The 72,089-nt window shown below is 34.6% G+C and overlaps 3 protein-coding genes and 1 non-coding gene across 19 annotated transcripts; 3 read left to right on the top strand and 1 right to left on the bottom strand.

The window, feature by feature from the left end:
• The first annotated feature begins 28,586 nt into the window (after positions 1-28,586).
• LOC107626717 (common plant regulatory factor 1) lies at positions 28,587-34,327 on the top strand. 8 transcript variants are annotated; one of them, XM_088501194.1, is made up of 13 exons: positions 28,587-28,820; positions 30,401-30,530; positions 30,627-30,671; positions 30,849-30,944; positions 31,050-31,118; positions 31,462-31,503; positions 31,594-31,751; positions 31,964-32,012; positions 32,147-32,195; positions 32,593-32,831; positions 33,005-33,082; positions 33,276-33,401; positions 33,744-34,327. In XM_088501194.1, the coding sequence occupies exons 2-13, from the start codon at positions 30,477-30,479 to the stop codon at positions 33,984-33,986; spliced, it is 1,248 nt and encodes a 415-aa protein (XP_088357320.1). In that variant the 5' UTR covers positions 28,587-28,820; positions 30,401-30,476; the 3' UTR covers positions 33,987-34,327. The 8 variants fall into 8 exon arrangements, with proteins under 8 accessions (XP_088357320.1, XP_088357323.1, XP_016185106.1 ...); XM_088501197.1 differs by having other exon boundaries at positions 28,613-28,820; positions 30,627-30,667; XM_016329620.3 differs by lacking the exon at positions 28,587-28,820 and adding an exon at positions 29,460-29,600.
• Positions 34,328-40,977: 6,650 nt separating this feature from the next.
• LOC110270031 (C2 domain-containing protein At1g53590-like) lies at positions 40,978-41,472 on the top strand. Its single transcript, XM_021118444.2, has 2 exons — positions 40,978-41,049; positions 41,257-41,472. Exons 1-2 carry the CDS (start codon positions 40,978-40,980, stop codon positions 41,470-41,472), a joined length of 288 nt encoding a protein of 95 aa, XP_020974103.1.
• Positions 41,473-55,387: 13,915 nt separating this feature from the next.
• Positions 55,388-59,418, top strand: LOC107626694 (putative glucose-6-phosphate 1-epimerase). Of its 9 annotated transcripts, none has more exons than XM_016329595.3 (11): positions 55,388-55,684; positions 55,844-55,996; positions 56,490-56,533; positions 56,605-56,839; positions 56,989-57,063; positions 57,250-57,306; positions 57,395-57,558; positions 57,682-57,816; positions 58,343-58,445; positions 58,670-58,769; positions 59,101-59,418. In XM_016329595.3, exons 4-11 carry the CDS (start codon positions 56,729-56,731, stop codon positions 59,307-59,309), a joined length of 954 nt encoding a protein of 317 aa, XP_016185081.1. In that variant the 5' UTR covers positions 55,388-55,684; positions 55,844-55,996; positions 56,490-56,533; positions 56,605-56,728; the 3' UTR covers positions 59,310-59,418. The 9 variants fall into 9 exon arrangements, with proteins under 9 accessions (XP_016185081.1, XP_088357313.1, XP_088357315.1 ...); XM_088501187.1 differs by having other exon boundaries at positions 55,435-55,684; positions 56,490-56,528; XM_088501189.1 differs by having other exon boundaries at positions 55,435-55,684; positions 56,490-56,528; positions 56,600-56,839.
• A 353-nt stretch (positions 59,419-59,771) lies between these two features.
• TRNAM-CAU (transfer RNA methionine (anticodon CAU)) lies at positions 59,772-59,843 on the bottom strand. The gene has a single exon. It is a non-coding gene; the product is annotated as a tRNA-Met (tRNA).
• Positions 59,844-72,089: the final 12,246 nt, after the last annotated feature.

Here is a 72,089-nt window from a genome sequence, read left to right as displayed (position 1 = left end):
AGTTAACATTTGAGGATCAGGATTCTGTATCTTCACAAGGTAGTGACATCAGGCAAACTAAGCATGGCTTGCCGTTCACATATCATACACACCCTGCCTTCCATGTTGCATCTGAGATGCCGCAGGTAATGACTTTACTATTTGGATGTGACAATATTTCTTTCCTTTGTGAAGTCCACTTATGTTAGCCTTGATGGGTGTAATTTACTTGGACTTTTTGTTGCTTTGCTTGTGCAGTGTCTCGACTTGGCTTTTTGACCATCAAAGGTAATGAATTTTCAGGGATTGGAGTTTGTTGTGGCCACTTATATTTTCTCAAAGAATCTTGATGAAAGGTACGTATTCGGCTTGGTCCCGTCAACGTGAGTTGTCCAAACTAAGCTGTCTTCATATCTTTGAGTGTGACCATGCTTATTTACCCTTTCTTTTTCTAGGGAGATTCTAGTTGCCGATGAGAATGCACAGGGTGATCGGCGTGCATTGTAGAGCCTGCAACTGGGATAGCAAATTGTTGATGACGTAAGCTATGGTTTACATATGTTTGGTTATATGTTGGTGTCTAGGAAGTTTTTCTATCACTATTGCGTAACCCTCTTTCCTTCAACAGGTTATCAACATGGTGGCCTCCATGCTCAGCTTCGACAACATGTCTCCTAATTGGTTCTTGCCAACCACCTTTGCCGTAAGCTAGCACAAGCTCACTTTTCTGAATACTTGAAGCAGTTGATTGGTATTTGAATCTCATGACAATCTATGTTTCCATGTCCAGCAAACTGTTGTTAGTACTGTTAACCATAGCATTGACACTTTTGAATTCATTCACACTAATTTCATGGGGGTATGCAGATAACTTGCATCGGGTAATAATTTTGTTTCTGAATTTTAATTTCCAAGTGTTCCTCCGTCTTTGGTATCTAGTTTTGTTAGACAAGTGGATACACTCAAGTTTTTATGTACTTTAAACAATGATCGTATATGCTAACTTCTTTCCTTGATTTATACAGATATATGTTCCGATGTACAGGGAGCAACACTGATACCTGATGATTGTGGATCTGGTATTCCATAGGCTCATTTACCTGGATTCTGCAAAGAATTTACCGGAACATGATGCCAGGATTGCTCAGATGAAATATGTGGTTAGTACACACCGCATGACGCTTACCAACTCCTCATGCATATCATGCATTAATACACTATACCACTTGAACAACTATGAGTGCAACTAACTTCATGAAGCCTTTGCAGGCTATCTTCATAGAAAACATGTTGCAAGATACCAGGTTTTTGAGTGACAAGGGACATTATAAACCATATCTATCTACCTTCGACATCGAGGCACCTGAAGTCAGGCAGCAAATTGAGTACTCGTAAGCCGCATCCTAATTCATGTTGTCATTATTATACCGTCAAATAATTATGGAGTAATGATATCGTAACTATAATCTCTCGTGTAGAAACGACTGCGGAGTGTGGGTTGTTTAGTGGATGATGCTATCTTGGCTCTTCAGAGATTTCATGCTAGAGGTAACTTACACTGCCTGTTCCAACTCCCACTTAAAGTTTAATTGTCATTCTTTTAAATCCTTGGTGCATCTAATTCTATTATGGTTGTTCTAAGATGTCACCAACTAGACTAGGATGAGGCTTGCTCTTGATTTAGTCATGGGTAGACATAACTCCATTGCTTGCGAGGTGGCTTACAAGGCCATGACTAATTGGGACCGAAACATGTCCCTTTCCAAGCGTTGTTGCAACAGCAACAATGCACCGGCTCCATCAAGTCCATCTCCAAGTTGCAGCTTGACCTTTTAGGTCCTGTAGTTGATATTTTGTTATCATGCATTCTGTAGCAAATTGCACGAACTTGATGGGTCTCATTTGTTGAAAAATCGGGTCTCACTTTTGTTAATATGAGGCCGTGGCCACTGGATCATGGTCACCTACGTATCTTTTGTATGCTAAGTATTTCTCTTTACACTAGGAGTTGATGTATTACACTGACTAAGACTTCCTTTTGTGTGCATGAAATTGGTAAAACTTGCAACTATTTTCCTTTTGTTTCTTACTTTGTAAGTGTAAGTATTGAGAAGTGACAATAAGGCCCACATTGTAGGAGACATGAATTATCCAAAGCCCAATAACTAACTCTTTAGGCCCAGGTATTGTTATTAATTTTGGCATTTGGTTAATCACCTAAACCCAATCACTTACTCTTCAGGCCCAAGTGTTGTCATTAATTTTGGCATTTGTTAAATTTTCAAAAACCCAATCAGTTACTCTTCAAACACAAAAGAAACAAATTTCATATCATGATACGGTCGAAAATTGTGTAGGGTAAGCAATTATCACCATTCTATATTATACCTTAAATTTCAAATACCAGTCGATGCACCTGTTCAGTTGCAAAACAAATTGGGTTAACAGAAATAACTATCCTCAACTTTTGGTGTTGAGATTGGATGTCGAGGAGAAAAATTGGATTCCTAATAATTTATCCTTGTCCTAATTTTTTAAGTGCAAATATAATTTAGAATGTGGGGCGATGTAATTTAACACCATGATGGTTGAACTTCGTCATGATCACCAAGAAGGGTAAAAAAATTGTCCAATGGTCCAAACCTAGTTCACAAAGATATAGAAATCAAAGTCTAAACATGCGTAGCATAATAAACAAAGCACAATAGAATAATGTTATCCCTTTATCAATCTTCAATGTTAAACATTCACTCAATTTCGATTGTGAGTCCTTCCTCCTCCTTTGAATTTTCTTTCTATCTTAGGCAAAGTAACACAACGATTCATATTTTGTCCACATCCTATTAGTCAGTAAATAGCACTGCTTTTCTGATAAAAAGAAATTAAATTAAGACAACCAAGTCTTCACATACATTATCCCTAAATAAATTCTGTGTCTCAAATAACAAACATACATTAACCATACCGTTCGTATAAGCAAATATCTCAACTTCGGAAAGAACAATTAAGTGAAATATTATGCTAATATTTTAAGAATGTTATAAATACGAGAAAAAGTACGCGTAACAACCACAACTACAGCATGTAGAAAACCATACATAGTAAAACAATGACTAGGTTTCTCTAATAATGTTCAACCAAAAAGGATATACATGCTGCCTAACACCAAAGAAACACCAACAACTAAGCATACTCAATTAATTCATGATAACTCATCGTTGCTATGATAGTGAGAATGGAACCATACACTGTTACATGGGGGAGCATCTGCGAATCAGCGGTATCTCGTCGAGCTTTCTGTGATCCTTTGTGTAATCTTCTGAGGAAGATCCTAACCTGCATCATTACGTAAGCAACGTATCATACAAGAATTTTTAACAGTCAGAATAATTATACGCATGCAACATGACACTGAATACTTGTATCATACAAGCAGGCATCGAGAATACATAAATACATTCACATTTGCTAACCTCATTTGCCCACTCCTCATTGATTGTGCAACCTACCTTTGCATCGTTTCCTACGTGCTTGCCGTTGATCGATTTGGCTAACTTCCAGGTGAAAATTTCATGCTTCCCTCCGTGATTTTCAGTGCCTGAATGCCCAGCTCCCTCCTAGAACACAGAAGTTAATTGAATAACATTAATGACTCATAATTAATATGCAACAGGAACCCTCTGAACTAAAAAAGTCGAAACTCATCAGTGTCATCCTGCATGAGTGATCATGGCATTCTGCTCGGGCCACGCCGTGAAGGTCCTCATCCTCAGCTATTAAAGACTTTTCCTGTCTTGGAGACATTTTCTCTTTGTATGCCCGACACGCTTGCAGTTTACACATCGCCTTCTCTTGCCTAAGAGCCTTTGTTTGGCAAGCCGCAGGACGCCCTTGGGTTTCGCCACCTTAGGATCCCTCATCACCCCTTTCCTCCCCTTTGTGTCCGCTTCTTTTGCTAACCCCTGACATTCAACTTCCAAATTATTGCACAAGTTAACTATGTCATCCATTGCTTTCCGAAACAACTTTCCCTCTTGTGAAGCTAGGTAAAAAAGCCACTGAGACTCTGTGTGGAGTGCCCCATGTCAAACCAAAAAGCCTCTTTGGGTTGAATCATTCCACTTCTCGACAAATTGGTCAACATATTTGGCATCCTTTCTCCATCGTCGAAGGACCAATCTTTCAGGTATTTTCTCGCAAATATTCTGAATCATTACAAAGAACATATGTATGCACGAGTACCCGTTCTTTTCCCAAAAAAAGCATTGGCAATCGAATTTTTTTGTACTTCTGCCGAAGGTTGCCATTACCTAAACATTTGGTTTCTCATATTCCTCTAGATAATAAACGGTTGTGTTCAAGCACCGTTTCTTCGTAACTAGATTAATTGCTCCAGCTCCTTTAATCTCTTTCCTAACATCTGAGAACAACTTTTGTGTATAAAACCTACCAGCAGCTGTCTCTATTGACCTTAAACATATCGTCATAACTAGATTCGTGTAAATGGAGTTAAACTACAGCAACATCTCCTTGTTCTGATATTCACGAATGACTAGCTCCAAATTTTGTACTAACTCAAGGATGGTATGGCTTGACTTAGAAAACTTGTTAACCACAACATTTATTCCCTCACATCGCGATGTGGTTCAGAATAATGCACAAAACTTTTCACACAAGTACGTGTTTTTCCATAGCTTTTGCTTTTTATGCATATGCCTTCCCCAATTACTTTCATGCAGCCTGTACTCCTCAATCACTTGAGCCCAATCATCTTCGAATTCATGAACCTCCATGTCCATGTATAACCAACACTTGAACAAACTGCGGAGGCGTTTGTCTTTCACATTTGACGTCATGTTCTTTTCCGCATACCGCACACAAACGATGTATTGCCTTCGGTAAAATCGACTTCACAACTTTTATCATTGCTTTGTCTCCATCGATAACAACTACACAAGGCTTCTTCTAGCATATAACCGCTAACAAATTTGGTAACATCCACCTATACGACAAGTTAGTTTCATCTATCAATAATCCAAAACTGAAAACGGTAGTTTGCTTATGATTGTTTGAACAAAAAAAAATTACTGCTAAACGTTTGTATCTATTTTCCTGTAAGTGGAGTTAAACACTAAAACATCTCCAAAACACTGAAAATCATACCTGCTATGCCCATTAGCCCAAATCATGTTACCAAGCCTTTCATCTTTTGTGAGGTTGTAGCGTACAACATACATAGGGTCAGCTGCAGCCTTTCCCTCAAGGTAAACCAACGTTGCATTTGTATCACCGTTAGCTATTCTTGACTGTCTCATCTTGCCAGCATAGTTGTACGCATCCTTTTCAAAAATTCATGAAAAGAGTATCCCCTGACATACTAGCCATGTAGCCCAAAAATTTTGATGTTCCAATTCCATACGAATGCATCCCATCGATGTGAGCCTTTGCCACATCCGTCATTTTACGATGATTCGGAATCAGATGAGACATCTCAACACATGTTAGGTCATAGTTGTGCTCCAACACTACCTTATTAACTTTTCACTTCTGCTCACTCTTTTCTAAATATATTGATAGCATTGCTTTGCAACCAGCCTGTGTCTCGGGTTTGTCCCCCTACTTCCTGTCAATCCTATCATAGTGCCTAATGTCCCTCAATCCTTCCTTATTACAAAAAATCGATATCTCATAACATTACCATCGAAGTCTTTACTCGAGTCCCCTTTTCATACCCCAAACCCGTTCACTCTTCCATAGCTTCCGTAAAACTTATATGCATCTTCCACACTTTCCCAAACTTGGTTCAAAATATCATCCGCGCTCAAGTCAAAGTCTTGTCATCCTTCGGGGAATTGTTCCTCCTGAACCTCATCACCACCTGCCTCTGCCCTATTCATCTCCTCGTTCACATCACGTAGACCACCTCCACACTCTCCTATTGCCTCACCTCCATTCACATCCATATGCATGTCCAAACAACACATAAACTGAATACTCATAAATATCTCATTACTCCACAATTTTTTCCATACATGTCCTATCTAAAGTATGCATGCATCATCTAAACTCCAAATGCAAATAAACCAGCACAAACTATGTGTGTATTTTCAATGACGCCTATAAACTCTAAAATCATTCATTTCCCCAAAATGATACCATAAACCAAGTACCCCCTTAATTGTGTGAAAATTAAATACTGATTATCCCAGACGGAAAAAAATTGTAAACATTTTCAGCTATTCTCTCATTACACCAAGGTTGTTAAAAAAACGTGAACAGAAAGTCAAATCAATTTCACATATTAACAATCACAACATCAACAAAGAGCAACCTAGCAACATTAACTAGTCATATGAACACATTAACAACATAAAAACCGTAATATCGGATCCAACTAATTATTCAAGTTAATAACTAGGGAAACAAATAGCAACCTAACAAACACAGGCCACAGAACAACACCTCATAAACAGTTGATTAAATTACCGAATCATCAGGACCAACAAACATGAACTAAGATCAAAATCAATATTTAGATTAAAAATTCGACAAAAATTCAACAACCTAACACTCACACAGTCGAAGAACAGCGCCTCAACAAAAAATCTATTGATTACCAAATTAACAATAAAAATATCATGAACTGCAAACAGCACCCAAAACAACATTTAAAATTGCTGAGTCTAATGAACAACATCAATGAGGACCTGGCAAGAACCTAAATACCTGGAACACTCAACGGAGAGGGAGTTCTTATGACGGTTGAACGGTGAAAGAAGCACGACAATACCTACGCGGATGCTCGGCTAAAATAGAGGGAAACTCCTGGCGAAGCTACGACAATAGCTTCAGTCCTCAAGCTCCACCAAACCACCAAACCATGCGACCAAGAGGGGGAATAGCGCCAGAACCACGCCGAGACAGAGTTGCCACTTTGCTCATAACAGAAGGCAATGTGGCATTTCGACAGAGAGGGTGGCATTTATGCAGACCGCGATGACAGAAGGGCACAAGAAAACCTGCAAACGACGAGACTTGGATCACCGTCGGCGTCATCATATAGGCAATGTAACTTCACGCGGCGTCTATTACGCTCTGGCAGTGGAGGAAGACGGCTTGTTCAACTCCGGTGGCTACAGTGACATGGACATGTTGTCACTGCCTGAGGAAGAACACCTCAATGGAGGCTAGGGTTTTCTTTGTGATGGAGGATATCCCCTTCTTGGCTCCCCTTTTTTCAGATTAGGATTTTTTTTTCTTAGGTTTTTCTTTCCTTTTTTTATTTTTTGTTTTAAAAGAAATTCACTTCCAAAAAATTACAAAAATTGAATTAAAGATTCTAATAACTCACTTTAATTACTGGAATGATTAAGCCACAATTATAAATTTAAACAATAGACAAATGCTGTTTGGGGACCCATAACTTGATAGGCAGCAGAGATTCAGACACTCTATCAATCCCCTTGCTTCCTCACTCCACCACATGTTATTCCTGCCTCAACACCTAAAGAGAGTAGAATGCTTAAGCACAGTAAAATCTCCCTTATTATATTGGTTTATTGTTGGTATTTTGCATGTGAGTGAGACAATGATGAGATAAATGCGTGTATGGTGAGTTGTACTTCTTGCCATCAATACAAAACTAACATTGTAATCGCGTCCACTGCGAGATGCTGTTGAACCGCCACGTATCCGTGATCAAGCACCCGTGCTTTGCGATGCTACTGTATTTCTTCTTGTGGATTGTGAAATGTTAGGGTTAAAATAGTGTAAAAATGCTGCGAGTTGCCTTATTATTTGTCTGCATGTGTATATAAAGACCAGAACTTCATCTTTTAAAAGAAAAGCTTTTGAAAAGAAAAAAAAATCGACTCGTTAATTAAATGAAGCATGCCCTAAGTCAGTTGACTACTAGCTCTAATTCCTTCAATTTTGATTTACATCCAACCAAAATCCACATTGCAAGACTTTTTTACAGACAATATTTAATTATTTTAACACTGATTTGGATTTATTAGCAAACATAAGGCAACTTTGTTGCACACAACTATTTAACCGATATAATTGTCATATACTTAAATATATACATATACATTGGCTTAAAAAATATTACATCCTTATTATGAACTCATCAACAATTTTAGATCCCTGTATGTAGAATTAAATCAGAAATTGAAGTCATAGAATATAACCATCACAATAATGCAAGAAAAAAAATAGCATTCGTAAAGGTCATATTTGCTAAATTTATGATAGTGAAGTTACAGGCAAGAAAGGACTTACACAACTGAAGAAAAAATGAAGAGCTCAGATATGGGATTATCTCATTTACGTATACGCATATACTAAATGGGAGACCCCCTTCCCAACTTCAACAAAAAGGAATATCTACAACATTATGTACATCATAATTGGTTAGAGGTCAATAATAGAATGATTGTAAGTTACAATCGAATATTATGGGAGTTGGTCTTCGTAAAAACTTTAATAAAGTAATTACAAATCTCTGGTATTATACATTGAATCAGAAAAGAGTGCTTGTAAAGTATAATCAATTAAGGAATATGAAAGTATAAGAGGCTCACGAATTAACAAAAATAATGTAATTAAGAAAAAAAAATTCTCGTTCAAGATGAGATAATTTTTAAAATTTTAAAAAATTAAAAGCTTCCTTCTCACTATCAGTGAGATAAAATTTTTAAAAATTTTAAAAAAGGAAAAAAACTTTCTCACTTTAAGCGAGATGCTTTTAAAGTAATTTTTCTACAAAATAAAAATAAAAAATGGTATCTCACACATTATGAAAAGAGTGAGTCCATCACTCTAAAGTTCAATACCACACATCTCCATTGTTACGGACACGAATCTCGACCTCAACGGCCCAACGATGACTCGGCCTTGAAACCTAAATCATCCTTCTCAAGCCCAAAATCTCGGCACCTACTAAATCAACACATGACTAATCGATATTTGAATTTGAATATGAGTAAATCTCCAATCCGGTCTCTTTTCATTCCAAAATAGAACAAGGCGATTCTTGTTGAAATAACAGACCCATCCTAGTCCCTGTCCCTGTTTGCCATGAGTCATGGTGGCCCTTCAGTCATCTTCCCTTACCAAACTTAACAGAAGAGACCTATGTGACACTTAATGTTGTTGATGTGGACGCCGAGTCTTCGTTAAGTGCCGTGCTGGCAAATGAGCAATAGTCAGGGGTCGATTTGTCTTTCTATGAGCAATGGTCAGGAGTCGATTTATCCCCTTATGGGCAATAGTCAGGGGTTAATTTGTCCTCTTTCATCCCCCAAAAATAATATCGTTTCACGTGCTCCACTGAACCAAAATCTATGTTATTTGGGGATGATTCATCTCAGTTGAGACCTCTCACTCCTCTTTCAAATCAAACAGTTTAGACCTCATGACTCACCAAACCCATCGAATGGGCCAACAACTGCTACAAGCCTACAACAAATTCAACGACTAAAGATGGTGTAATATCAGCAGAGATAATGGTTGTTGCAAGCTCAAGGACTGTCATCAAATCTTCTCTAATTTATATCTACTCCAGATTTAAAGTCTCAAAGACTTAGGCCACCTAAGAATAATTGATATTGGATAACTTGGACTTTGCTAGTGTGGATATTAGCTATAGGACTTAAGGACATATATTTTGTTGTTTGGCTATTTATTTTTCTTGTTTAAAACCTCTCAATGATATAGTACTTTTGGTTTAGGGACAAATATTCTCATTCTTTTTTGTCTTAGGATCATGTTGCTGACCATATTCTGCTATCATTAGGTGTTAACTTGTTAAAGATGGATTGCTTATTTATTATTCTTATGAATATAATATATGAACATATATACTTTCTTTAAAGTTGAAAAAATGCATGTTACAGATATATTAATTTGTTACTTTGTTGTTTTGTACAAATGGTTATTTTATTTCATGAAAAAAATTTTAAATATTGATCATAATAATCCATTTTTATTTATCTTCAAAAGTGTTCAAATACTCAATATCATCCCATAACATAAACAACTCCCAAATAGCCCAAATCAGTCATAAGTTTCCTACATAGTTACTGTGAACAAGGTTACAATTACAACCCTACAAAGAAATGCAAAAACACTACATCCAAAACTAATGCATCTACTTTCACTAATTTTGAATTTACACTTCTTCCACTTATTCTCTAATCCAATTAACCTATCCTCTAACTTTTTTACTTTATTATCCACCACAAAACCATGACCTTCAAGATTTACCATTGGTTGAATTTATCAGTATTAATTAATTTAATTATTAATAAATAATATATTACCTTTAGATTTATCAGGGGATAAATCCGACGGTAAAAATGCACAAAAAAATTCATAAGGCCAAAGTTACAATAAAAAAGACGGTAACGACCTCCAGAAATTCACTAATTAGAAGTTTAAATTCGCCGCTAAATCTGCCGATAATTAGCAGTGGACTAAAAAATCCACTGGTGAGGATTTTACCGTTTGAATTTTTCCACCACTAAATCCGACGGTAATAAATTTATTGATGAATTTTTTTGGTAATTTCGCTAGTAAATTTGACGATTTTTGGCCACTTTCTTATAGTGTCATACTGTTCGTATCTGATTTGGAAGAGAAGTGAGAGGTTTCAACTGAGATGGACATTTACCTCAAAATAACATAGGTTTTGGTTCAGTGCAGTACGTAAAACGACGTCATTTTTTGTGGATAAAGAGGGACAATTAACCTTTGACCATTTTTCATTCGGCAACATGTCACTTAATGGTGACTTAGCATCCACATCAGCAATCTTAAGTGCCATGAGGGGTCTTTCGTTAAGTTTGGTGAGGGAAGATGACAGAGAGGCTGCCATGTGTAATGCCCCGTTACCTTAAGTCTTACCTCTAGCCGTAAAGCGAAGGATAACAAAGCATCACGACATTTCTAAAGTTCATACAATAATAATTGTAGAAGGAAATAGTAATACTAGAAGCCCGATGAAGAAATAAAGTTCAAAATCGCATAAAGCGGACTTACAAAGCGTGAAGTGTTTACACACGATAATTAAGAGCGTAAAGGCATAAGATACAACATGAGACTTAATATAATAATAATCAAGATAGATATATATAAGTATGATAAATAAAAGAACTCTAGTCGTAACCCGCGGAGTTTAGGCCGACTAATCACATACAGAAATACAAAATTTTTGAGTTAAAATAGCTTATACAACTTATCTCTCAAAATGAGCCTCTAAGACAACATAGTATAATAACCAAAAGTGAGAGAACTACAACATGTTAACCAAAATATAAAGATAACAAAAGATCCTCCGCTTTGTCACCATCCGCAAACTCACCGAGGTGGGTTGCGACCTGCATCTGAAAAACAACAACATATGGTATGAGAACTGAAGGTTCTCAGAATGGTAACAGTGCCCAATATATAAGATATAAGGTTCTGGTACGCCAGAGGCAATCCTAGAACTTCACATCACAAATATTCAAGCTTAACAAAAATAAATAACTTAAACCAAATACCATAAACAAGGTTATCTAAACTTAGGAAATTTCTAACTAATACTAATCACACCGCTGTATCCCACAGTCTTCGCCAACCTAACCTCCGAGCGATCCCATCACCACCGCCTCCCGATCCTCCTCAGCGCTAGTAAAATACATTTAATGCAAAGAAGTAAAGCACAATTAATATTCATGTATAACAGGTAAATCAATTAGCATATAGACATATTATTCAAATAGGCATAACTCAAGTAATCAAAGCAAACAAACAGATAGAAGATGCATATGATGAATGTATACCCTATTTGGCTCGTGATATCACTTGTCAGTTCAAAATACCAACCCGACACATCCCTGGGATGTCACCTTTCTACTACGACCAGGGATATAGTGCCCTGCTCACTATTTCTAGTGCCCAGCACTTTTTCTTGCGCCCAGTGAATTATAGTGCCCGGCACACTCTTCCGGGTTATATTGCCCGAGTTCACTCTGGCAGCAAAAAGATTATGTGAGCGGGAGACTGTCACAGCCCTCACATCTCAACGTAGACGGGAGACTGCCTCGGCCCCTACGCCGCCACCACTATCTCGACAAGCAGGAGACTGCCACAACCCTTGCCCGAGGCGCATAGCGACTTTCCAATCATAACAATTCGATAAGACAACCTAGCTTATAGTACAATTCTGTTTATACATGTTCCATTCACCATAATCCACCATTTCAAGTTCCAATTTCATCCATCATCAATATCTCGAGTTCATCATCAACCCGACTCCCCATTAATTCACAAGACAAAACCACCTAACTGACATACCAAGCCTAAGTCTCCGTCTTCTAAAACCCGTAAATAAATCCATTAATCTCAAACATAAACCCATCTATACTAGTCTTAGGGCCTAATTACTAACCACAAGTCTTAAAGAGAAGTTAAAGAAGTTTGGAAAGCTAGAGTACCCTTACAAGTGAAGAAAAATACATTTTCAGCAAAACAGGGGTTGTGCGTATGCACACCCCTACCGTGCATATGCACAAGGTTAAAAATGGGTGGTCGCGTACGCGAGTGTCCCAACCCGAATGGGATGCTCGCGAGTCGCGTCGCGTGTTAAAACTCGCGTACGCATGGCCAAAATTCACATGCTCGCGTACACAACACAATGCCCACGTACGCGAGACCCCCAGGCAGTGGAGAATGCCCGCGTCGCGTGCACAGTTTCACGTATACATGCTGCATCAGACTCAAATTTTAATGCTACAGAATTTCAATTTTAAGTACCAAAATTTAAACGCTCATAACTTCCTCTACAAAACTTCATTTTCCTCAAACTTTATATCGTTTTAAAGCTCTTGAAATCATCTTTAACTTAAAACAAAATTCAATCAATTTCGAAAACCAAAGCTCAAGTTATTACCAAAAATAGGTTTTTACCAAGGAGACAATTCCCTAATTTTCCAAAACTTCCAAAAACCAAACCAAACCAAAACCCACCCAGACATTCCATAGTCAACCAATTCAATACCAAAACATACTAAATCTAGACCTAATATCCTTCAATCACTTTCTAATCATTTCACTCAATATTTCTTTTCCACCACTCAATAAATCCATACATTCAATAAATCCCAATTTCAAACATACAACCCAACAATTACCATAATTTCAATCTCTCACATGTATTATTTACCAACACAAATATATATCCTCCTCAATACTCATCAAACTCAATGATCATCAACAATTCTCAATAACATCATTAATCAATATGAATTACCAAAATCATCACAATCATCAAATTCATCATGCATAATCAAATCCATAATCATCAACAACCATTTCAATCCTATCCTAAGGTCCACTAGACTAAGGTTCACGAAATATTATATACTATATAAAGAAAACCGAAACAATACTTTGGCTGATTATCCTCCATGCACAAAACTACTTCAACCTTTCAAGCCTTCACTCAACACCAAACAACATCAAAAACACTCTATATCATAAAAAACAATAAGAATCAAAGCTAGAGTTTATGACATTCAACTAAAAACAAGGGTTTAATGAAATCTTACCTTGTCTAACAAGTTTTGGAGTAAAACTCACTACTCACCCAAGCTAGATTACACCTAAACAACAAGAACACAAAGAAACTTAACAACCCCAAAAGCCATTTTTGAAAATAAAATAGGGAAGAGAAAAGGAGCTTAGAATCAGAATTTCTTACCAACTTTGATGGGTTAGAAAGAAAGAGCTCGGCGAGAGCTTTGAGTGGCCGTAAACCGTTCGTCAATCCGAGCACCGTAGCTCAAGATATGGCCAAAGGAAGGAGATGATTAATAGTGTCAATGGTGACACTCTTTTCTCTCAATCTCACGTCCCTCTCTCTCTCTTTGTGCTGAAAATAAGCTTTCTTGGCTCATTTAAGACTATATGTTGGGCTTGGGTCCAACTTAGGCCCGGTCCAATCGCGTAGCATTTTTGGTTCGTTTAGCCCAACTTTGGGCCAAAACCTTTAGGATAAGTTCCTGGTTTGCTATTTCAGATATTTTTCTAAGATTTTCTACTGTTTTATTCTCTCTCATGCAGAACTGGACAGACTTAAGTCGGTACTACCGGCTAATCTACCAGTACGTGTTTTTACGCAAAAATTTTCAAAAGAAAATATTTTCCCAGTCAGAAAAATCCATTGAATCCGAATCTCACCTTTATATTTAAAAAAATATATTTTTATATTTTCGAACCTATTCCAGGTAATAAAATTATTCTATTCTACTTAAGCAGTTTTTCATAAAAATTTTGGTTCTTACACCATGACTCATCTAAGACACGGACAGGAGCAGGATGAGTTTATTTTTTTGACATGGATCACCTTTCCTATTTTAGAATGGATAGGGACCGAATTAGAGCTCTTCAAATATCAGTCATCTCCTAACCAACTGGAAGATAAGATAAAGGACCAAACCTGTACAAAGGAGAGCCGCAGGCTCTCCCAGGTACGATACACACACTTACTTCCATAAACCCTACCCCTAAGATCTATTCTGACTTGAGCATTGGAGTGTCTTTGTAGGTCACCCCTACTATTCACTCAATTGGACGAAAATCACGAAGATCACCAGCTAGAAGAATAGCGGATTTCACTATTTTAGTTAACTGATGAGCAGATATTTTATACGCTTTTTGGCATCATTTTCATATAGTTTTTAGTATGTTTTGTTTAAGTTTTATTAAGTTTCCATAGGTTTTAGTGTTAAATTCACATTTTTGGATTCTATTATGAGTTTGTGTATTTTTATGTAATTTCAGGTATTTTCTGGCTGAAATTAAGGAGATGGAGCAAAAGTCTGTTTCAGAGGTAGAGAAAGTGCTACAGATGCTGTCTGGATCTGACCTCCTTGTACTCAAAAGAGCTTTTCTGGAGCTACAGAGTTTCAAATGGAGCATTCTCAATGGCTTTGGAAAGATAACATTTAGAGCTTTCCAAAAATATATAATAGTCTATACTTTACTTCGGAATAGAAGGCCCAAAACTGGCGTTCAACGCTAGCCATCTACCTCAGTCCAGGCGTCCAGCGCCCACCAAAAGGAGACCAGCTTCCAAACACCCAAAGAGGTGCCCCTAGCCAGCGTTCAACACCCTAGAGCTCTCCTAGCACGTGGATCTCAATCAAGCTCAGCCAAAACACTCACCAAATGGGCCCAAGAAGTAGATTTTAGCACTAAAAGACTGTTTTACCCTTCTTATGTAATCCTTAGTCATTAGTTTAGTATTTAAGGGATATTTTACATAATTTTTAAGGAATTAACACCATATTTTCGTTTATCATTGTATTCTCTATTGGTATGAGTCTCTAAACCTCCTAGGTTGAGGGGAGGAGCCTTGCTGAGTTTTATGGATTAATAAAGTATTACTGTTTCTTTTCAATTCGTGTTTGATTCTCTATTCTAAGATGTATCTTTGTTCTTCAACTTGATGAATGGGATGACCCATGACAATAATCTTCGTTCTTCATTCTAAGACCACGTGCCTGACAACCACCCGTGCTCTTCTTGGGTTCGTGTGAATACGTAACTGGAAAGCATTGAACCACTAGCTTGATTATACATCTCTTAGACGGCTAATCCACGACTTCGTTGGGGACTTCTCGAGACACCAGTTCAGCTGAGGTATGGGGAGCTTAGGGTTTCTGTGGTAGAGGCTAGAACCCAAAGGCGCAGCATTCTCTGATCCGGAATATCCAACATTGTCTGTGGCGTTTTGAGTAAGATCATTAAGGAGAATGGATCCACACTAACCTTGGGGTTCAGATTTGGAGGAGCAATGGCGACCTCTCAACTGGCAACAATCACATACATCCTGCCATAGAAGAAATCATTCACAATTGAAGAAGGCAGTAAGACTAGAGTTAATCCATAAGGACAAAGCATCTCCAAGTCTTAACCATCTTTTTATCATTGTAAACAGGTTAACCTAGTTCGGATCTCATTATTCCTTTTATGTAATTAAACAACATACCAACATCTTCTACTCACCTGACTAAGATATGCAAGATAACCATAGCTTGCTTCAAACCACAATTCTCGTGGGATCGACCCTAACTCGCTCAGGTATTACTTGGACGACCAGTGTACTTGCTGGTAATAGTGTCAATGGTGACACTCTTTTCTCTCAATCTCACGTCCCTCTCTCCCTCTTTGTGCTGAAAATTAGCTTTCTTGGCTCATTTAAGACTATATATGTTGGGCTTGGGCCCAACTTAGGCCCGGTCTAACCGCATAGCATTTTTGGTTCGTTTAGCCCAACTTTGGGCCAAAACCTTTAGGATAAGTTCTTATTTTGCTATTTCAAATATTTTTCTAATATTTTCTACTGTTTGATTCTCTCTCACGCAGTACCGGACAGAATTAAGTCGGTATTGCCGGCTAATCTACTAGTACGCGTTTTTACGCGAAAATTTTCAAAAGAAAACATTTTCCCACTTAGAAAAATCCACTGAATCCAAATCTCACCTTTATATTTAAAAAAAATATATTTTTATATTTTCAAACCTATTATAGGTAATTAAATAATTCTATTCTCTACTTAAGCGGTTTTTCGTAAAAATTTTGGTTCTTACACCATGACTCATCGAAAACACGGACAGGAGCAGGATGAGTTTATTTTTTCAACATGGATCACCTTTCCTATTTTAGAATGGACATGGACCGAATTAGAACTCTTCAAATATCAGTCATCTCCTAACCAATTGGAAGATAAGATAAAGGACCAAACCTGTACAAAGGGGAGCCACAGGCTCTCCTAGGTACGATACACACACTTACTTCTATAAACCCTACCCCTAAGATATATTCTGACTTGAGCATCAAAGTGTCTTTGCATGTCACCCCTACTATTCACTCAATTGGACGAAAATCACGAAGATTGCCAGCTAGAAGAATAGCGGATCTCACTATTGTAGGTAACTCATGAACATCCATCTTCGAGAATAACACAAAAAGAAAATTCATATCCAAATTTTTTCACCAACTAAGGTACTAATAAGCATGTCAATTTTTCTCGGCGGCGGGTATCCGTAGAGAATTACTCGCCAAGGGACGAATTTGTGGGCCTTTAGCTACTCGTAGGGATAGAGACCCGTATAATAAATGGAGAGGGGGCGAGGATAGAGGTTCCCATCCCATGGAGACTCATAATACCCATATATAGAAAATAACTAAAATACCCTATATATTTATTAGCTTCGATGAAACCCTAAATCCTCAAACTGTTGTCACTCTCACTCACTCCCTCTCATTCAAACCATATCACAATTCAGATTCTCTCCACCTCTTTCTTACTACCGTCCGCCACCCTCCTCTCCCCTTGCCGCCACCCTCCCTCTTCTCACTGCTTCTCCTTTCACTCTGAAGGCGACCGCAGCACCGTTGTTGCACGCTTAAAAAACATGCCTGAGGAGAACATCTTGTTGCGCGCTTGATCCAGTCGAGGAGAACGTTGTCGTCATGTGTTTGACCTAGCCGAGGAAGACATCGTCGTCGCGTGCCTAAGACAACCGAGGAGAATTGTCGCGTCAAAGGCAAAACCGTTGTTGTCTTCGTCGCGTTAAAGGGGAATCATCTTTGTCGTTATCATCAGCCTTTTCACCTCCATTCCTTCCTCTTCGTTTCTCTGCCGGTAGGCAATTCTCCTTTACTACTTCATTTTCATTTTTTTTTTATGAGTAAACTTTATGATTATGCATTTCTAACTTCTGAGGTTTCTCAGTTTTTAGGTAATTTTTTAATAAATTTTTATGATTTAATTTTGTTAATTATTGATTGTACCTTATTAATTTTGTTGATGTAAATGTAATTGTGTGGAATATAAATTCTGAATTTTATTGTTGATTTTTGCTGTAAATGTGATTATGTAGTACCTTGTTAATTTTATTGTTACTTATGTAATTTTATGTTTAATTGTTGCTGATGGGTGATTAAAAATTATTAACTATTGAGGATTATCTTTATTTTTTTTAATTTTTAATTTTTTAATTTTTTTAAAAATCTACAAATACCACAGAGAGGAGACGGTGACAAACTATGGAGGCAGGGGAGGGGGCGCCGTCCTTATGGGACCGTTGCAATCCCTAGGTACTAAAGCAAAAAAATCCAAAATATCAGGCATTTTTTCCCTATAATCTTACCTCGTAAGTAGGGACGGATCCAGAAATGTTACCATGGGGGAGCCAATAATATATATAATGTAAAAAAATATATGCAAATAAATTATAATATAAGATGCATTACAAAATATACCGATAGAGAATATATATTTAAAGTACAAAAAATTGTGTACTTTTTACTAAGAAGTGGTATATGTCGATTCTTCATATCATAAAATTCATCGATAATAGAATCTGTGTCAAATCTTTCAGCAATCTTCTTCTAAATGTAAATCAAAAAACAATTAGCAAGAAATTCATCTTTTATTTTGTTTCTGAGTCTATTCTTCACAATATTTATAGTTGAAAAAGATCTCTCAGTTGTAGCAGTTGAAACAGGGAGAGTTAATACCAAGCGAATCAAACGATCAATCAAAGGATATGTTAAAGACTTTCATGTCTTCGTTAATCCTTGACATAACTCCGAAATTGTGCACAAGTTAGTTAATTCAATATGATTAGGAACATCAAGTTCATAATGTTGAGCTTGCATTCTAATGTGAAATTTCTCTTGGTCACTGAAGTCACCTGGATAAAACCGTTCTACTAATTCACATACTTTGTTGACACTGAAGAACTTATAATTATCTTTGAGATCTATAGTTGAACTTAAAGTAAACAATTCCACCATATTATCATTGAATCTTCCATTAAGCTCTTGCAATTGTGTATCAATTACAGCCAGAAATAAATTAACAGGGTAATGATGCACCATTGAAATTTGATCAACAATTTTGCGAGTTCGGCCTCTTCTAGGAATATGCAATGCATTCATATCAGGAACTTCAACTTCATGTTTCTCATAAAATAATATAACTTCTTTTATAAAAGTCTCTCAACTTGATTCTCTCATTCTTTGGATTAAAGTCTTGGTAGTAGAAACCAGAGTTAAAGTATTCAATATGTCTTGATTTTTTCGTTGCAAAACTTGACAAAGATCATGACTAACTTCCAAAATATTTCTCATCAAATACAAAACAAAGACAAATTTAAAGGATGTGGTAGCATCATAAGCAGCACTAGCATCACCACGAGTGGAGAAATTACCTTCTTCGGTGCTTTTTTCAAGAACTTCACAAGTAGTATCAAACAAGCATAGCAAGCTACGTACAGAATTCAAATGAGACCCCATCTAGTATCTCCAACTCTTTGCAAAGTACCAATTTAATTAAATCTACTACCTGTCACAATTTGATCATTGGCAATTAAGTTTGCAATATTATTTGCTTAAGTAACCCCAATTGATCATGATGTTTAGGAGAAATAGTCACAACATTCCCAATTAGTGTAAGTTTTGAAAAGAATTGACGAACATAACAAACTTCTTTGGCTACAGAAACAAGTGCTAATTGTAATCGATGAGCAAGACAATGAATGTAATAAACAAAAGGGCAATCTTTCAAAAATAGAATTTGCAATCCATTTCATTCACCATGCATATTACTAGCTCCATCGTACCCTTGTCTCCTAAGATTTTGGACATCAAGATTATGATGAGAAAGAACTGATGAAATTTCTATTTTTAATGTCAAAGAACATGTATCAGAAACATGTATAAGATAAAAAAATCTCTCTTGAACACAACCGTGCTTGTCTACAAATCTCAAAACTACAGACATTTATTCTCGGTTTGACTCATCTCTTGCTTCATCAATAATTATACAAAATTTAGAATCACCAATTTCTTCTTGAATTATTGCACGCACTTTTCTAGCAAAGATATGCAATATATCTTTTTGAACACCGGGAGATATATATTGAGCATTTTCAAGAGCATTTTCAAGGACAACATTATTAACATTCTGATTACAGGAAGCTAATAGCTTAATTAACTCAATAAAATTTCTCCTATTTAAAGATCCAAGACTTTCATCGTCGCCTCTAAATGCACATGCTTGAAATGCAAGCCATCGAATAGCATTAATAGATGTGTTCAACCTTAAACAGTTATTTGCAATAGTTTCATCACTATACCTATCAAGAACTTTGTCCATATGCTTAGATTGAGCCATTAATCATCACAAGATTTCACGCATAAATTATGGAGAGAATTAGGAATAGAACCCTCGTGACATACAAATGCACAATGTAACACCCTAACTACCAAAGCTCACGCTTCCGGCTGCGCAACTCTGATAGCTCGGGCATTACGACGACACTTATACTATTTAATACTAAAATATGAGCCTATTTGAAACTTTAAACCGCAATACCGCTCCCAAAAATACTTTCGTTCGATAACGTACATCCATAAATACCATACAACTTACAACAACTCATAAAGAGTACATCCATATATATACATAAATATATATAAATAATATTACAAGCAATAACCAATACAATTCCTATCCCTCTTACATAATATATCAAGATAAAGGCGAGGATTCAATAAACCATAACTAAAACAATACAGAGCATCTCAACAACAACTAAATAAACTCTTCGTGACTTCTGCGCCCATATCCTGAAAGGGGAAAAATGTAGGGGGGTGAGAACATCATCCTCGAAAGGGTTCTCAGTAGAGGGTTTTTGGGAATTACTGTAATATGATACGTGAAGATAAACCGTACTAGTGATTAATAACCCTCTTATGCCTCCTTTCCAAAAACAACGGTTTACAGTAAAAGTAAAGTCTGAAAATCTTTTCTGAAAGAAGAACCGTTCGATTCTCAAAAACTCAAAAGCCTTTCAAAATGGTTTATCTATGCTGAACCAAAATAGCCTTTCATATTTTATTCCAAACCAGAAACAAAAAACCGAAATCAACCATCGGTTTATCTCATTTCAACCACGGCCCTAGGCCCAAACAATCCAACCATCAACCAATCACCACAGTCCAACAGAGTCCCAGTAGCAAACACAAATAGGAAGATGCAAGCACAAACAAACAGTTATTGCAAGTAGAACAATTAGCAATTAATCACATAGGCACACCAAGTATAATATGCACACCCAAACAATGTCACATAGATGCATATGATACATGCATGTCCCTAGTGGCTGATGATATCATCTGTCGGTTATAGAGCCAACCCGACAAGTCCTGGTAGCTAACCATTGGACTGTCCCTCTGTCGCGCATCCCCAACTCGAGTTATACTCATCATAAACTTGATCATAATCATGATCCATATCCATCACCTTCACTGGTGAATATTTACGGGGGCGAGCTCATCCGGGACTTTCACAGTGCCCGGCCACACTTACGACATAGGGTCAAAAGAGCTTCGAGTCTCAACCTGGAGCACGTGGTGGCTAGCCACTGCTTTCTCCCAGGAAAACTCTTATCTCCGATAGTGGAAGTGCAACATTCACATTTATCAATGATTCAGCATAAACATGCATTCAATCTCATCCATGGATCAACATCCATCTCAGCCACCCGGCTCACGGTTCATTCCAGAACCAGCCAATATTCATATCATACACAGCCATTCCAGCTCACGGTTCAATCCAGAACCAACCAATATGTATAATCATACATAGCCATTCCGGCTCACAACAAAACAACACTTCCACATTCAACATCATCAATTCATAAAACCGGCATTTAAGCCATAAATCACTTTTTCCCAAATCATTCCACTTTGAAATCAAGTTTCAACTCTTTTCAGCCTTGGCTTTAGAAATCTCGTTTCTCAAATCATCTCAGGCTCATAAGCCAAATTTACTCAAAGTGAGTTCCCTTTTTAAAACAAAGCCACTCTCGGCATTCTCTTTCCAAAACTTCCAAAACCATGGCAAGTTAAGGATTTATTTCAAAGTATTCAAAATCACCCATACAACAATGGGATTTTATAACAAAAGTTTCTCGGCAGAGTCCCAAGTCTTTAGGGAAGGTCAACCTATATCAATTCCTCAAAATTCGTTGAAACTCTTAAAATCATGGATTCTCGGTTCAAGTAAATAAAACTGAATTTATTATGAAACCGACCATACAAAATCACAAGTTCTAACCCGGTCCAAAAATAAACTCATTTGAAAAGAAACCGGTTCATTTGAATCAAACCACTTTCAGGTTTCTTTTTGGAATCCATTTTTCTAACTCTTCCAAAATGCCTCAAACTTAATTACTCAATCAAAAGTCTAGATTCCTTTGAAATCACTAAAAGCTCCTTTTTATATTGAAATCAATATTAGAGCATCATTCTTTCCTTCAGTGATTCAAACGGTAAAAATAGTTCATTTCTAAATAAGTCAAACTCAAGGCATAAAGTTCACTAAATAAATTAAGCTTGAAAATATAAATATTTTCTTAATAAATCAAATAATACAACTTCTCAAATCCAATCCTTTTTAAATAACTTTTCAAACAAGACTAGGATTTTGTAGAAATTTCGGCAGCACCTCTCCTAAAACTTTGACTTTTGCCACCCGGTTCGGGTCCCAACTAAACCGTTTCTCATTCCTTTTCAACAACTCAAAACCAGAAATTAATTCAAAGCAAGCTAAATCCAACAGTCGCCTCAGTGGCTTATCTCAAGAAAACCATTTCAAAATCAACTCAATATCAACCGATCTAACTCGTTTCCAAAGCTTTAAAGAAACGGTTCAGTAACAAATCATTTGTCCAAGATCAAGTCAATTAAAGTAAACCAGGCTGAATTCAAAAGTGCATTCGACTTTTCACATCATCAAATGATTGACTCAAATCAAATCAATCCTCAACGGATTAAACTCAGATTTCAAATCTTTAAAGAATCACTTCAAAACATTACATTTCACAAAGCCGCACAACAATTCAACCAAACCAACATCCATAATCACTCGAGTCAATCAAATAACACATAAGGCAGATACAATCACCAAATACACAATATCTCACAACAGTATCCATATATAATAATTCCAATACTTAAAACATAGTTTTTGGAAAGCGCCCCTACCTCGGCAAGCAAAACTTAACCCAAGCGTGTCAAGTGCACTCTTTTCGCTCTGTCCGAAATCACCGGCAATCAGAACCCGGCTCGACTTGCTCTCTCGAAAGCAGAAACAGCTACAAGCGGCATAAGCAAACCGGATTCTAACTCCTAAAACCATTAACATCGCAAATATTTTATTACACGGAACAGAGAACTAACGCAGGGCTTTCGAAAATCGAAATACTCACTGAAATAACAAAATAAAGCAGCCGCAGCTCCCTATCAACCCGGCAGTGGCTCCGTCAGTAACCCCAAGTGACAATCGCGAGCAAAAACACCGGTGACGGTAAATGTAACAACCACGCGGCGTTAACCTTTCTGGAATTCCAATAGAATAGAAACCAAACTCAAAAATCTTACCGGCGGTGGAACACGGTGGCAGCAGGGTCTCAAGTGGCAAAAGCTCAGCCCGGAGCTCCGGCGGTGATCCCGAAAGTCACATAATCACTCCCGGCAGCCCAAATCACGGTGACTCAGCCTGCTCCTCTTCCTGTAGTGATTCCCGCAACATCACAAGCCCAAAGAGCATGGAGTGACAGAGCTCAACCATGGTGAAGTAGGGCGGTACAACAGCGGCCAAGCACAGCCCCTCAAACGGCACTGACGCGGATACAGCTCCTCTTTTCCGTGCTCGTTGGCGACGCGTGAAGTACAAAGGCATCATCTTCCCTTTCTCAGCGGACCAGAACAACGGAGACAGAAGGATTCATCTTGCCCCTCTCTCGCTGTTGGCAAGGATGACAACCACACGACTTCAGTGGCGGTTCCCGTCGACCCATCATCTGCAGCGGCGTTGGGCAGAGACGGCGACGACGCGACTGGCGATGACGGGCTTAGACGACGACCCAGGCGGTGATGGTCTCCCCTGTCGCGCTCTGCCTCTCTCTGCTGTGCAAACTCCCACCTCCCTCTCTCTTCGTACTCGCCGACAGAGGCAAGATGGTGGCGACTCAGCAAGGATGAGCTCCTCTGGTTCGGTGTCAGAGGCGCGGCTCAGGCTCCAAGGACCAGTTGGCAATGGCAACGACGACACGGCTCAGCAACCATGTGGTGATGGCGCGAACAGATCCTTCTTCTCCCTTTGGCTAGCAACGGCGGCGATGGTAGGACGCGTTGGCGCGGCGGCGAGGCGACGGCAACGCGGTGAGCTTCCTTCCGCCTCTCCTCAGCCGCAACTCAATCTCCCCCTCCTTCTCTGCCTCAGTTCCTTTCTTTCGTGGAAATGGGAAGCCGGGTGTGCTGCGATCTGTTGGGGGAAGGGGGGAAAATTTGCTGTTGTTGCTGAGTGTATTGGTTTGAGGAAAGGGGAAGTGTTGCTGCTGCTGTTAGAAGAGAGGGGCTGCAGCAGTTGGGGGAAACCGGGTCGGGTTAGGGTTTCCAAGGTTAGGGTTTCATTTTCAAAAATTAGGGTTAGGGGCATTTTAGTAATTTTAGATGAAATTGGGAATAATGTAGTAATTGAAACCCAAATTAAATCCAACACTAAAGGTATATAGAAAATACTACTTGCTCATCAATTTTTTACAAATTACTTTTAATAAAATGTCCAAATCAAATAATTAGAAATAATATACTTACTTTCTTCATTTTTCCAAAATAGCAATAGTAATATTTAAAATATTACTTATTTAATCCAAATAGTATAAAATCCTTATTATTTTATAACTATCAACTTTGTAATTCAAATATAGAAAATAATCTAATAATTATAAAATTGGATAATAATCATAACTTATCTCAAATTCAATAAATCGAAACTTGCCTTAATTACCTTTAATAAAATAATTTCTGAAATTAAGGCTATAAATAACCATATGATTTGAGACTTGATCATAAAAAGACTTTTCAAAGGTTCTGCGTCTTACACACAATTCACCCCATTGTTTATTTTCTTCCAATTACTAAATTTTGACTTTGAAAATGCATTTTTTCCATCATTGCGAGCACCATAATGTTTACCAAACAAGTAGCAAGGCAAACAATAAGTAGCATCTTTTTCAGGTGAATATTCTAACCAACCTGAAAATCTCTTAAACCCAGAAGATTGAAAATATCGACGGTGATTGTTATTACCAGAAGTTGGATAACTAATATTTGTTGGTTGGTATGTCCCAACTATTATGTATGCTCTACGAATCTTATCACGTTCATTGACATTATACTGCCAAATTGGACGTCGCTTTCCTGGATATCTTTCTAGTAAAGAGATATCAACATCTCTTTCTAATCTTGGTACTTTGGCTTCATGTTGATGTGTATTTTGAGTAAGATTAGAGAGCTCACTTACTTGAACTTCTTGTGAAATAAGATTAGAAGGTTGACTTGTTTGAACTCCAATATTATTAGTAACTTTTCTCTTAAAAATTGCATAAATTTTACTTTACTTTTTTATCATAAAATGTTCTAGTTTCTTTTTACCTGAAAAAAAAAAGAACTCAAATAATTATATACTCACATGAATAAACAAAGTCTAAGTATTTTTTATTAATTAAACATTAATAACAATATTTTTTCATTAAGTCACTATCAATTTCACTAAAAAAAGAAATAAAAAAATAAGAGAGAATAAAGCTTAAAAATGGGTCAGTAATTTGTCTATGTAAACACAAAGAAATAAAATTGCATTATTTCATAATAAAAAAAATGTGCTTTGTTAATTAATAATTTTATATAATTATATAAGAGAAGTGAAAAATAGAATGAGTACTTTTGCTTTAATTGATATGATTGAAAATTTCAGTGGACACTGGACAGTAGCAATGAGAACGTGACTCGTGCGGCTATGGCTTCAAAAATTAAAAGTATATGGACGGTCAATAAGCCACGGAATAGGAAACTTGAAGAAAGAGAATGTAATTTTAGGAATTTAAAATATTTTAAAAACCATTATGCTTTATTTGGGTTGGATTGGGCTTCTTACTACTATTTTTCTTAAAAGTTGGAGATAGGCCTCTATTTATTCCCCATGTATCCGTTCCTACTCGTAAGATCCCATTAAGTAAAAGGACTTGAGCGAGTGACCGATTCAAAAAATTTTAGAAGTGGGGACAAAATAATACAGTAAAATAATAAAAAATATTAATATTAATATATTTAGATATTTAAATTTTGAAGTATATTAACTAATCAAATTTTTAATAAATAAATATAATTAATACATCTAAAAGTATAATAATTTAATTTAATTTAATTTTTTTCATTTCATTATTTCAGTAATATTGCATGAGCTACATTTATTATTAATATTTGTGTTTAGTCAAGCATTTAATATCTATCAAATTACATTTATATTGATTATTTTTTATATGATACAAAAAAAATTATAACTCAATAACTAAAAAATTTGTAAGAAATATAACTTGAATAAAATAAATTAAAATTTTGAATATTTTTTATTTTTTATTTTGGTGTCTGAATTTTTTCTAAAATTATGCTAGAAAGACAAAAAATTTGTGAAAAAAATAAAATTCAAATCAAACAACCACAAATCTTTATATGTAGGTATAGCCAAAATAATATATTTTTTCTATTAAATAAATATTAAATAATTTTTTGATATTTAATTGAAAAGTTGACATTTTCTAATATTATAGTAAACGTTTTTTTTTTTAACGAAAACAATATTATATGTATGTATAAACAAAATTAAATTAAACAAAACAATAAAAAATAAATAAATGATATATATTATAAAAAAGTATTAAATACTAATAATCTCATTTATATTTAAAAAGTTAAACTTAACTTTAGGCAATTAAATAATTAAATTTTTATTAGTTATTATTAATATTTGTTTTGAATTTGTATAATATAATAATTTTTATTATTGTATTAATATCTAATAATATAAATATTTCTTATATATAATTTTTTTTGAAGTGTGGGGACAAATAAATTATTATAATTGGACAATTCTCTACATATATATAATTGTTATTAGTTTTGTAAAAGTTCAATGAGACAATTGTCCCGACAGTGCCACACATAGATCCGTCCCTGACTTGAGTAATAGGGCTAGTAATATATACTTTACCTGCGGGTATCCGACTTAGACTAATCTGTTTGGATAGGATTGTCTATCTGACTCACTGCAGGAAGAATAGAGTACAGTTAGGGGTGGCAACACTACCCGAACCCGCGAGTACCCACCCCGCTCCTATCCGTTCGAGGCGGATTCTTGGGCGGTGTCGGATTTAGGTTAAACCCGCCTCTACCCGCCCCGATATATATAATATATATATAAATATATATATTTTTAATATATAATATATGTAACATATATAAAATAATTAGTAAAATAATTAATAATATTATATTATATATAAATTTTTATTTTAATTTATGTTATGTATGTAAATGGTGGTTATATAATTTTTAAAATTTTATTTTATTTGTTGGATTTAATAATTATAGGGGCGGGTATGGGCGGGGCGGGTACCCGCAGAGGCGGGTTAGGGTTTAACATTTTACTACCTACGGATAGGGCGAAGCGGGTTTTATGCAGGTTTTTTGTCAGGCGGAACGGGATCGGGTAGAGCAAAAATCCGCCCCTACCCGTTCCGTTGCCACCCCTAAATACAGTGTGAATTTATCTGTAGATAGGGTAGAGTACATGTTCAAGGTATCTCCTATTTTAATCTACACACATCCCTAATATATATATATATAAATTATGTATGTAGGGAAAAAAATAAGTATTAAACCCATAATTTTCTTCTTATAAAAATTTGAAATAATTATTAAGTTAGTTGGTAATTATATTATTTATAATTTTATGTTGAATTTTTTTAAAGTTTTATTATTTTTAATTTTAATTTAAATTTAATTTTTTATTTTTTGTTTTATTAATATATATAAAATTTAAAATGATAGAATTTTATATTTATTTAAAATTTTTTATTTTTTATACAGATAGGATCAAATTTAAAATTTGAGAGAACGGATAGAATTAAAATTAAAAAATTTTCAATCCACGTATAAGATAAAAGTTTTAAAAAAATTTTGAACCTGCTGGACTCTGTTGCCAATCCTATTGAGTAGCTACTCGTGGATCCCAAAAGACCTATTCAATCTAGTTTTGTTTAACTTTTAAAATTTTGATAAAAATTTAACCAATCCTGTTTAGGGTCAATTAATTAATCAATTAAAGCTGAATACGAAAGACCACGTAAGCCACAGCACATGAGATATGGGGCTGTGTGTCTATGGTGGAGCCCTCAAACGGAAGACGCGTAGATTATTGTGATTTGAACACATGTACGGATGTGATGACGTTCGAATAAACAAATGGCCAGCGTGATTAGCGAGTAGCGACGGGCCAGCTCAACAACCAGTCAACCACCACACCCGCAGCCAACCGTATATACGCCGTATGTATACGCTACCTTATACATACGACACGTGTATGGTGACGTGGACATTGCCCTGAGGTTCTCTCTTCCCTCTCCTCCTTCACCACCATCCTCCGCTCCATTTCTTCCTTCTCAAACCAAAAATAGCCTCTTTCCCTCGCTTTTTTCAGAGTTAAAAAAAAAAAATTCAACGCTCAAGTTTCAAACTTTAAACTTTTCTTTTTTTCCAATTGTTTTTGGTCTGTAATTTGAGAATACTTGAAGCTACCTGCACTGTTCTTGCTTTGTGTTTAGACTTTAGACCCGCTTTTGTTTTAATTTTGGGTTTTAGGTATCTTTCAGGTACGTCGAACTCTGCCATTTTTACTTCTTCGAATTTCGCGAATTTTTTAGTGGATTTAGTTTGTACTTCGCATGGAAAGAGTAAATGGTGTGTTTCAGTTCAAATTTTCGTTCTGAAGGACCATCAATTTTCTGTGTTTTAGTTTCAGCTCTGGATTTCTAATTAGCCAAACAAGAGGTCTTGAATTCTGAGTAATTTCCTCTGAATCTCCGTAAAATTGTGAATTTCTGTGCATTGATTTGCTTTAGTAAGAGTCTTTGTTTCCCCCTCGTGCTAATTTTTTGAAATTTATATTTTTTTCTAATGCAAGTTGCTTAATAGGTAAGAACTAGAATTGGATGTTGGCTAAGAGCCTAAGACCTATAACTGTAAATCGTAAGCTAATTAAGGTTCAGGTAGCAAAATTGAGGAGTTTCAAATTCAATACTCTTTCTCATCTCTAATTCATCATCTTTGACCCGTGTGAAAGTGGAAAAAAACAAAGATTGGGTTGGAAGGGCATTTTTGTCATCTACCTCCCGGGACGTGTTGTTGGCTTGGATTGTGTTTTTCTGTGTCTGTCTCTTTCTATCTGGCTTGTGGGGTAGTAAAAGGACAAGATTGACCCTCTATCATTCTCTCTTTTATACTCCTGTGTCTATAATTTCACTCTTTGTATTGTATGTTCTTTGGGATTGGATTATCTTATACCAGTGTAGCTTACCATTAGTGCTTCAGTCCTGAAACCTTTCCCTGAAAGCTATTTGTGAAATTCTGCTCTCTCTTAGGTACCAGAAAAGGTGAAATTCTGTCAGTGTTTTTCACTTTTTAGATCCCACTTTGCTTCTGAAGCATTTAACCTTAATTTAATAATGAAACCATTTAAGACCATGAGCTATTACACTTGTAGTTACTATAAATCATTCTCATATGTAAATCTGAAATTTGGTTAACTTTGATAACTCCATTTTGAATTATTCAGTTTTGTTATCTTATGTGGGTTCCCTAGAGTATCCACTTTTGTTGCAACTTTCTTATATGTGTTTTTAGAGTTTGGCAAATGTCTCTTGCAATCATTACTATTACAATCTCTGTAGGAAGTTATATCTTCAGCTTAGAAGTGTGTGTGTGTGTGTGTTTTTTTTTTTTTTTTGGTGTCTAGCTTACAAGGTTAATCATCATATGTCATTTTTGAAATCTTTGTTGTTTTCTTTGACAAGTCTTTTTTTTTTTTATTATTTGGGGCCTTTTTTCTCCTTTTCTGTTGGCATGATCGTTTGAATTTCTTTCATGTAATGATGTATGTCATTTCCGCACCTATATTTAACATATTTTTAGTTGTCATTCTTAAAATTATTTATGAAGTAGTAGGTTAGAAAGGTTTGAATTGCCTTTTGTCAGGATGACCTTTCTATGACATGGAGAACTCTATGATTTTTACATGAACGATTATGCTGTAGTAGTTATATATATATATATAGGATCACTTGAAGAGTTTGAATGGAAAATACACTAATTTTGTTAAACAAATTTTGCTTCTCAATCTGTAATATTTTCTATGGATAATAGCTGACAATTGACATAGCTCCTTTTAGTGCAGTTGAATAACTTTTTGGGGGAAGTAACACGGTCGCTTTCGAGTTATTTGAGCCATTGTTGTTCATTTGGAACCTGCAATGGGAAACAGTGAGGAAGAGAAATCTAGTCAGACTGAAAAGACTTCTCCACCTGTAACTACTTCGATAAGCTCAGTAAAGATTCAATAGATGAGAATACATTTGCGAAAAACTTGCACCTTAATACTGTTGTAATTCCCTTTGAAACAGGAGCAGGCCAATATTCATGTCTATCCTGACTGGGCAGCCATGCAAGTTACCTACCCTTTCACCTTTAATTCGTACACTGAAATTACAAATTGCTTTGCTGTTAGTTTTGATAATTGGTTATTAGTACAAGAATATTGATGATGTAATTTGCGTTGGCCGTAACTATTTTGCCCTTGGAAATTGCTTATGATGATTAAAAGCTTGTTATATTATTATCTTCAGATGTATTATGGGCCGAGAGTCGCCATACCACCATACTACAACCCCGCTGTGGCTTCTGGTCACACTCCTCACCCATACATGTGGGGGCCTCCTCAGGTATCAGCCGGAGGCAACTATTAATTCTACTATGTTTATCATTTTATCTTTGCTGGATATGATGGCAAGGATGATTAACTTGCCAACTTTTTCTATTTCTTTCAGCCTATGATGCCACCTTATGCAGCACTTTATTCACCTGGAGGGGTTTATACTCACCCTGCCATTCCTATTGTAAGTCTAGCTACTTCCATGCAATTTATTTTATGGTTTATGAAAAATTGGAGCTTGTCTTGTTCATTGCCCATGAATGTTTGGCTTCTACTGTAATGATATCAATCAATAGTTCACAATAGGATAAGAGAAACTAATATACTGAAATGTCAAATGTGTTCCCTTTGATCCTGTTTGTGTACCTAGATAATTCAAATATTTATATTTATTTATTTTATTATCATAAAAGCTTTTCAGTCCTTAATTATATATGCTTTTTTTTTTTTTGTGTTGTAATTATTTAGGCTTTATTGGTTGGAATTATGTCTTATGTTCTTGTGAATTATATATTTCTAAAACATAGGAGCCACATCCACACGGACAAGGAGTTCCATCTTCACCTGCTGTAAGCTATGATGTTTTCTGAGATCAGTTCCTACTTTAGGCATAGAATGCTATTAATTTTTGTTTCATTTCTATTGGTGTAATGCTGAAGACTGGGACACCTCTAAGTATGGAGACGCCACCAAAATCTGCAAATTCTGATCGGGATTTGATGAAGAAACTGAAAGGGTTTGATGGCCTTGCAATGTCAATTGGGAATGGCCATACTGATAGTACAGAGCTTAGAACTGAAAACAAGCTGTCACAGAGGTTTGCTAGTCTGTTTTCTTTCTATATAAATTTCTGCAGATTCTTTTTTAATTTTTTTTTAAAATTCTTCCGTTGTGGGGTCATGGAGGGGAAATCAGATACTCTTTAGTGGGATTAAACTCAAATTTTATCCCTCTTTTAGAAGACTAGTCCATGAGTTAGTTATTCTATTAGGTGCTTGTGGATAACTAAGTTTTTGATGATATGAACAGTGTGGATACTGGGGGTTCTAGTGATGGAAGTGATGGCAACACTGCGGGGGTGAGAACTTGCTTGCAATTAGCAATTTTTTTTCATGCATTTAGTTGACCATGTTGCCAATGGTTTATTTTTCTTTTTAAATTGATTTGACAAAATTAAAGATTAAATTATGATATTTTCCGTCTTATGTTCAGGCTAATCAAACACCAAGGAAAAGAAGCTGTGAGAGAACACCAGCCACTAGTATGACTCTGTTCTTCACCAAGTGTCACATCTTGATGAACAATAGAGTTGTCCTGGGATCACAATTATCTTTCTGATACCATCACTGCACTAATTTTCTCGACCAGTTAATTAAGTAGAGTCTTTATTAGTCTAATGTCAGATTATTTTAATCTTTAAGTTAAGATGAAAATTTACCCAAAAGTTTGTGATTAGTTCAATAAATGCAGTTCACTTTAACATGGGATTTTGCCTTTTATAGTATAGGTGCTGTGTCCTATGGTTGCAACTTTTTACTGAAATATCTTGCATCCGAAACTCTTGTTATCTACAATCATCTGAAGCTACTCAATTTAGTCGGCAAGGTATCCACATAATATGTGCTAACGATCATGCCTTTTCCACATTGTACAATCAGATGAAGAAGGAAAACCTGAGATGCAAGCTAATCCAGTAACTCCAGCTTCCAAAGAGACTGCAGCTTCTAACAAGAACATGACAATTGCCCCTGCTAGTGTTTCAGGACAGTTAGTTGGATCTGTAGTTTCTTCAGGCACCACTACGGCGCTAGAGCTGAGGAACCCTTCCAGTGTACATTCTAAAACAAATGCTGCAACTGCCCTGCAACCAGTATTGCCTGCTGAAGCTTGGATGCAGGTATGCTCTGCATATAACTAATCATCCTAGTGGCTCAGATCAACAGAGATACTTGATCATATATAGTACAATACATATGCTTGCGAAACACTTAATGATTAACTATTGCTAATGAAGTATCCTATTCTTTTACTGATGATAAAATATTTGTTGTCCTTGTTTGGATTCTTTAGAATGAACGCGAGCTGAAACGTGAGAGGAGAAAACAATCAAATCGAGATTCTGCTAGAAGGTCCAGACTGAGGAAGCAGGTATAGATGTTGGAAGTTCCTTTATGACATTTTTCAGTCTGTTTTCTCCTTGAGATTTCTGTATTGTCCAGTTTCTTTCTTCTCTCACATTTGGATGCACTCCACAAGCTGCATGTGCAGCAGTCCATGAAAAACAAATCATTACACCGATATTGACCAACAAGCAATTACTAATGCATATTCCTCTGTTCAGGCAGAGACTGAAGAACTGGCACGAAAAGTTGAATCCTTGAGTGCCGAGAATGTGTTGCTGAAATCAGAAATAAATCGACTAACTGAAAGTTCTGAAAAGATGAGGGTGGAAAATGCTACATTAGGGGTACTTTAACTGTTCTCATAATATATTTGTCTGTAGTACCTATGTCATTTCATAGGAGTGGTGCATTTTAGAGGTAGAAATGAGCTGAGCTGAGATATTCAGCTCACGAAAATTGGGCTCGGGTCACAATTTGATTCATTAATTTTATAAGCTAAAATGATCAAGTATAATATATATATAATCGAGCGAACTCAAAGCCAATGAGCCAAGTCCGGCCCACAAGCTCATAAGCTCTAGCTATTAATGAGTCGAGTTTGAATTGATTCATCAGTTGGTTTGACTTGGTTTTAGCCCCTAGTGCAATCCATGCATGATGATGAGTAGTTTTACTTTTTGAATCAGGAAAAACTCAAAAACGCTCAGATGGTACAAACAGAAGGGATAATATTGAAGGGAATTGAAAGCAAGAGTGCAACACCTATGAGCACAGAGAACTTATTATCAAGAGTCAACAATAATTCGAGTTCTAATGATACAGGCGGTGAGGACGAGAATGGTTTTTGTGACAGAAAATCAAACATTGGTCCAAAGTTGTATCAGCTGCTGGATACAAGTCCTAGAGCTGATGCTGTAGCAGCTGGTTGAAAACTTTCCTTGTTGCAAGCACAAAATTACTGCTAACACTCTGAGGGATGGATCAGCTGAATTTTAGTATTTACATCCATCGAAAACCAGAACTAATTCTTCCTTCCTTATAATAAGTTATTTAGGCATAAGAGAAACTGTACTTTATTAGATTGACAAAGAATGTGTGATTTGAAGTTTGTAATTGTAAGGTGAGGAGAGTTAGAATTCTAGTTTAGAGAGGCTTGCTGAGCTGTCATATGATTGGGTGTTATTTAACGAGTGGTATGGAACTTCTCATGGTATTTCTTACTTTGTTTTAGTTCGGTTTTCATTTTCTTGCAACCAATCACTTCAAGTAACCATGTTTCTCATCGTTTTTATCTGTTATATATTTGCATAAACATTTTAAACCTAAAATTTCAAAGGATCGTTTCTTAGTAAAAGAATTAGAAGCTAAAATGAGCTGATTGGTATTTATTGTGTATGCATAAAAATGTTGGATTAGTAATCGGGGATTATGGGTTTTGGAATGGGATAGAGTGGGTGTAGCATTTACAGTGGAGAAGAGAACTGAGACAATGGGAGACAGATACACTAAACTAACTGTTTAATGTCTTGCAATCTGTTAGACTGATAGCGAATGTGCAAGACAGAGTGGTGTGGAAATTTGATAAGGGAGGTGTTTATTCTACTAAATCATTTGTGCAGATATTGCAGGAGGAGACGTTGGATGAAGAGCTTCTGAGATTCAGGTTCACAAAGGAGATTTGGAAAGGGCTAGTTCCGCCTCAAGTGGAGCTGTTCGTGTGGTTTGTATTGGTAGGCCGAGTCAACACGAAAGATCGACTAAGTAGATTGGGAATCCTACAACAGAATAATGTGACGTGCGTGCTGTGCAAGAAAGGTGTTGAAAATATACAACATTTATTTATTACATGTGAGTACTCTTGGCAAGTGTGGTGTGCTTAGGGATGTCAATGGGGTAGGGCGGGGCGGGGGATGCCTCCCTACTCCCCATCCCTGCCCTCAGATTTACTCCCCATCCCCATTCCCCACGGGGCCCCATTCCTCGCGGGGACCCCATTCCCTATCTACATAATAGTTCTAACTAATTATTAATTTCCATATGAATAAAGTTACAAGTATCTATCTTATACAAAAACTGCAAGATTTTATACAAAAAATCTAAATGACACGATGGTGACTTCTTTCGAAATAACGCAATGGGGGAGGGGGGGAGGGGATGCAACGACGAGCCAAAGGAAAAAGCAATGGACGAGGTGGGAGACGCGGCAACAAAGAGGAGAATGGACACAACGGCAGAGTTACGAAAAGGAACGGCGCAAATAGAAATTATGACGCAATAAGGGTGATGGCACGGTGAGATGTGAGGATGCGGTGAGAAGGGTGACGAGGGGGTGGCTGAGGTTTGATGGAGTATGGACAGCTTTAGGAATCTCTGAATTGAAGAGGGGTTATGCAAATAAAGATTAGGAGTTTTGAGTTTCTATATATATGTGTGTGTGAAAAATGACTAAAAAACATATATGAAAAATAAACTATTAAAGATAATTCAAGGAATTCATAAATTTCGGAAAATAGTGGGGACGGGGCGGGGATCTCCGCTCGGGTCCCCGCGCCTGCTTCGGGAGAATTTTGTCCCCCATCCCCATCCCCATTCCGCAGGAAAAATTTCCCACAATCGGATCCCCATTCGGGACAGTCCCCGCAGGGATCCCTGTGTCTCGGGAAATTTTGCCATCCCTAGGTGTGCTTGGATCTCGACGTTTGGACAGACATGGATTGTCCCTGATACGTTGAAAGAGCATTTTGAGAGTTGGGGATCTGTGTCAATGAGAAAAGAGAGGCGCAAGTATTGGCTAATTGGATTCTTCTCAGTTATTTGGACTATTTGGCTGCACAGAAATGATACCATCTTTCAGTGCAAGACAATAGAGATTGGTGACTGTGTGGAGCAATCATTCTCATGTGCTAAGGATTGGTGTTGTAAATAACTCATGTTGTCGATGGTTATGCCAGAGATGACATAGGAGTTGTTATGTTTTTATTGTTCATGTCTTTGTTTTACATTGCTCTACTTAAGTGTTGAGCTCTTACCTTCAAAAAAAAAAAAAAACAAAGAAGTGCATAAAACTGCCCTTTATATAAAGCTTCTTGACATGAGTCTGACTCTTCTAAAATTATTTAGTCAAAAGTAAGTTAATTTATACTATTAATTATCTTTGGATTAAGATAATAGGGTTCACAATAACAAATATTACAAATTTAAAGGTGATTAAAATATCATTTTATTACTTCATTAACATTATCAGTTATCACTTTAAAAGATTTTTTTTCATATAAAAAATACTTTCAATGCACTGCATTACTAATTTCTAATGACGGTAAAATTTTGGAATATCTTTCAAAACAAATGTGTTAGGTGTATACTAAAATTAATTATTAAAATCAATCATTAGTATAAAATATATGTTAAAATACAAAATATATATTAAAAATAAATTAAACAATAAATATATTTATACATAAATATATAGCAAATCGATTATCTAAATCTATGAAATTCTCAATGGAATAATTTATTTTATTATTAAAAATTTCATATATAACTAGAACGACCTTCACAAATTGTAAATACTAATTTGTTAAGAATTAATCGAATTATTAATTTTAGTAGTTGATTTTAGTATATAAATAACAATTTTACTTTTCAAATCCAACTTTTGAATATATTTTAAAATCCAGCTTTTTATTTGTGAAAAATAAACATTTTACCACATTAATTTTCGTAATTCAATCAAATAATTTTCTCAAAAAATATTTTTTCATCACAAAAGTCTAGATAAACCTATTTATCCTATTAACCTAACCTTTTTCTGTTTCTTTTTTTAATTCATTCATGTATGCTTCCACTTGTCTTATGGAAACGCTTTTTTCTTCCTTTGAGATGAACTTATCCAAACGTTTTCTCATTTCTTTTTGTGGTTTCTCCCCATAAATATGGCTTATTGTACGTTACCTTTTTTTAATGGAAAAGTGGTCCATTTGTGCTTTAGTTATGCACTTTTGAACGTGGATATGAACAATGAATTTATTATTTGCTTGTCTAAAAATAATTTGCATAAATACCTGCACGTTTACAAATTTTTAGAACTTTAAAAAATAGATTTATATATATCAATTAACAAGAAAAAAATAATTTAAACTAATTTTGAATTTGCTTTTTCAAAAAAAAAAAAAAAACTAAACTTCGAGAAACTTCAGATATTTAAATTAATCTTTATTTTTAAACATTTTCCAACTATATGAAAAATCAAACTGTAAAAGTATTTTGCAAATGAGAAAAGCTTATAAACCAATTTTTTTTTTCAGCTAATTCATTATTGGTTAAATAAAATTGGTTCCTAACAATATTGCTTTTAAATAATCATAAGTAAATAGACATTTAATTAATAGTGCCTATAGTAAATGATTAACCACGCAGATGTTGTTATTTTCTTACGAAACACTTCTGCTTTAAGCCTTTAATTATTCAGATATATACTATATGCAATAAAAATAAATGATCTCGTTAATAATAATATCTTAAATACATTAACAGAAGTGCTCAATAAAAAGAATTTATAAAAAAAAAATTCAAATTGTTCGAGTTTAACAATATTTAAGGGCTATTGTAAAAAACCTAAAAAAGAAAAAAAAAAGTTTATAAATGATTCATTCCTGGCTTGCAAAGTGTTGAATGACACTTTAATGTTTAGATCTAAACCATGTGCGAAACCTTATAGTACCTATACTAGTATAATAAACAATCATTAGGTTTCCGTATCTTACAATTGATTGTTAGATTCATCTAATTAACATTTATGAAGGTATATATGCATGCACTTAGATCCAATTCCAAATGTGTACATTTGATTGAAGTAACATATCAGTCACAAAGTCCAAATACAAGGGAAAAGATCTCTCGAGTCCTAATAAGAGATTTGCACTTTTACATTAATTATTATTTTGCTTTCTTTATAATTTCCAAATAGGACAATAAACAGATAGAAAAATATTAAGTGATTAACATTTTTTTATAATTTTTCTACATTTAAGTTAATACTAATTAACTTCTTAATTTATCCTATTAAAAATATTAATTCTCTAATATTTTTCGTACAAATATACTAACTCTATAAAATGTTTGTTATAAATTACCGTAAAGAAGAAAAAAGATAAAAATTCTAAATCTTTATTCATAATAGAATTAGAGAAGTAATAGAAAAATAGTTAGTTTGATTTTATTTAGTGGTATATTCTATTTTTAGTGAATTTTAGTGTAGGACAGTTATATATATTTTTATCTTGTATATATATAAGCTATTGCTGTAACTTTAGAAGTGTGTGAGTATATTCGTTCTCTCTATATTATTTTTCAATTTTAGTTTCAGCCTTCTATTTTTCTTCTTTGTCTTTTCTTTCTTTCTTTCTTTGGTGTTATGCTCTCCCTCTCTTTCAAAATCCACAGTTCTAAAACTCTTTTATGGTATCAGAGCCTAGTCTTTCCTTCTTTCTTTTTGAATATCCATAGCCTTACCTTCCGATAATTCTACTATCTCTAGCAACAAAGATCCAAATGCTGTTAATACATCTTTTAATCATATTCTATTTCAAATTTTCAATCAAAGGCCCTTTCATCCGATTCAAGATAAGTTGGGAGAAAATAACTACAAGACATGGGAGCAACAAGGCTTAGCAGCTATTAGAGGACAAGCATTGAAAGTTCATCTGCATCGAGAAAAATTTCTGCATGTTTTGATAACTCACGAAATCAACATGCTGGGATTGAATTCTCTCAATACACACAATAGATCCAAGATGACCGAAACATAATTTTCTGGTTATTGGCTTCTATGGACTCAGTTTTCAAGCAAAAAATAGTTGGATGTGTCTATAGCTATGAAATTTGGCACAAAATTGAGGCCTGTTAACTCTCTAATTATTAAAAATATTAACTCTCAAATATTCCTTATACAAATATACTAACTCCATGAAATATTTGTTGTAAATTACTGTAAAGGAGAGAAAAGATAAAGATTTTAAATCTTTATTCATAACAGAATTTGAGAAGTAATAGAAAAATAGTTCATTTGATTTTATTTAGTGGTATATTCTATTTTAAGTGAGTTTTGGTGTAGGTCAGTTATATATATCTTTATCTTATGTATATATAAGCTACAGTTGTAACTTTAGAAGTGTGTGAGTGTATTCGATCTCTCTCTATTATTTTTAAGAGTAAAGGACATTTTCGTCCCTGGCCTTTTTTTTCGCGGATATTTTCGTCCTCAAACAATGGAAAATACATTAAAGCCCCTGACCCTTGAAAAACATGGACATTTATGTCCTTCTATTGAATTCAGCCGTTTGCACTGGACGGAAAAGGCTGAGCTGGCAGAGGTGGCGCTGAGGTGGCACACAACGGAGGCCAGGTGGCATGGAGCATTTCGTAACAGGACATATAAGTCCCTGGAGACAAAAACGACGCCGTTTTTGTATCCTCCCCCATTCTTTCAAATTTCTCTACTCTTTTCTTCTTCCTTCGTCCTTCTTCCCTTCCATTCTTCTTCCTCGGCCCTGCCTCCATCACCGCCGCACAGCCGCGCCTCCGTCAGCCACCATCAATGCCGGCGACCTCCTCCTTCCTCTCTTTTCGCGTCTTCTTCCCTTTCTCACTCCCTTACTCCCATTAGTCTCTCTCTTCTTACCCTCCTTCCACCCACCGTTCATCCGCGACAACCTTCTCGGCGACCCACTACCGCCGCGCCGCCGCCTCTCTGCAAAAATTAGTTTCAAATCTCGAGGGGTTAGGGTTTTACTCCGCACGAACAATAATGAACAGTGTCGGATCGGGATCCTCGAACCTCTGCATAAATGACACTCTCACTGACGACGAGCTTCGTTCGATCCGGGCGAAGCTGGAGAGCGAGAAGGACAAGGAGATCTTCGAGTTGGTGTGTAAGAGGTGACTCCGATTGCAGAGCACCGAAAGGAAGAAGCTTGCGGCGCGTGCAGGTCCACACAAGCTTCGCAGAATGGCTGATAGATTCACGCGCTTGCTCGAATTGGACCTTGCCCAGTCCGTTTTGCGGTCGTTCTATCCCGGCGTCACTGATTCCGACCTCGACGTTATTGCCAATGGTTTCACATGCTTGAGGGTCCTCAATTTGCATAATTGTAAAGGTGAACTCTTTTTCCCTTTTTTTTCCATGTTGTTTTTTTTTTGTTTTGCGAGAAAACCGTTGAAATTGACCTTTGGGATGTTGCTTTTCTTCTTATGGGGAGTGAAAATTTCAATGAGATTTACATGGAATGTTTTTGACCTTTTCAGATGGTGAAGGCAAAGTGTTTGATGGAATGTTTGAGAAGAATGTAGTTTCATGGACGGCTATAGTGGTTGGCTATGTGAAGGTTGGGGATATGGTGGAGGCATGTAAAGCATACGGTGATTCAGAGTCAGGAGAGATTGCTGCTAAGTAACTTTGAGAGATTGGAAAGCTGTGTGCTTCATTGATAATCTTTTCTCTAACTAGTCTTTGTTCTTCTACAAGGTTCTCTTGTTCTATCTTTTTGTCATGCATATTTTGATTTTCATCTCAATAAAATTTGTCAATCCAAACAAATTGTTCTATATTTCCAGAATCATGACCTCTATTTAGACCATTTCACTTGCCAGCCCAAATATGTGTAGTTGCTTGATGTGGAACATATGTTTAAATTTCAGTCAAATTTGATGTTCCCTTTTAAATTCAACCTCTTTCGTGTGTGATTTTGTTTGGTCATTGGTTGTCTTGCTATCAGTGATATCCTTTGACCATTGAATTTTTTTTCTTATGATTTCTTGTCAATTGTTTCATCAGTGTGTATTCTTCGCCAGACCAAGTGTTATGTTATTTTCAGGGAATGTTCTGTGAATATCAATGATCTCAGGGATGGACAAAGACATGATATGTGGCTGCCACTTCAGAACGTGAAAATGGGGAGGTTGCATCTTGCGATAACCGTTGTTGACCATGGAAAGGTAACTTCTCAGTTTCAATATTTTATTCAATATCACGATAAAAGCATTTTGTTGAAAAGAAGCAGAATACAGATGGATATGGATATCCAAAGTGTTCCTATTCTGCATGAAAGGAAAAACAAAGGTTGCTCCTGTTTTATTGTTATTTTAATTTTAATTTTTTTTAGTAATATATCCATTACAATTTTGAAAAGTTTTTACTTACAGGAGGTTGATGCTACATGCAAGCAGGAAACAGTGGATACTGAAGAAATGAGGAAAAGTTCATTAAAAAATGAGACTGCCAAAAATTTGGATCCGGGTGGATGGGCGGAGCAGTTCCTGCAGGCAAAGCATTTCACCCACACTAGGTCGTTGCCGGTGTCCGCCACCAGGAGGAGGCTCTGCGGCAGTGATCTGATTCGGAGATCCACGAAGTATTGACCAACCCGGTTGAGGCACCGGAGACGAGTGGGGACTTCAGAGACCCACGGCGGCAGTGGAGGGCCGCGAAGAGGGTTGAAAGGCGGTGAGTGTTTGAGGAGAGAAGCTGAGCTGGCAAGGAGAGTGGATTATTCTAGCAAGGTAGTGAAACGGCGTCGTTTTCTTGTCTGGGGACTAATATGTCCAATTTCCAAAAGCTCAGACCCACGTGTCATCCTGTAACGGACAGGTCAGCTCCTCCTTTGCACGTCAGAGTTTTCCGTCAGGTCAAACGCAGTGAATTCAATGAAAAGGTTCATTTGTCCACATTTTACAGAGGTCAGGGACATGAATGTATTTTCCATTCTTCAGGGACAAAAATGTCCGCAGAAAAAAATGTCAGGGACCTATTTGTCCTTTACTCTATTTTTAAATTTTAGCTTCTGCCTTCTATTTTTCTTTTCTGTTTTCCCTTTCTTTCTTTGGTGTTATGCTCTCTCTCGTTCAAAATTCACAGTTCTAAAACTCCTTTATTGCATCAGTGCCTAGTCTTTCTATTTTTTTGAAGATCCATGGCCTCACCTTCCGATAATTCTGCTATCTCTAGCAACAAAGATTCAAATACTGTCAATACAATATTTAATCAGATTCCATTTTAATTTTTCAATCAAAGGCCCTTTCATGCTATTCAAGATAGGCTGGGATAACTACAAGACATGGGAGCAACAAGTCTTAGCAGCTATTAGAGGACAAGCACTGAAAGATCATCTTCATTAAGAAAAGATTCCTGCACGTTTTGATAACTCACAAAATCAACTTGTTGGAATTGAATCTTCTCAATATACACAATGGATCCAAGATGACCGAAACCTAATTTCCTGGTTATTGGCTTCTATGGACTCAGTTTTCAAGCCAAAAATGGTTGGATGTGTCTATAGCTATCAAATTTGGCACAAGATTGAGGCTTATTAACTCTCTAATTTTATTAAAAATATTAACTCTCTAATATTCCTCATACAAATATATTAGCTCCATGAAATGTTTGCTGTAAATTACTGTAAAGGAAAGAAAAGATAAAGATTCTAAATCTTTATTCATAACAGAATTAGAGAAGTAATAGAGAAATAGTTAGTTTGATTTTATTTAGTGGTATATTCTATTTTAAGTGAGTTTTGGTGTAGGGCAGTTATATATATCTTTATCTTGTGTATATATAAGCAACTGCCGTAACTTTAAAAGTGTGTGAGTGTATTCGGTCTCTCTCTATTGTTTTTCAATTTTAGCTTCTGCCTTCTATTTTTTTCTCTGTCTTTTCTTTCTCTCTTTGGTGCTATGCTCTTTCTCATTCAAAATTTACAGTTCTAAAACTCCTTTAGGGTATCAGAGCATAGTCTTTCTTTCTTTTTGAAGATCCATGGCCTCTCCTTCCGATAATTCTGCTATCTTGAGTGACAAAGATCCAAATGCTGTGAATGTAATTTTTAATCGAATTCCATTTCAAATTTTCAATCAAAGGCCCTTTCATCCGATTCAAGGTAAGTTGGGAGAAAATAATCACAAGACATAGGAGCAACAAGCCTTAGCAGCTATTAGAGCACAAGCATTGAAACATCATCTGAATAAAGAAGAGATTCCTGCACGTTTTGATAACTCACAAAATCAACATGCTGGGATTGAATCTTCTCAATACACACAATGGATCCAAGATGACTGAAACCTAATTTTTTGGTTATTAGCTTCTATGGACCCAGTTTTCAAGCCAAAAATGGTTGGATGTATCTATAGCTATCAAATTTTTCATAAGATTGAGGCTTATTAACTCTCTAAATCTATTAAAAATATTAACTCTCTAATATTCCTCATACAAATATACTAACTCTATGAAATGTTTGCTGTAAATTACTGTAAATTAAAGAAAAGATAAAGATTCTAAATCTTTATTCATAACAGAATTATAGAAGTAATAGAGAAATAGTTAGTTTAATTTTATTTAGTGGTATATTCTATTTTAAGTGAGTTTTGATGTAGGGCGGTTATATATATCTTTATCTTGTGTATATATAAGCTACTACTGTAACTTTAGAAGTGTGAGAGTGTATTCGCTCTCTCTCTATTGTGTTTCAATTTTAGCTTCTGCTTTCTATTTTTCTTCTCTGTCTTTTCCTTCTTTCTTTGGTGTTATGCTCTCTCTCGTTCGAAATTCACAGTTCTAAAACTCCTTTATGGTATCAGAGCCTAGTCTTTCTTTCTTTTTGAAGATCCATGGCCTCTCCTTCCGATAATTCTGCTATCTTGAGTGACAAAGATCCAAATGCTGTGAATGCAATTTTTAATCAAATTCCATTTCAAATTTTCAATCAAAGGCCCTTTCATCCGATTCAAGATAAGTTGGGAGAAAATAACCACAAGACATAGGAGCAACAAGCCTTAGCAGCTATTAGAACACAAGCATTGAAAGATCATCTGAATAAAGAAGAGATTCCTACACATTTTGATAACTCACAAAATCAACATACTGGGATTGAATCTTCTCAATACACACAATGGATCCAAGATGACTGAAACCTAATTTTTTGGTTATTAGCTTTTATGGACCCAGTTTTCAAGCCAAAAATGGTTGGATGTATCTATAGCTATCAAATTTTGCATAAGATTGAGGCTTATTAACTCTCTAAATCTATTAAAAATATTAACTCCCCAATATTCCTCACACAAATATACTAACTCTATAAAATATTTGCTATAAATTACTGTAAAGTAAAGAAAAGATAAAGATTCTAAATCTTTATTCATAACAGAATTAAAGAAGTAATAGAGAAATAGTTAGTTTGATTTTATTTAGTGGTATATTCTATTTTAAGTGAGTTTTGGTGTAGGGCGGTTATATATATCTTTATCTTGTGTATATATAAGCTACTGCTGTAACTTTAGAAGTGTGAGAGTGTATTCGTTCTCTCTCTATTATGTTTCAATTTTAGCTTCTGCTTTCTATTTTTCTTCTCTATCTTTTCTTTCTTTCTTTGGTGTTATGTTCTCTCTCGTTCGAAATTCACAGTTCTAAAACTCCTTTATGGTATCAGAGCCTAGTCTTTCTTTCTTTTTGAAGATCCATGGCCTCATCTTCCGATAATTCTACTATCTCTAGCAATAAAGATCTATATGCTGTCAATACATCTTTTAATTAGATTCAATTTCAAATTTTCAATCAAAGACCCTTTCATCCGATTCAAGATAAGTTGGGAGAAAATAACTACAAGATATGGGAGCAACAAGCCTTAGCTGCCATTAGAGAAAAAGTATTGAAAGATCATCTGAATCAAGAAAAGATTCCTGCACGTTTTGATAACTCACAAAATTAACTTGCTGGGATTGAATTTTCTCAATACACACAATGGATCCAAGATGTCCGAAACCTAATTTTCTGGTTATTGGCTTCTATGGACTCAGTTTTCAAGCCAAAAATGGTTGGATGTATCTATAGCTATCAAATTTTGCATAAGATTGAGGCTTATTAACTTTCTAATTCTATTAAAAATATTAACTCTCTAATATTCCTCATACAATTATACTAACTCCGTGAAATATTTGTTGTACTGTAAAGGAGAAAGAAGATAAAGATTCTAAATCTTTATTCATAACAGAATTAGATAAGTAATAGAGAAATAGTTAGTTTGATTTTATTTAGTGGTATATTCTATTTTAAGTGAGTTTTGGTATAGGGCAGTTATATATATCTTTATTTTGTGTATATATAGGCTACTATTGTAACTTTAGAAGTGTGTGAGTGTATTCATTTTCTCTCTATTATTTTTCAATTTTAGCTTCTGCCTTCTATTTTTCTTCTCTGTTTTTTCTTTCTTTCTTTCTTTGGTGTTATGCTCTCCCTCTCTTTCGAAATTCATAGTTCTAAAATTCCTTTATGGTATCAGAGCCTAGTCTTTCTTTCTTTTTGAAGATCCATTGCCTCACCTTCCGATAATTCTGCTATATCTAGCAACAAAGATCCAAATGCTGTCAATACAACTTTTAATCAGATTCCATTTAAAATTTTCAATCAAAGGCCCTTTCATCCGATTCAGGATAAGTTGGGAGAAAATAACCACAAGATATGGGAGCAACAAGCCTTAGCAGCTATTAGAGGACAAGCATTGAAAGATCATCTTCACAAAGAAAAGATTCTTGCACGTTTTGATAACTCATAAAATTAACTTATTGGGATTGAATCTTCTCAATATACACAATGGATCCATGATGACCGAAACCTAATTTTCTTGTTATTGGCTTCTACGGACTCTGTTTTCAAGCCAAAAATGGTTGGATGTATCTATAGCTATCAAATTTGGCACAAGATTGAGGCTTATTAACTCTCTAATTTTATTAAAAATATTAACTCTCTAATATTCCTTATACATGTATACTAGCTCCATAAAATGTTTGTTGTAAATTACTACAAAGAAGAGAAAAGATAAAAATTTTAAATCTTTATTCATAACAGAATTAGAGATATAATAGTGAAATAGTTAGTTTGATTTTATTTAGTGGTATATTCTATTTTAAGTAAGTTTTAGTGTAGGTCAGTTATATATATCTTTATCTTGTGTATATATAAGCAACTGCTGTAACTTTAGAAGTGTGTGAGCGTATTCGGTATCTTTCTATTGTTTTTCAATTTTATCTTAATACTTCTATTTTTCTTCTCTGTATTTTCTCTCTTTCTTTGGTGCTATGCTCTTTCTCGTTCGAAATTTACAGTTTTAAAACTCCTTTATGGTATCATAGCCTAGTCTTTTTTTTCTTTTTGAAGATCCATGGCCTCTCCTTCCAATAATTCTACTATCTCGAGTGACAAAGATCCAAATGCTGTTAATACAACTTTTAATCAGATTTTATTTCAAATTTTCAATCAAAGGCCCTTTCATCCGATTCAAGATAAGTTGAGAGAAAATAACCACAAGACTTGGGAGCAACAAGCCTTAGTAGCTATTAGAAGCCAAGCATTGAAAGATCATCTGAATCAAGAAAAGATTCTTGCACATTTTGATAACTCGCAAAATCAACTTGCTGGGATTGAATCTTCTCAATACACACAATGGATCCAAGATGGCCGAAACCTAACTTTCTGGTTATTGGCTTCTATGGACTCAGTTTTCAAGCCAAAAATAGTTGGATGTATCTATAGCTATCAAATTTAGCATAAGATTGAGGCTTACTAACTCTCTAATTCTATTAAAAATATTAACGCTCTAATATTCCTCATACAAATATACTAACTCTGTGAAATATTTGTTGTAAATTACTATAAAGGAGAGAAAAGATAAAGATTCTAAATCTTTCTTCATAACAAAATTAGAGAAGTAATAGAGAAATAGTTAGTTTAGTTTTATTTAGTGGTATATTCTATTTTAAGTGAATTTTGGTGTAGGACAGTTATATATATCTTTATCTTGTGTATATATAAGCTACTGCTGTAAGTTTAGAAGTGTGTGAGTGTATTCATTTTCTCTCTATTGTGTTTCAATTTTATCTTCTGCCTTCTATTTTTCTTCTTTGTCTTTTCTTTCTTTTTTTGGTGTTATGCTCTCTCTCGTTCGAAATTCACAGTTCTAAAACTTTCTTGTGGTATCAGAGCCTAGTGTTTCTTTCTTTTTGAAGATCCATGGCCTCATCTTCCGATAATACTACTATCTCTAGCGACGAAGATCCATATGATGTCAATACATTTTTTAATCAGATTCCATTTCAAATTTTCAATCAAAGCCCCTTTCGTTCGATTCAAGATAAGTTGGAAGAAAATAAGCACAAGACATGGGAGCAACAAGCCATAGCAGTTATTAGAGGAAAAGCAATGAAAGATCATCTGCATCAAGATTCCTGCATATTTTGATAACTCACAAAATTAAGTTGTTGGGATTGAAACTTCTCAATACACACAATGGATCCAAGATGACCGAAACCTAATTTTCTGGTTATTGACTTCTATGGACTCAATTTTCAAGCAAAAAATACTTGGATGCATCTATAGTTATCAAATTTTACATAATATTGAGGCTTATTAACTCTCTAATTCTATTAAAATTATTAACTCTCTAATATTCCTCATACAAATAAACTAACTCCATGAAATGTTTGCTGTAAATTACTGTAATGGAGAGAAAAGATAAAGAGTCTAAATCTTTATTCACAACAGAATTATAGAAGTAATAGAGAAATAGTTAGTTTGATTTTATTTAGTGGTATATTCTATTTTAAGTGAGTTTTGGTGTAGGACAGTTATATATATCTTTATCTTGTATGTATATAAGCTACTGTTGTAACTTTAGAAGTGTGTGAGTGTATTCGTTCTCTCTCTATTGTGTTTCAATTTTAACTTCTGCCTTCTATTTTTCTTCTCTGTCTTTTCTTTCTTTCTTTGGTGTTATGCTCTCTCTCGTTCGAAATTCATAGTTTTAAAACTCCTTTATGGTATCAGAGCATAGTCTTTCTTTCTTTTTGAAGATCCATTGCCTGATATTTCGATAATTCTACTATCTCTAGCAACAAAGATCTGTATACTATCAATACATCTTTTAATCAGATTTCATTTCAAATTTTCAATCAAAGACCTTCTTGTCCGATTCAAGATAAGTTGGGAGAAAATAATCGCAAGACATGGGAGTAACAAGCCTTAGCAGCTATTAGAGGAAAAGCATTGAAAGATCATCTGCATCAAGGAAAGATTCCTTCACGTTTTGATAACTCACAAAATCAAGTTGCTGGGATTGAATCTTCTCAATACACACAATGAATCCAAGATGACCGAAACCTAATTTCCTGGTTATTGGCTTCTATGGACTCAGCTTTCAAGTCAAAAATAGTTGGATGTGTCTATAGCTATCAAATTTGGCACAACATTGAAGCTCATTTTAAGGAGTCAACAAAATTTAGGATCAAGCAATTGAAGGCACAACTCAAGATTATCAAGAAACACTTTCTCATAGCATTAGAGTACATTTCGAAAATCAAAACCATTGCAGATTCTCTCGCAGCCTTGGGAAACCTCTCAAACAAAAAAAAACAGATTAAAGCTATTCTTGAAGGACTTAATGAGGATTATCAAATGCTTATGACTACTTTCAATTCAAAATTCGAAATGTTTAGTCTTTGTGAGGTTGAAACTATGCTGCTAACTCATGATGAAATGCTTGATAAGTATTGATAGACAGAGAATCTAGTGATGCAAGCAAACCTCACACAAACCTCCTTTCCATCTATTCTAAATTTCAATCGTGGAGGTAGAGGAAGACGAAGAAGAGGAAGACAAACTAGAGGGGGAAGGTCCTTCTATACTTGTCCCAGACCTCAGTGTCAAGTATGTGGCCGCTTTGGTCACATTGCTTGGTACTGCTTCCATCAATTTAACCAAGAACTTCCACCCTCTTCTCAGTCTCAATCATTCAGGCCACACGCTTATGTTCTTCACTCTGCATCCCCCTCTTTGTCACAAAGCAATTCCACAGCTTCTATCCTCCACCACCAACTCCATCTTTCCATAATCCACAAGCCTTTCTTGTTGCACCATCCACCATATCTGATCTAGCATGGTATCCAGATACAGGAGCTTCGCATCATGTGACTCCAAATCAATCTAACATGCTTTCTTGCTCATAGTATACTGGCCCTGATCAGGTTCAAGTTGGCAATAGTTCAGGTATATCTATATCTTATATTGGTAGTTTATTTTTGTATTCCTTGGATTCTGAATGATGATTTTCATTACAACAGCTCATACACACACCACACATCACTAAGAACCTAATAAGTGTATCCAAATTTGCTCAAGATAATTTTGTTTATTTTAAATTTCATGCAACTTATTGTATTGTTTATTGTCAGTTCACCAAGAGAGTTCTTCTACAAGGTTTTAGAAGAGGAGGTATTTATCAGTTTGTGAATGTTACTGTGCCTCAATCTTCATCATCCCCTAATACTCTTTATATTTTTTTCTATTTCCTTTTCTAATTTTGATCTGTGGCACAAACGCTTAGGTCATTCTGCCACCAAAATAGTTCAATCAATTAGTTCTCAATAAATATAATATAGCTTATAATAGTTTCAGTTCTAATTTAATTTCTAAGATTTGTAAAAATTGTGCTGAAGCTAAAATGCATAAACTACCTTTTTCTGATTCTAATATATTTTATGATACACCTTTACAACTTGTTTATAGTGATGTTTGGGGCCCTACCCCTGTTGTCTCTCATCTTGGTTATCGATACTATGTGACTTTTATAGATGCATTTAGTAGGTATATTTATACTTTTTTACTTGTTAACAAATTCCAGGTGTTATATGCTTTTAAACAATATAAAAATCTCATGGAGAACCTTACTAATTGTAAAATTAAAGAAATCTAATATGATAACAGAGGTGAATACAAATCTCATACTTTTGCTAATTTCATGGCACAAGAAAGTATTTCACATCGTTTTTTATGTCCCTATGTTCCTAAGCAAAATAACTGTGCAGAGAAGAAGCATAGACATCTCATTGAAATGAGTTTGTCTATGCTATCCACTGCATCTATGCCTTTAATCTATTGGGATGAAACTGTTATTATCTCAACATCTTTAATTAATAGATTACCTACTTCTATTTTGACAAATAAATCACCATATGAAGTTTTATTACATCAGAAACCAGATTATAATTTTTTAAAAACTTTTTGCTGTTCTTGTTATCCATTGCTACGACCTTATTCTAGCAATAAACTTGAATCTAGATCCCACAAATGTTTATTTTTAGGCTATGCCACAAATTATAAAGGCTACAAATGTCTTGATTCTACTGGCAGGATTTATGGGCATGTGAAGTTTAGTGAATCTGACTTTTCATATCTTGAATTATTTCACAAATCTTTTTCTGAGAATTCTTCACAGGTTCCTGACAGTAATGATCAGGTATTAAGCACTATTTGTCCTTCAATGGTTCCTGTTTCATTATTACCAAATAATACTAATACTACTACTTCTATTGATAATTGTGCTGTTAATTCTGCTTCCCAAAATGACATTGTCACTACCAATCATCCAATATTTTTTATACTAAAAATCATCAATATTTTGATACTAACCTTAACAATCAGCATTCTAATTCTTCCCCCTTAGCTACTGATTCTCCTATACTTCCATCTCTTGAGCGAAGTGAAATTCAACATACTAAGTCAAGTCAAATTAAAGAATCTCATAATATTTATTCTATGGCTACCAGGTCTAAAATTGGACATTCTAAACTAAAGAGCTATACTGCTATTGTTAACAGTACTTCTCATACAAATTATATACCAAAAACTTCCAAGGTTGGTCTTAGTATTCCATATTGGCATAGAACTATGATTGAAGAGTATAATACCCTTATGAGAACAAAAACCTGGGATTTAGTTCCCATACCATAAAATTATTGGCTGCAAATAGATTTACACTATTAAAAGGCTACCTGATGGGTCTATTCAAAAGTATAAAGCTAAGTTAGTTGCTCAAGAATTTCATCAGCAAGAGAGATTTGATTTTGAACAAGTTTTTAGCCAAGTTATCCGACCTACTACCATTTGACTAGTTTTAAATATAGCTTTCTCTAGAAATTGGGCCATTAGACAATTTGATTTCAACAACACTTTTTTAAATGTGGATTTACAAGATATTATTTACATGTCCCAACCTATTAGTTTTGAACAACAGAATGATACTCATATTTGTAGGTTGAACAAGTCCCTTTATGACTTAAAGTAAGCTCCAAGGAAATGGTTTCTGAAGTTAACTAAGACTTTGAATCAGTTTGATTTTAAAAGTGCTAATTCTGATACCTTTTTATTTATTAGAAGAATTACTGATTCTTTGATTTATATCTTATGTTATGTTGATAATATAATTATAACTGAAAATAATTCTACTCATGTAAATTCTATGATTAAGCAACTTGATCAGATTTTCTCATTGAAGGATTTAGGAACTCTGAGTTATTTCTAGGGTGTTGAAGTCTAACATACAAGTGATGGAATCTTACATTTGTCTCAAATGAAATATATAACAGATTTATTGTCCAAAGTAAGGAGGGGAGAGGCTTCTCCTATGCCAACTCCAATGGTTTCTTCTTTGCAACTTTTGTTTTCAGGTGTTGAAGCTTTTGAAGATCTAAAATTGTTTAGAACTATGATTGGTTCCTTGCAATATCTTACCATCACTCGACCAAATTTCTCCTTTGCAGTTAACAAAATTAGTCAATTCATGCATGCTCCTCTTCTTCCTCACTGGAAAGCTACAAAGAGGATCCTCAGATACTTGCAAGGAACGAAGAAACTCGGCTTGGCCTTTCACAAATGCTCTGACACAAGGTTTTATGCATTTTTTGACTCAGACTGGGCTGCTAACATTGAGGATAGAAGGTCAGTATTTGGGTTTTGTGTCTATTTTGGGACTAATTTAGTGTCTTGGTCGTGTAGGAAGCAATCTACTATAAGCAGGAGTTCTACAAAGGCAGAATTTAGGAGCTTGGCATCTTGTGAAGCTGAATTGGTCTGGCTGCAAAATCTTTTTCATGAACTAGATGTCTCTTTGTTGACTCCTCCTACGATTCACTGTGATAACCTGAGCACAGTCCTCCGTATGCATAACCCAATCCTCCAAGATAAGACGAAACATTTTCAACTTGAAATTCGGCTCATTAGAGATAAGTTGAGGAACAACTCTCTACATATTGTGCACATTCCAGGTGCTGAGCAGATTGCAGATATATTTACCAAGCCTTTATCTGCTACTTCTTTTGAGAGATTGAGGATCAAATTGCGAGTTACTCTTTGACCATACTCGAATTTGAGGAGGGTATACAGGAGAGAAAAGATAAAGATTCTAAATCTTTATTCATAACAGAATTAGAGAAGTATTAGAGAAGTAGTTAGTTTAGTTTTATTTAGTGATATATTCTATTTTGAGTGAGTCTTGGTGTAGGACAATTATATATATCTTTATCTTGTGTATATATAAGCTATTGCTGTAATTTTAGAAGTGTGTGAATGTATTCATTCTCTCTTATTTTTTAATTTTTGCTTCTGCCTTCTATTTTTTTCTGTCTTTTCTTTTTTCTCTTTGATGTTATGCTCTTTCGTTCAAAATTCACAACTCTAAAACTTCTTTAATTACAATCAAATAGAAAAAAAATCAAATCAAGTCAAATACTCATTAGGTACTAATAATCTATGTATGAATTAAAAGTGGGTGATTTTACACTAAGTATATTCGTTTTGAATTTTTTAAATGGCCAAAAATATTTTTAAAAGATAAAAAGAAAATTTTTAGAAATCAATTTTTAGTTTTTTTTTCATGCACTTTTTAATATTTATCCAAATATTTCATAAAATTTTAGAACAAAATTTGTTAAATATAAAAATCATTTGTCACTTCTTAAAAAAAATTATATCTTTTAGTTATTTTTATTATATTTTAAAGATATTTTTATCATAAACAAATATTAAGATTATTTTTATCAACAACTTGGTAAGTTGAGGACATTTTTAGTGGTTGCTCCTTTTAATTTCTAAAAGTTGAACTCAAATTATAAGTTACCAGACTAGTATATTTTAAATTTTAATTAATATTGCTTTTGTTATTGTTGCATACATTTAATAAAAAATAATTTGTGTATATGAATCCACTATTTGGATTTTAGTTGAAATTGAATTGATTTCTCCTTTAAAAATATTTTATTACAAATTTACAATGCAGCTTTCTTTCCATATCAAAATAATAGCTTGATTTATCTGTCTTTGTGTACATAGTATATAACAGAAAACAAAGTTGAAAGAAAAGGAAAACACTGTATTAATAATAAGATAAGCTTGAGATTCCATGGGCAATCCATTTTGAACAACTCATTGAAGAAAACAGAAGAATATGCGAAAAAGAAGAAATAATGTTTTGAAGTAAGTGACACTGATGGAGTTTCATTTTCAGTCATATTCAATCCAAAGAAATTTCATCATTGAGAATGGGAATTGAGATTCCTTCTCCCCACGGTTTGTGACCGTCGCTTTTTTTTCCACCACAGTTCACAAAAAAAATTGAGTAATTATCTAAATTAGTCTTTAAAAATTTTAAAAGTGAATATTTTTAGTCTCTAAAAAAAACAAATATACAAAAATATCTCTAAGATCTTATTTCGGTAAATAAATCAGTCTTTAATTTATTTTTTAATAGAGTAATTATTCAAATCAGTCTCCAAAAATTTTAAAAACGAATATTTTAGTCTCCAGAAAAATTAATACACATATCAAATTTCAGCATTTTTTTATCAGACATAATAGTCTTTTGTCCATTTTTCGACGTAACTCATAGAAAATACAAATTTGACACTTTTTTTTATTAACATGATTTTTGCCACATTATAAATCAAAGAAAAATAATATATATGTGCCACATGGATGTGTATGTTAAGTTAGTATAATTATAAAGTAGAAATTCAGTTAGTTTATTGAGTTAATTAATAATTTAGTGATCAAGTTGAGATTCAAATGAAAATAGAAGAATAACTTTGATTATACTTAATTTTTAACTATCACACCAAACTAAGTTATATTAAATACAAAATATCAAATGGTTTCAACCTTAAATTTCTTATAGAATAATCTCCAATAATTTTATTGAACATTATTTTTATTCTTATTCTTATTATTATTATTATTGAGTGAAAAACATGAAAACAAAAAACATGAAAACGATAAACACGGCATGATCTTTCTTTAAAAACTTGTTTACAATAACAAAAAATTATTAAAAAACTTAAAAAATCTAACATTTCCTCACATCTCTAGTCCTAACTATTTAAGTAAAAAAAATCAAGAAACTTTTTTCTGTCGCTACTCATTAACCAAGTCTCGTCGTACAGAAGAATAAGAACTTCAAAAATCTAACGTATCTTACATTCCAAAACAACCTTCTTAATTACCATTTCCACTTATCAAAATCTAACAGCCTAATAACTCACTAGTCTATATCATGGAGTTTAATTAAAAAAATATTTTAAATCCTAATCTCTAATTATAGACTCTAATGAACTACCACATCATACATGTTAGTATTAATAGAATAACTATTGTATGCTTAAAAAAAGAAACTTTTTTTACTAACATCGAGGTGGATGACACCAGCAATATGTACAACTCTATCTAACCGATATAGATGATTCGGGTCGTCTTCCATGTCTCCAGCTTTGATCTTTCCTTGGCGGCTATTCGTAAATCTCGGCTCTGGGGTGGTGGAGTTGGGTGCGGGATTTGTTTTGTTTGTAGTTCGAATGAATGAAATTCGATTTGTTTATATATGGTGAACGAGCATAAATCGAATTCATTGGATTCGAACTACTTAGATGCAAAATACTTGTAAATCGAATCTATAGATTTCGATTTACAAATACCACTAAATCGAAACCATTGACTTCGATTTACCATGAGCTTGCTTCACGTGCCTAAATCGAACTCATTTGGTTCGATTTACATGCATTCATAAATCGAATGCAATTATTTTGATTTATGGTCATTTTTAGTTCGAAGTTTATTGTTTCAATTTATGGCCTTTCTCAAGTTGCATGCAATTCGAATTCACTTGATTCGATTTAGTACTATTTTCTGTAAATAATAAATTCGATTTATATAGAAATGTATTTTGAGACATTCACGAAAAAAATTTCGTTTTAAGAGATCTGAGTAATTTTGTGCTGCACTTGGTTTATTTCAATAATTTATCCTATATTTTATACTAATAATTAATTTTAATGACTAATTTTAATATACATGTAACGTAATCGAATTGAATATATGTAAAAAATTGTTTTTAAGTCAGAATTAAATTCTAATAATAATAATAATAACAACAATAATAATAATAAAGGTAACTTTCAACCACCTTAACGCAGAAACAGTGTATCTTTTACTTAATTCTTTGTTAATTATTATTCTTCAGCAAATAAAAAATTTGAAAGAAAGACATCAACATATGAAGGGTGACATAAAGAAAACGATTCAAAAAGCTTGACGGTTTGTACATGTGTACAAGTACTTCTCGTATCTCCACGTACTAGATCTCTTCAGCAATCGCCAGACACACACATAATTTTACAAAAACCGGTTTTTCCTCCTTATCTTTAGCTTTGTTCCCATCTTCCCACAATTTTGCCACCTACCACTTCCTCTGGTCTCTTCAAATCTTGGGTTTGTTCAAAGTTTTTAACTTTTTCTTCATCTTTCATTTCACTGCACGTTTTCTGTTTGAGTAAATGCCTCTATGCAAGAAAAGGGTTAATTTCTTTCCCTCTTTATGCATTGCTCTTATTTTCACCTCTGTTTTTTGTTTGATGCTGTTTTGATCAGGTGTTGATTCTCTCTTTCACTGGATGTGGTGTGAATCTCTGAACTCAATTGAAAGAGGTCATGCATTGTTGTGGTTCCTTCTCCTTCTTTTACATCCTGGTCATGGTGTTGCTTTGAGGGTTCTTCTAAGATTCCTAGCTCTGGATTCTTAAAGTAAGTGCAATAACACATGATATATTTACTATTTAGTGACCTCTATAGTTTGATGGGATTTCATTTTTATAATTGGTGATTATATTCCATAAATGGTATCTTGACTTTGAAGGGGGTTCAATCTTTATTTTCCATTTTTGGTGTGTGAATAAAAGCGTTTCATTTTAAATAACTGGGCTGCATTCCATAAAACTTACATTTTTCCTGAATAATTTTTATGACGTAATGTTTATTTATTATGTATCTTGGTTTTCTAATTTATTTTTTTATTGATTATTATTATTTTTATCTTTCCTGGTTCATTCAATATTTAATTGTCTTTTTCTGCTGTAAATCTGACAAGTTTCAAGGGGTTATGTATGTGTCAGGTAGGTTGATATGCATTTGCCAAATGTTCAGAATGCAGTGTTTCATGTTTTTGTTGTTCAGGGCTATAATGGAATTCTTATATGCTGTGCTATTTTTTTAATTTATTTTTTTCCCTTTTAAATAGGATCAGAGTTTCCTAGATCTGAAAGTTACCATTGACGAGGTTAGGTAAGCAAAATTGACATTCTGGATTGAGCATTTGATTGATAATGGTAACTCACTTGTTTTTCATAGTGTAGATGTGGTCTGAATTCTCCTTCAATCAATCCTTTCGCATTGCGGCGTACCGAATTCGAGAATCTTATTAGGGTTTGCGGTAGCAGAAACGTAAAGGACCTACACTATTTTCAGCAACTATTTTGGATGGGGCATTCTGCAGCTGTGTGGGACTGTAGAGCAGCAACTGAAATTACAAAAGACTGGAATGGAATTGATCAAATTGTGCTTCGGAACCCTCGAGGTGCTTTGGCACGGGTGAGAACTTGTCGATTGCCTCGAGTTTAACATTTGCTTCAGTCATGGTTTTAGCATTTATGACTTTTGAAGCCAATCCGTGATAAGGAAAACTTGTATCACAATGACATATCTGGTTAAACTCGAGTGTATCTTCTTTTTGAAATCAGGTAAGCTTACATGGAGCACAGGTCACTTCATGGAGGAATGAGCACGGGGAAGAACTTCTATTCACAAGCAGTAAGGTGTGTGTTCTATTACTTGTTAAAATGACTTCTATGTTTTTCTTAAATTGATACGAATATGTTAAGTTGTTTTAAATGTTTAATTGATGTTGATTTTGTAGAAATAAGAAATTTTCACCAATGTCACTTAATAAAGAGGCAAGTAGTCATCTCTTATACCTTACTCTTATTGGCGATTGATTGTAGGCGATTTTCAAGGCTCCAAAAGCAATACGAGGAGGAATTCCTATATGTTTCCCTCAGGTAAATTTAATCACTGTTTTCGTTTATTCATTCCCAATAAATTCAAACATTTATAACTCACCTATGATAAGCTTAATTTGTTTAATAGTTTGGAACCTGTGGATCTCTGGAGCTGCATGGATTTGCAAGGAACAGAATGTGGTTCATTGATGATAATCCTCCTCCTCTGCCGGCTAATGATTCCATTGGGAAATCATTTGTTGACCTTCTACTGAAATCATCCGAGGAAGATATGAAGTGCTGGCCACATAGGTATGAACTTGAACGTCATATGTGTTTGTAGTTTGAATGTATACATTTTATATAGTACACTTTCTTATGTGTTTGAAGTAAATTACAAGCACTAATGAGCTAACAAATGCCTAACTGTACCAGTTTTGAGTTTCGTCTTCGGGTGTCTCTTACAACAGACGGAGATCTGAATTTGATATCACGAGTGAGGAATATCAATGGCAAGCCATTTAGTTTCTCATTTGCATATCACACGTACTTACTGGTTTCCGACATCAGGTAAGATAGTTCCTTATACTTGGTCTTTATTTTCTTTGTTGAGGATGCAGGATGTTATCATCAACCCTCTTTTCTCTCATGTATGGAATATTAGCTTCTAAAACACGTAGAATTTTGTTTAGCATCTCCGGTTGTTCCTTCTTCAGGGTTCATTGGTGATAGATACTTGGTCTATTCATCTGAAAGAAAAAATTCTAGATGTATATCTTGAATGAATTGTATTAATTCAAACATTAAATCTAATAAGAGAGGAATGTACTTTTTTGGTTGAAGCTACTAAAGACTAAACAATGTCTATTGATGTGAAACTAGCATGGATATTTGAACTTGAGATGAGTTGTTCACTAGAGAAAACATAAATTTTGTTTGTAATTGTTACCGGTTGTTGTCTATTGCGATGATATATTTGAATATTTAGCAAATCGGCGCTGCATACAAAGTACTGATATTATATGTATTTGACATCATAAAATAAGGAAATCTTTTTAGCTTGATGATTCAAATGGACATTAACTACTTTTTGTAGCGAGATAAGGATTGAAGGTTTGGAGACACTCGACTATCTGGACAACCTTTTGCAGAAGGAACGATTCACAGAACAAGGAGATGCGATAACATTTGAATCTGAGGTAAATCCTCTGGAATCTCTGCATCTTGACAGGTTTATGCATATTTATGCTTCCATTGTGCAAATTAATCTTTTTTTTTCCTATCACGCAAACTACAACAATGCATCTGCAATTTTCGTCTATGCGTTTGGTCAATCAGATATTCATTCAGTTCATGATGTCTTTACTCTTGGACATGTTGTATTAGGCAGAAGTTTTCAACGTCATTGATTTTTCCTTGGCAGGTTGATCGAGTTTATCTTAGCTCTCCGAACATAATTGCAGTTCTAGATCACGAGAGGAAAAGGACATTTGTTATGCGAAAGGAAGGTCTCCCTGATGTTGGTATGCTACTTTGCTCATATTATCATTCAAAAAGACTATCATTTCTTCCTTATAATGAGAGCTACTTCTTACAATCATGCCAACAATGCTAATTTGTCAATATGAATTCAGTTACGATATCGGTTTAAATTGGTATTGCAAGAATTAAGCAGTCCCTTTCTTTTGAATTTGAATCCTCTAAATTTGAATCCTCTAAAGTAAGAAAACTTGTAAGGTGATTAGTGATGGAAAATAACTATTAGATCAACACTTTCCGAACTATTTTCCTCTGTAATTTAATGTTGATTTCTCGAATTATTACCAACACCTTTCTGTATACCTCAATGTGCAGCTGTGTGGAATCCATGGGATAAGAAGGCAAAGTCGATGGTGGACATGGGCGACGAGGAGTATAAACAGATGCTTTGTGTTGATGGGGCAATATTTGAGAAACCGGTGATCTTGAAGCCCGGAGAGGAATGGACAGGGCGGCTGCAGCTCTCGGTTGTGGCATCAAGTTTTTGTAGTGAGCGCCTTGGTCTCGACAGAGATGGCCTCTGAAGAAGTGTACAAAGTCTTTATCAGTAGTTGGTGTCTTTTGATGATGTTACATTAACATTAAGTTGTAGAGATAGTGTTTCTTTTTTTAAGGCAGAGTCAGGTTTTGGGTGATGCTGCTTTTTTATGAAGGCCTATGTTTTTGTGAGAATGGCTATCAAATTTCTATTTATTTTGAATACTTTGGTGGTGACAACTATATGTTAAATCCATGAATTTTCCAGAAAAAAGTGGTTCAAAATTTCGATTTTTATAATAATGTCACAGTTCCGCGAAGGCTACTTTTGTCTTTAATAATGAAAAACTAGACTTTACCGGGAGGGCTAGAAACATGAGCAAAAATGGCCCTGCAATCGGAGACAACTAAAAGGTTTCGTTAGCAGACATGACTACAAAACATTTAAGATATCGGCAAGTTGAAGACAAATGAACAAAAATTAAGGCTAATCCGGAAGCTACTCTTATTATCAGAGCCAGGTTTCGATCCTGGGACCTGTGGGTTATGGGCCCACCACGCTTCCGCTGCGCCACTCTGATTGTTTAATAAGATTACCAGTAATATATTAATTATTGCATGTATTGTTTTCCAGACTCAAGTAACATTTCATCATTTTTTTTTGGGGTCAGATGCAACACTAAAGGGCTCATATAACACTTGGCGCATTTGCCAAGGTTTGAATCCAGATGTATTAAGAGGTATATGGTTTTACCAATTAAGCTAGGTCTTAGCTGCTATATTTTATTAAGTTTGAGTTTGCCATTTTTATTTCGGTGTCATTTTGAATTGGGTTTGTTGTATGTTTTGGATTGATCCAACCCGATCCAAAACCATATATTATATAACTAAAATACATGTTTTATAATAAAATTAATAAAAAATGTTGTGTTTATATTTCAGCTAATATTTTTATATTATATAATATTATCTTTAAAATGATTTATTTTGTCATATAAATGATTAAATGTGTATAATATTTATTAAATTTAACCTTTAAAAATTATATTTTATTAATTTATCATATAAAATTTATAAAATTATAAATTCTAATTATACATCAGATTAACCTGATTTAACCCAATTTATTTAAGTTAGTTTAGAACTAGATTTAAATTTTTAAAATAAACCCGATAGAATACTAAAACTGAATTCGAGTTTAACAAAATTCACTCCGATTACATGCACACCCCTAAATCCTAGACAAGTATGATTGAAAATCACTTTAGCACTAAATTAAGGAAATAAAGAAAAAGAAAAAAGATAACATTTCACGTGTTGGATCAGTTTTACACTCTTATGGTCAAGATGGATTTTAGATTCTTAAAATAAAAGTAACGTTTTTTATTTTTAATATTTAATTTATATTAATTTTATCTTTAATGTTTTTAGTATTTCAATTTTATTCTAGTAATCTAAACCTATCTAAATGTTAAAATATAACAAATTAATATTTTATTTTTTGGGTTGAAATTGAGTTGAGTTGAGTGAGTTAAACCAAAATAAAACTCAATTTATGAAAATTAAACTTGGTTAAATACTCAACTCATTAATAATTAAATCTATTTCCAAAGTTTAAACTTGACTCATACAAAATTTAGTTGGGGTCCCATGTACCTCCTTGTCATGCATAATTCAGTCGGGTATCTGTTTTGGCCGATTTTTTTTGTCATTTCTAGTACATAGTTGAGTATAAAAGTAAATAAATTTGCAATAATATTGTCAAAGATCAAACCCACTGTGGCTTGTGCTGATTTTGAGGCAAAACTTACTACAACACCTTTCGAACGCTTTGGCATTTGTAGTTTGTAACGACCAAGAATTCCGCACGTCCACTGCCCCTGGATCCTTATCATCTGGTCTCCTTCCACTGACTGTAACTCACTCTCTCAAGACTTAAACACTCACCACTGAGGTTATATTCACAAACAACATGTGTATTGTGGTGTGGATAATGTGTGCACCTTATGTTGGTATCATTATGCGTATGCATAATTATATGCATCAAGATATATGAATGAATAAATACTTCTCTTTTATTTTTGATGTGTATAGTCTATTCATCTCTCTTTGCTTAATTGCTTTGGGATGTCCCTCGTTGATTCTTCACAAATTTATTATTACTTTTTTTTTTTGGTGTCCAGCGATTCTATGAGTGTATCCAAGGTGCTTCTTATTATATCGAAAAATAATATTTTCCATCAAAATGTTATTGAATTCTTTGACAAGACAATATTTGACAAGTTTAGACTTCGATCGTTGCTAAGTAAGTGTCAAAATAATATTTCGATCAACTTCCAAATATATGTTACAATTAACTTTGAATTGGAGCCAATTAGGTACTCTGTTATGTACTCTCTATTAGTCGATTGACTTAAGTGTGGAAATCGAAGAAACAGACTCGACGGAGGTCAACTATGTCGAAGAACAGGTCAGCAGTGCAATTTGTTAATCGAAAAAGATAAACAAGTTGTGAACTTGGAGAATAACTATATTGGATTCTTTGAGGATGGTCAATCCATGAAGAAGAGGATTCTGATCGATTAGGACTCATCGAGAGAGAGTGAACCAATCAAAGGAAGTTACTAAGTAAAGATAGTTGGCAGAAGTTACAGACTCAAAAAGCTCGAAGGAACAAAGGTTAAAATCTTTTCGGATAAAGTGACTGACACAGGCAATCGGATGCAGTCTCTTGGAATCCGTTTCAGGTAACATTACCGAAACAAAGATAAGTGGTGTTTTTTTTTGTCAGGAAAACCGGCCCACATCTAGGCCCAGACCCAAACAACACAGAAGATCTACCCGACCCGACTTCAGGCTGCGTTTGAAACTGCTCTTCCCACCCTTATCCGCGCCTGAGAAAAGACCTCCATTGTTGTGTTTTATAATTGATTTGAGTTTGGATGTCCAATAAAATTTAAAAAAGCCTGAAAATATCAGAACTACAAAAGAAAAAAAATACTGGGTTAACCAAAAATAAAACCCACGAGCATCTAAACAGAAAAGCTAACGCTAGTGAAGGCATAAAAAAAAAGGTGGATACTACCATGAAGATTTTATTATTGTCTTTATATGAAGATGCTTCTTTTTTACCATTAGATGATGAAATGTATGGTTTGATTTTGATGTGTTACAAAAGTGTTATTTTTTTTAAAGTGTGGCTAAACAAACAAAGTACACTTTTAACACAAGAATCTTCATAAAAAGATGTTTTTAGCATCTTCATTTGAGTAGTTGCCAAAAAAAAATTCAAGTTATAAGAGCTTAATATAAAATATGCATTCCGTTTTTATCTTAGCTTTTTTATTGTTTTAGCTATATCGAATTATCGATCATGCTTTTTAGGATATAAATGAATTAAAAGGCTATCTCTAATTAATTTTAAGAAGCCAATAATTTATTCTATTTTATTATATAAATAGAAAAGATCACTCAATTAAAAAATGATAAGTTGTTTAAAAGGAATATTTTCTTTTAACAAACTAATTCTAAAGATTTTCTCAATATCACATTAACTATGTTGATATGAATAATAACTTTTTAGTAAAATCTTGTTTTACAAATTATATTCAAACACTATAGTTAATTAAATATATGAAAGTATTTTTTATTAAAAAAAAAACGGTTTATCAAGAGAACAACCGGACGGCTTGGACACATGAAAAGAAAGTATGAAACTAATACTTCTAAATCATTACGATGGTAATTGGTTTGGCATTTAATTGAGTTGAAAAAGTAAAATTAGGGAATTTATGGCATAAATTATTAAAAATAGGAGTCACAATTTAATTGATCTTCTATTTTTAATTCGAAGCTAATATTAAATATATGTTAATTAATAATATGTGAAGAAGTTTTCTGTTTATCCTATAAAGTTTTATTAGACTCTTAAATCTGACGAATTTTGTATTAAATATAGGATGTTAATACAATAAACAAGTTCGAAAAAAAATTAGTTTTATAGTAAGTGGGCCAAAGGATGAGCTTTGTTGTTTTTGTGGATGACAATGTGGACCGTTAATGTCTGGTTTTTAAAATAGTAATGAAATTCTCAAAGTGCTGCAATATTTGTTGTGTATAATTTAGTTATTATTTTGGAGGTGTTCTTCTATATGTCCGAATAGAAGTGATAGCAATGACCCAAAAAAAAGTAAGTAATATTTGTGACAGTCTATAATCGAAAAATAAAAATACAAAATATGAATATACTGAATTTTTGAAGTATAAATCTTGAAGTAAATATTTGTGAATGTAATTAATGATCATAATTAGAAGTGTTTATTTTATTTCAATTTGTTCAGGAAATGTTTATCTTTAATTTTTTTTCTTTATTAATTAGTATTTTTTTGTACATTTAATTGTCATTAATTTATATAAATTAAAATATATAAATTTAAAAAATAGATACGTGTCTAAAAAATAAAAAAAAATTAGAAAAAAAATTTATGTTGCTTTAGTTTTTTTTTTTTTTGTGTGCTGTCTTACATTTTTACTATAATTAAAAGATAGAGGTAAATTATTAAATATAATTCTGTAAAAAAAATTATAATGCTTAATGAATTATCATAATCACGTTTACCTAGTTTGGGTAAATAGCTTAATTAAGTTACTTTTAGGGAAATTGTTTAAATAATAAATGACTATATTAAAAGTAGCTTGTAAATAAGTTATTTTGTGTTTGGATATTTCGTTCTAAAAGTGCTTATTTTATAGAAATGTGATAAAAAGTAGTAATACTATGAGGCAAGTCATTTTTTTTAACTTCTCTATAAGCTCCTAAATAGCTTTTTAAAAAGCCGCAATTTAGTTTTGAAAATTGCGCCAGATATTAACACTACTACTTTTCATAAGTCAAAAGCTCAAAAAAGTTACTTTTAAAACTTCTCAAACGGGCCCTTAGAGGTATTTATGTTATCTTCATATAATAAAAGTGATATGCTTCAAAAAATATTTATATATAATTTACTAACGAATATATGAGATATTTATCATAATTTTTATTTTTAATAAAGATATCATTGTATTAAAGTGATGCAGTTCAAAGATGTATAAATAAAATTTTTATTAAAAAAAAATTAGAAGATTGCAAATGCAGTTTTATTTTAATTTAATTCTTAGTATTTAGTTTTAGTTTTACTTTTAGATCAGAGTTTCAATATATTTCAATTATATTATCTAATTTGACTAAAATTAAGGAAACATTAATTTATTTAATAAATAATAAAATAATAAATTTAATTTAAATTATTGTCTTATTATTTTCTATATCTAGGAATCAATTTTTATGTATTTTGATTAATGGTTCTTAAAAGAATAACTATTTCATTTACTTATATTTTAAATTTTTTATAATATTTTTATAAAACTTAATTAATATGTTCTTCTTTATAATGTTTTTTGTTTTGAATTTTTTAACAACAATATATCTTAATTTTTGTCTTTCATCTTTATATTCATTGATTATACTATTTTTTTATAGTGTATTTTTATCAACATTTAAGTTGTTTATACATTACTTCTCGAATTATTATAATTTCACAAATTATAATATGTGGGGTAATTTACCTCTATAAATCATTTACAAACCAATTTAACGTATACCCCCTGTTCATACCCTGACCCAACACTAAGACCCAGGTCCAACTAGGATAAAAAAGCCCAAACTACAGATTGGCCTCCCCATGTAATCGACCTCCACAAAAGAGGTTGGATTCAACACAGACTTCACTCCAAGGAAGCCGGGACCGAAGGTTAGCTGGCAGATATCACTTATTCAAATAAGTAACTGCTCCTAAAATCTCTCAACCCACTTCCTAGAGTCATATCTCAACTTCCGTAAGATAAAGGGACGGTTATCCTCCTTAAAAGGTGGAACTACTCGAACGGTGGTTATTGGTTCACCACTATAAATACACTAACACCTCTCAGGTATCTTTAAGTTCCAATATTCTCTAAACCTGCTTAGGCTCTTGCTAACTTAAGCATCGAAGTGTCTTTGCAGGTACCACCCCCATTCCTTCACACACGCTAATCGGACGGAGGCTCCCTGACGCAAATCTGGTCGGAGCCTTCCTCTTTCAGACGATTGGGCCAACGCAACGAGTCCAGCCCACTAATCTCCGGTAACCCATCGTAACATCCCCCAAAGTAAAAATGGCTACGTGCAGGTTTCAATTTACATATCTATGTAAATCAAATTTATGGAGTTTGAATTATGTAAGACCCAGAATCTTTGAAAAGTATTATCATGATCAAGTCTCAAATCATATAGTTATTTATAGCCTTAATTTCAGAAATTATTTTATTAAAGATAATTAAGGCAAGTTTTGATTTATTGGATTTGAGATAAGTTATGATTATTATCCAATTTTACAATTATTGGATTATTTTCTATATTTGAATCATATAGTTGATAGTTATGAAATAATAAGGATTTTATATAATTTGGATTAAATAATTAATATTTTAAATATTAATACTGCTACTTTGTAAAATAAAGGGTTTAATTATATTATTTCTAATTGTTTTGATTTGGGCATTTTATGGAAAATAATTTGTAAAATTGGTGAGCAAATAGTATTTTCTATATGCAATTAGTGTTGGATTTAATGCGGATTTCAATTACTATATTATCCACAATTTTATTAGAAATTACTAAAATGCCCCTAGCCCTAATTTTCTCAAAAACCCTAACCCACTGTCCGGTTTCCCTAAACCCAGCAGCAGTGACACACTTTCCCCTTCCTCCAATTCAATGCGCAGCAGCAGCAGCTGCTGTCATCAAATGAAACGGAAAGAAAGAAAAGGGTTAGGAGGAAGACGGGAAGGAGAGGGAAGAGGGGAGGTATGGCGCCGGCGAGGAGCTACTGCCGCCGTGCCACCAACGCTGTCGCGAATAAGAGGCGTCGAAGAGAGGGAGCTTCACCCGCACCGTCTTCCAACCGTCGTCCGGTCCGTCATCTTCGGCGTCTCACTGCCGTCGCTGGGGAAACCGCACGCCTTCGAGGTTCCTGCCGCCGCCTTGGAGTCTGTCGTTAGCGTCGCGGCCAGAGGGGAGATCTGAGAGAGAATGAAGAGGAGGCCGTGCTCCCGCCACCGTACGCCGCGTCGTGCCTGCGCCGTCGTTCACGCTCGTCGGCGCGAGCTTGTTGCTGTCGAGGAGGAGTTGGTGTCGCAGGTGAGAGGGAGAGACGCAGCGCGTGAGGAACAGAACGCGATGGAGGAGAGGAATCTTGTCACCGTCAGTCTATGGCTGCCACTGGGGATGGGTTGCTGAGAAACCACGCCGCCATCGCCGGAAGAACACTGCCGGTAAGGTCTTGTTAATGGATTCTGTTTCTTTTGAATTCCGAGAATACCATAGTAATGGCTTGTTGCTGCAGCGGTCATCTGAGTTGCGTGGAGGGAAAAAGAGCCACTGGGTGTCGCCGCACCTGGCCTCTGCCGCCTCTGTCACCGAAAACAGCCACCGAGTTCTCTGTTTGGGTAAGAATTTCTGAGTTGAAAGGCTTTTTGTCGCTGCTCTGTAAACTTATGCTGAGGCATCGCGGTGTTGTCCATCATAGGGTTGTGTATCGATGCTTGCGTGTCATGCTCGGAGTTCACGGCTGCTTTGTTTCGCTAGTTCAGTAAGTATTTATGTTTTAGAAAACCTCGCGTTAGTATTCTGTTGTGTTCGGTTAATGAATATGAGTTTTGATAACGTGGGGTCGAGTCCTGATTATTGTATGTTGCGATTAGTGTTGCTATGGTTATTGCGAACGTGACTGGGAGCTAAGGTTTTGGTTGCCGTCAGTCTGGGTTGAGGCGGAAAGGACCCTGTGAGGCATTTGGGTTATGGATTTGCGTTTTGAGGTAGGGGCGCTTTCCAAAAACTATAGTTTATTATTGGAATTATTACATATGGGTACTGATGTGAGATATTGTGTATTTGGTGATTGTATCTGCCTTATGTATTATTTGATTGACTCGAATGACTATGGATGTTGGTTTGGCCGAATTGTTGTGTGGCTTGTGAAATGTAATGTTTGAAGTTGATTCTTTAAAGATTTGAAATGAGTTTAATCCGTTGGGGATTGGTTTGAATTGAGTCAATTATTTTGATGATGTGGAAGATAGAATACTCTTGAAATTCAGCCTGGGTTGCTTTAATTGATTTGGTTTTGATAAATGATTTATTGCTGAACCGATTCTTTAAAGCTTTAGAAATGAGTTAAATCGGTTGATGTTGAGTTGATTTTTGAAATGGTTTTTCTTGAGATAAGCCACTGAGGCGACTGTTGGATTTAGCTTGCTTTTGAATTGATTTCTGTTTTTGAGCTGCTGAAAAGGAATGAGAAACGGTTTAGTTGGGACCCGAACCGGGTGGCTAAAGTCCAAGTTTTAGGGGAGGTGCTGCCAAAATTTCTATAGAATCCGAGTCCTTATTTGAAATGTTAATTGGGGAATTTTGAGTTTAATGCCTTTCCTATCTATTTTGAGGATTGTGACATTATGGCTTCTTTATTACCTTTACTTAGAACAATCAAGAAAGCAATGAAGTTATGCTTTGAAAGAATTATTGAAAAGAGAATCATGATTTATCCTTATTTTCCAAGAAGAACAGTATGTCTTTGGGTACAAGTCATTTGAAAGAGAATTTTGCTTTGAGGCTGTTTTAAAAGGTAAAACGGGTTTATGTTTTTCTCTATTAAACACAAAGATTGTCCCTTGGGAGAGTTTTCGTGATTTTAAAAGGAATTGGATTTCGATTGATGAGCCTCATTATTTTGACGTTTTAAATAAGATTCAAAGTATCTTTTGAACTCTAGTTTAACACAACAAAAATGATTCTCTTATCAGTTTGAAACGCTTCAGATTTAGTTATGGAATTGAAGCCGGTTTTGTTTAAGTAAAGGAAATGGTTTTGAAAGAAGTAAAGATTACGTGACTCGGTTTGGCTTAGATCCTATTTTCTTACTCAAATCAGAAAGCCAATGTTTTAATGATTTTAAATGAATTTGGTGAAATGAGATATGTTATTCTCCCCTAAAGACTTGGGACTCTGCCGAGAAACTTTTGTTATAAAATCCCATTGTTGGATGGGTGATTTTGAATATCTCAAAGAGGCTTTTAACTTGCCATGATTATGGAAGTTTTGGAAAGAGGATGCCGAGAGTGGCATTGTTTTGAAAGGAGAATTTACCTTGAGTAAAAGTGGCTTATGAGCCTGAGATGATTTGAGAAATGAGATCTTTAAAGCCAAGGCTGAAAAGAGTTGAAACTTGATTTCAAAGTGAAATGAGTCGAGAAAATGATTTATGGCTTAAATGCCGATTTCATGAATTTGATGATTTTGAATGTGGAAGTGTTGTTTTATTGAGAGCCAGAATGGCTGTGTATGTTTATACATATTGATTGGTTCTGGATTGAACCGTGAGCCGGAATGGCTGTGTATGATATGAATATTGGCTGGTTCTAGAATGAACCGTGAGCCGGATGGCTGAGATGGATGTTGATCCATGGATGAGATTGATTGCATGTTTATGCTGAATCATTGATAAATGTGAATGTTGCACTTCCACTATCTGAGATACGAGTTTCCCTGGGTAGTAGCAGTGGCTAGCCACCACGTGCTCCAGGTTGAGACTTGATACTCTGTTGACCCTATGTCGTAAGTGTGGCCGGGCACTGTGAAAGGCCCGGATGAGCTCGCCCCCATAAATATTCACCAGTGCGGGTGATGGATATGGATCATGATTATGATCAAGTTTATGATGAGTATAACTCGAGTTGGGGATGCACGACAGAGGGACAGTCCAATGGTTAGCTACCAGGACTTGTCGGGTTGGCTCTATAACCGACAGATGATATCATCAGCCACTAGGGACAGGCATGCATCATATGCATTTATGTGACATTGTTTGGGTGTGCATATTATACTTGGTTTGCCTATGTGATTAATTGCTAATTGTTCTACTTGTAATAACTGTTCGTTTGTGTTTGCATCTTCCTATTTGTGTTTGCTACTGGGACTCTGTTGGACTGTGGTGATTGGTTGATGGTTGGATTGTTTGGGCTTAGGGCCGTGGTTGGAATGAGATGAACCGATGGTTGATTTTGGTTTTGTGTTTCTGGTTTGGAATAAAATATGAAAGGCTATTTTGGTTCAGCATAGATAAACCGTTTTGAAAGGCTTTTGAGTTTTTGAGAATTGAACTGTTCCTCTTTCAGAAAAGATTTCCGATTTCCTCTTTTATTGTAAACCGTTGTTTTTGAAAAGAGGCATAAGACGGTTATTAATCACTGGTACGGTTTATCTTCATGTATCCTATTACAGTAATTCCCAAAAACCCTCTACTGAGAACCCTTTCGAGGATGATGTTCTCACCCCCCTACATTTTTCCCCTTTCAGGATATGGGCGCAGAAGTTATGAAGAGCTTATTTAATTGTTGTTGTGATGCTCTATATTGTTTTAGTTATGGTTTATTGTACCCTCGCCTTTATCTTGATATAATTTGTAAGAGGGATAGGAATTGTATTGGATTATGTTTGTAATATTATTTATATATATGTATGTATATATATGGATGTACTCTTTATGAGTTTTTGTAAGTTGTATGGTATTTATGGATGTACGTTATCGAACGAAAATATTTTTGGGAGCGGTATCACGGTTTAAAGTTTTAAACAGGCTCATATTTTAGTATTAAATAGTATAAGTGTCGTCGTAATGTCCGAGCTACCAGAGTTACGCAGCCGGAAGCGTGAGCTTTGGTAGTTAGGGTGTTACATTATGGTATCAGAGCAGTTCTTCCTGTAGAGCCTGAGGAATGGACTGACTATGTTTCAATTGCATACTCTGAGTGTTTGTCATGTAATAGGTCTTGTCGAATGACGAGAATTAGAGCTTTATGCACATGACGGTCTATTGATTAACGCTGTTAGTCTTGCGTTGCATAATTCCTGATATTAAGTTTGGCCGGCTTAATACTAGTGAATTATGTATATGAAAGCACTGATGGGTTATCATAGATGATATACGAGTTTTGAGTAAATCGAATTGCGGGCTTTGGGAACGTTAAAAACTATTTCTCGAGGCTATTCAGTTGTGTGTCTTGAATTTTATTCGAGTCGATCTGTTCTTTTATACCCTAACCTGAAGTTCTTGTTTGCTAATCTTCTTGAAAAGTAGTTTGATTTTCTCGACTCTATTCCTCTATTCATATGCATTCTTGTTTGATCTTAAGTGCATATGCTTGGTTGAACTCCTTGTTGTATCTATCTTTCTCTGTTTGAGTTCTTCTTGATTCAAGTATTCTTTGATATAGTCTTGAACTTGTCTTAATGTGCTGTGACTTTTAACTCCGGGTTCTGTGTTCATTCTTAGAGAACTTGTTGATTCAGTTTTCCTCTTATTTGACAGTGATTACAGCTAATTTTGAGATTTTTATAAAAATTGCTGTTGATTAGATACATACTTATCTATATACGAACTTTGAAGATTTCTTATACAGTTTAACAATTATTTACTCCTATTAACTCGACAGTACTTTTACTGGTTTATAGAACTGCACCTACTTAAAATACAAATTGACTTTCTAGTAACTTTACTATAGTTCCAATGGACATCTTTATTTGATTGTGTATTTGGATATTTTCCGAAATACTGGAAAGAAAGGATTTTTCGCTTTTATTCCGGTTGAGTTTCGTTTGATAAGCTTTACTTAACTATTTTGAATTGAGTTTGGTTTAGCATACTACATGGTTTATGCCATTGTTGTTCTTTTGAAAATGTTGGATTCATAGCTTTCTTCTTATGAACGGACTGGTTCCTTCTTAAGCTTTTCACCTCTATGAATGTCATACGTGATTCTGTTTTTAACTAATCTTTTACATCTTGTGAACATTACCATTGATCTTGGTTTGTCCCCTCTTGTGAATCTCATCCTTATGTGGGTTAGCTTGATTCGTTTCAAGATAGTGCATTGTTTATTCTCCCATTATCTCTACAAGAGTTTTTAGTTAAAGATTTATCATTGAAAAAATTACAAATGATTGAGTTGTCTTTTTCTATGACTTTTGTATTCTTTTGGATCAATTTAAAACTTGTTTGATGTTTCATGCCTAGTGAATCTTGTTTGGACTACTTTGGTTTAAGATCTTTTCTAGTATGGCTTGACTCCTTTTTTGTACATCTTAAACTTCTTGAATGTTCTTCTGAGATGGTGATTTCAAGAACAGTTTTGGAGTCTTGTTCTAAACTTTTTAAAGAAGTTTTGAATTCTCTTTGAAGAAATATTAAACGGAATTTACTTTCTGTTGCTTGATTGAGATTGAAAACCATTGTTCAATTTTGATGAAGTTAATTTAAAAATCGGCATGCGCTATTTTAAATGAGGCTTTGGAGAGCTTCCTTGTTTAGTGGAAATCGGTTCGTTTGTGACACATCACTTATTTCCTTTACCAAATTGTAAGCAAATTTTTACTTCTGAGTTTCTTTTCTAAAAAGAGTTTAACTTCCTCTTTCGTACTTGCTATGAATGTTATACACGCTTGTTTGAATATGAACTTTGAGGATTTTTGAACAAGCATTTGATTACTTTCGAGTTTTTATGAACTGTTTTTGGTTAAGTTGTGCATCTAATTATCTTTCTAAAATATTTGAGGAAATATTTTAGCTCTTAGCCAAAGTTGTGTGCATCTTGTTTTTAGAACTCTATATAATATACTTCAACATGAATTTGCATTAAGGCAAAGCCACGGTTATGCTTTTGTTACTCTTTTGAGGAATGGTTGTTGCTTAACT

The sequence above is a fragment of the Arachis ipaensis genome, chromosome B1 (genome assembly GCF_059453495.1).
Source record: "Arachis ipaensis isolate K30076 ecotype BB chromosome B1, ASM5945349v1, whole genome shotgun sequence".
NCBI lineage: Eukaryota > Viridiplantae > Streptophyta > Magnoliopsida > Fabales > Fabaceae > Arachis > Arachis ipaensis.
The sequence above is the reverse complement of the archived record's forward strand: the minus strand, read 5'-3'. Positions and strand labels throughout refer to the sequence as shown.

What these genes read in the sequence shown, in the direction of transcription:
- LOC107626717 (XM_088501194.1), top strand. Translation starts at nt 30,477, where the DNA reads ATGGGAAACAGTGAGGAAGAGAAATCTAGTCAGACTGAAAAGACTTCT. An exon ending in TGAGAGAACACCAGCCACTA is followed by an intron (nt 32,196 to 32,592) that starts GTATGACTCTGT and finishes TTGTACAATCAG; the next exon opens with ATGAAGAAGGAAAACCTGAG. An exon ending in TGGAAAATGCTACATTAGGG is followed by an intron (nt 33,402 to 33,743) that starts GTACTTTAACTG and finishes TTTTTGAATCAG; the next exon opens with GAAAAACTCAAAAACGCTCA.
- LOC110270031 (XM_021118444.2), top strand. Translation starts at nt 40,978, where the DNA reads ATGTGGCTGCCACTTCAGAACGTGAAAATGGGGAGGTTGCATCTTGCG. An exon ending in CCGTTGTTGACCATGGAAAG is followed by an intron (nt 41,050 to 41,256) that starts GTAACTTCTCAG and finishes TTTTACTTACAG; the next exon opens with GAGGTTGATGCTACATGCAA.
- LOC107626694 (XM_016329595.3), top strand. Translation starts at nt 56,729, where the DNA reads ATGGGGCATTCTGCAGCTGTGTGGGACTGTAGAGCAGCAACTGAAATT. An exon ending in CTCGAGGTGCTTTGGCACGG is followed by an intron (nt 56,840 to 56,988) that starts GTGAGAACTTGT and finishes TTTTGAAATCAG; the next exon opens with GTAAGCTTACATGGAGCACA. An exon ending in TTACTGGTTTCCGACATCAG is followed by an intron (nt 57,817 to 58,342) that starts GTAAGATAGTTC and finishes TACTTTTTGTAG; the next exon opens with CGAGATAAGGATTGAAGGTT.